The sequence below is a fragment of the Plectrocnemia conspersa genome, unplaced genomic scaffold (genome assembly GCF_051122295.1).
Source record: "Plectrocnemia conspersa isolate PC_06_02 unplaced genomic scaffold, ASM5112229v1 ptg000006l, whole genome shotgun sequence".
NCBI classification, from domain to species: Eukaryota; Metazoa; Arthropoda; class Insecta; order Trichoptera; family Polycentropodidae; genus Plectrocnemia; species Plectrocnemia conspersa.
In genome coordinates this window covers 6,405,332-6,466,279 of record NW_028277170.1, presented here as the reverse complement: position 1 = coordinate 6,466,279, position 60,948 = coordinate 6,405,332, and the positions used below count along the sequence as shown (strand labels likewise).

General features: G+C 27.6%; 1 protein-coding gene across 1 annotated transcript; it reads right to left on the bottom strand.

The window, feature by feature from the left end:
- Positions 1 to 362: 362 nt before the first annotated feature.
- LOC148234107 (proton-coupled amino acid transporter-like protein acs) lies at positions 363 to 44,230 on the bottom strand. The gene is made up of 6 exons (XM_088188179.1): positions 44,066 to 44,230; positions 8,691 to 8,722; positions 7,943 to 8,086; positions 4,623 to 4,895; positions 1,894 to 2,433; positions 363 to 1,285 (listed from the first exon to the last, which is right to left on the bottom strand). Exons 1-6 carry the CDS (start codon positions 44,120 to 44,122, stop codon positions 880 to 882), a joined length of 1,452 nt encoding a protein of 483 aa, XP_088044305.1. The 5' UTR covers positions 44,123 to 44,230; the 3' UTR covers positions 363 to 879.
- Positions 44,231 to 60,948: the final 16,718 nt, after the last annotated feature.

Here is a 60,948-nt window from a genome sequence, read left to right as displayed (position 1 = left end):
ATTAATGTAAATTCCCCGTTTTAACGGGGTGTATTAATAGATGTTGAATACGGGCATAGTTTTAATGAATGTGTATTATATTTTTTAGTAAAACCAGACACCTCAATCGTTTCACCATGGTTTATGTCTTAAAAAAACCAGGCGCATACTTTTTCATACATAAAAAGGTAGTACTGAAAATAGTTTTCCCGACGATCGTGAGCTCCCCACGCCATCGGCGTTGTTTAATATCTATCATTCTTAATTTCTAGTCATATCGTTTCAGAATTAAAATGCCTAACTCTAGAAGCATGATATTATCGTGTGGTATAAATGTTATAATTTGAAGTAAACGCCTATTCCTTAATTTATTTCTGAATTACTTTTTATTGTGATGAGCTTAGAAAAACAACCACAGTTTATTATGGAATAAGTTAGAAGCAATAAATGCCAACTGTAAAAGTTACCTTTGTGTTGTTGCTTCAAACTTTATAAATTTAAGATAAGAATCAAATGATTTTATGTTGTGGGAAATTAGGATATGAAGCTGCGCATTATAAAAAAAGTTGCATGTACTAGATATGCTCACATTTTTTAGGAATGATTAGATAGTTAACTCAGCGTTGGACTTTGTAAGCAATCCACAAACGATACATGTATACTTTCGTTTATTTTTTAACTAACCCCACATTTCCCATACATGTTGAATCGCAGCATCCAAATTCAAGGAAAGACAAGTTTTTCTTAAAATGTATTAAACTTCGTTTTACCGCAACCACACGCTAAATAAAACTTAGCTTGTGGGGTATCGGATGGCTAAGTTCCATTAAGTCTATACCCTTACAAACTATATTTTACGATCTTAAATCTAAATATATACTAAATAGTTTTTCAACAGATTCAACCGTGTGAGAATTCTTGAATGCTGACTTGAGTTCCGGTGACGAAACCCACGAGTCCAAATACGATCAGGAAGCCGTTCTTCAACCAAAACCATATACTTTTAGTATAATCAGGGTTGTCTAAAAATGTGACAACTTCAATGACAGCCGGGAAGATCAGTCCAAGGGTGGAGAGGCAGACAGCTCCTATCAAGGTGATGAACGGTCCGAGGTTGGGCAAGACGATGGACAAGACGACGGTAAGGGTGACTAAGAAGATTCTGAGGGAATACTCGGCCATGACTTTCTTCTCGTCGAAGCGATGCTTGATGTTGTTCCAAATTATTTCCATCGGCACGTAGAATTGTAGACTGTACGTGAGGAATATAGCGATGGCGATCATCACTTGGACCGATTGAGCTAGCCTGGAAATGAAATCGTGCACTTGAAGAATAAATATAAACAATAAGTAAAACGCATTAATGCAATACATACGCAAAGTTAGGCGCATTTGCAATACACACATCGAATGCATACTAGATAAATAAGTAACTAATTTAATTTGTATTAAAAGGGAAATGCAGAAACATACACTAGAGCAAAAGATGTGCGTAGTACTTATAATTATGTATAGATTTTAAGTAATATTATTAAATAATTTATCTTAAATAGTATTTCTAAAGCTTTCAGTTACAATGAAAATTATATGCTTATATTTTTTTATAAATAATTACGATTCTGTGAGATTGGATTCAATAGATATATATGTATATATTTTAATAAGTATTAACGCAATCGATACAGCATATATATATATATACTTTTTTTTAAGTATAAAATAGTATTATCATATCAAATAATGTGAATGTCTGTTTAATATAATCTTTTAACTTTCATTATACATAAACAACTAATATTTTTAATTTAATTGTAACTGAAGCATAGCAGTACAGAATTACTAATTATGGAAAATAATACATATTTATAAACGCGCAAAGAATGAAACGCTTTAAATTATGGAAATATTTCTTACATATCATCTTTAGGTAGGTTGAGTGTGATGCTGTCTTGTGTGTCGTCTCCATAATGCCAATATCCCAATAATCCGGTGGTGGCGTACATGAATACGACCAAAGTCATGCCGAAGTTTAATACTCCCGGCCATCCCAGAAAGCTCTTTGGGTTCTTCATGTGGTTTTCCAGAGGCATTACTACGCCGATTCCTTCCAAGGCGAAGATGACCGTTCCGAAGAAGGATGGCAGTTGGCGAACAGTCGAAAAGAGAGGTCTTTCAGTTGGGGAAGGCAAATCCAAACACATGTAATAGTAAGTGATGCCCATCCCCAAGGCGATGAGTAGGTTTGCTGCCATAGATAATGGAGAAAGTCGCTTGAGGTCCTTGATGAGATTGATCATTATCAGGAAAGGCCAAAGCATAACCATATAATATCTGAGATCAATGTACGACGAGGTGTAAAAGTCTATGACTTGCTTTATGTTCTTCGCCACGAATAATACATACACGCAGCAGCAGCCCAGCAGATCGAGCACCAAAAATAAATTAATTGTAGCCCTTAAAAAAATAATATTTTAAGTAAGGTAATAGATTTTATTAAGTAATTGAGGGGCTTAAATACAAAAGGAATCTCTCCATCATACTTGACTTTGAAAAATCACCAAAATATCTCAGATTTATATCTGATACATTATAAATTTAATTAAAATTAAGCTTTTATAAACAGGGTTTATATTTTAAGAATATATTTATGAAGAGAGACATTATGGTATCTTAGCCCACAAATAAATGTATATATTCTATTTTCATGTTAGTATTATATTAAATAAATAATAAAAATGGGTGTACATATACAATACTATTTTTTTTAAAAGATGTAAAAAATATATATCAATTTTATTATTTATAAACTATATTACATAACTAAGCATGATCTAGATCGAAAATTCTTCCGATTTGTATTATATTTAAGATATTAGAGATAATATATTCAGTGATGATCGATCAACATTAACCCTTAAATGCATGGTGTTGCAAATCTGCAACAATTTATTTAAGTACTTATCAGTCTACGTTCAATAAAGGAACTCTATTGAAAATGTTACATGTGTGTAACAAACGCCGAGCGATTGTGTTTTAAAATTATTCCGATTGATGTCTCTGTATGCGTGATAATGCCGTTTTTAAAAAAAATTCGTTGGGTGCTAATGTGTCACATTTTTGGGAATTTCAACACTTGTTTTCATTGGTACTAATAGATATAAAACAAAATAAAATTAATTTATATACTCCAAAAAAGTTAGTCTACTATTGTTTATTTATTTTTGTAATAGTTGCATAAAATAAACAAAGCATGAAGTTGTAGACACTGGCCCATATTGACTAAAAAGAACAAATGCAAAATACCGAAATGCAATGGAATTTCACAAACAAATTGGTGTGGTGGTCTTATGTTTTAATAATAAGAAAAATTGTCTTAAGAATTTTCACTTGTAAATATTTTTTGTATATTTTTAATTTTAATATACTTTGTTTTCGTTCTGAATGATGTTGCATATTTTTTTATAAATTTAATTCACTAGTAAGCCTTAATATTTTTAAAATTTTGCCGTCACTTTCAGCCTAATTTTAGTATAAAACTATATTTATTTTTGAATTTGGAAAAATCATGCATTTAAGGGTTAAAATAATATATTAATTACTAAATAAATCCGCGTAAACTTTATATTTAAAAATCTAATTAATTATTGAAATAACTAAATCTTAAAAAATAATTATACAGAAATTCCATGATTAAAAAAAAATTATAGCAAAGTATCATATGTAGATTGATAAAAAATAAAATAACCAAATTTGTGACGATCAGTCGTAATCAAAACAGTAAACTAATCACTCATCCTGATCTCCAAGACACAATATAAATTAAGAAACACCTGAGTTTATTTGGAATTTGAACCCTTTCACTGAGATTTCTGAGAAATCTGTCATATATAATATAAAGAATCTTTATTAATAAATAATGTATGCTACATATTTAATATTTCTTTCATTATTTACTGATTTTCCTAACGCTAAATTTCTATTTAATTTTTTATATATAATTGTTAAATAATTACACTGAACGAAAAATGTTTTTGCAATAAAACATAAATAATGGTGCAATTCGACCAGCAATGACGCACTGTAACAAACAACACAAATGAAGTCTGGACATTTGATTTTGTCATTTGTCAAGGTTAACACTCAGATCCAGACGTCATCCAGATCACCTTCCAGTGTTTTTTTATATCGTGTGGAAAGGTCGAGATTATCGTATTTCATTAGATGGTTGGTAATCACGATAAAACAGAGGCAATCATATTCATAAAGCTTTAGCACTGCCTCTTCAAGTGAATTGAATGGTAATGTATAATAAAAGTTTAATACTTAAACGTACAAATCCAAGATAAAATTGAATAAACGCATTAGGTACATAACTTCGCTCTAAAGGGCTTGCCGCCATCGCGGTTCACAAACCACAATTTACTAATCCACAAAGAATAATTTTAAATACACTAGCAAATAATCAGTGTAACTTTCTTATTTATATTTATTTTTTATTAATCATGAATAAAATATAATTTTTCAATAATGTTCTGATAATTAATGATAATATTTTTAAGTAAAATCCATTTCTATAGGAGCTGACTCTGGTGGTATTTTAAATGTAATGTAGCAAATCTTTGTTTGAATGAAATTTAACTTACTTGGCAAGACGCGAGTACTTGTGGAAAGAGTTGGGTCCAGATAAGAAAGCCGCTTCTGCTGTTTCTGCGTAGCTCAGCGCAGGGACCCTTCTTTTGCGACATAGTTCCCGGGAGGTTTTCACCAGTACGTGAATGCAATACGTACATATAGCTCCAATCGCAATCGTCAATAGAGGGCCAAACAGTATGCCAGCGTTCATAATGGCCCTTGGCATTGCAAGAATACCACTGCCTAGTGATCCCTTCAGAAGATGGATGAAAGTTTCACAGTTACTGAAAGAAAAATAAATTGTTAAACAATTACATATATTAGCAAATTTATTGTTTACATTATATTAAAGCAATATTGTAATAGTTTTGGTGTTTCAATGATGCTGACACATCTGCTAATGACATACATGTCATCTGCATACTACAACGTTTAAGTGAGTTACAACGGACACAATTAAAATCTATTAACATATATTGAATCTCGATGCTAATTTTTTGCGACTTTTCCAATATTTGGCGCTGAGGGAAAACCTAATCCAGTGTTGATCGATCGTATCGTATTAATAGTTGTTTTTTTTTGGATAAGGCAAAGGTCTATTTCACTTTATGATGCGTGATTACTCTATAATTTTAGCTCGTGAAGACGCCAACGTATTATGCAGAGGGTATAATCTACCCTCTTTACCAATCCAATAACTTATTTTTAGTTTGTCATATATGACGTCTATGATAATAACGAGTTGTTTAATTAAAAACTAAATTTTTTGCAATTTTAAGACACAGTATTGTTTCTTTATATGCTTATATGATTTTGATTTGAAGATTAAGTTATTCAATAAGTCTTCAGATTTTATCTATGTTACATTAAATAAAACAGTGACTTCTTTATAATTTTGTTTTGTTTTATATCTTAAGAGTACTTTTTTTTTAAATAAAATATTGGATGGAGTGATGAACATTTTTCTAGTAAAAATAATTTTTGTATACTTTTTATATAAATAGATAGATAAATTAAATTATTATTAAATCATGAAAATTTTAATATACATATATTTTTATTTGGAAAAATCATGACCTAATTGATGTCAAAATTACTACTTTATTTACCTATATATATTTATACTATATCTTTTATATTATAAACAATATTACAACAATTCATCACAATTGTGAAACTTTTTTATGTTGTCCGTATTGCACAATATTTAAATATAAATGCACTTAAATATTGTGCAATGCACTTTTCATTAATTTTTTTAATGCAATCGATTTCCAAATGTAAGGATGATAAGTAGTGACTTGTTCCTGAAATCATCTACGCCACCCTTATAAACAAGTTTTATATAAAATTTACAATTTGCTCTATTTTTAAATTTATTACTAATTAATTATCCAAACGTGACTGATTCTGAATATTGCATAAATTAATTTTGATTTTTTTCAATGTACTCTGATATACCTAATGTGATACATGTAACTATAAAATTACATATTTCCATACACCTATTTTTTAATTTCCGTTATATTTCTTCATAGCTCACAAAATTTAAAAATATGCTAATCATAGCTAAAGGTAGAAACTTAAATTAAAAAATAATTTTACAATTTGTCCAAATATATTTCATTGTTTCTAGACAGTAAAGTATGCTAGCGATCATTTGTAGACTATAAATTGTTTATGCGAGCAATTGAAGCGGCGGTAAACTGTTAGCGATTGATTGCCTGCAGTAAATTTAAAATAAATGGTTGGTGGTGAATTGTGAGTTATAAACTTTTGAACAGCTACGTGCTGACGACCGATTATGTGCAATACTGCATACGTGCATACGTGTCAATGAAGCCGCTAATGAAACTGAACAGCGACGTGCTGACGGCTGATTACGTGCTATTGCAATACGTGAAGGCGATATACTAAAAATATTGTATATAGACAAGTATTGAAATAAATTGAAAAAAAAAAAGGATGACACATTAATGTATTGCATAGGTGATAACATTAAAGAAATTGTAAATAATTTAAATAATGAATTAAGTATATTAGAAATACGGTTAAAGAATAATGTACTTAAATTAAATGAGAATAAAACTAAATGTATGTTTATTAATTATAAAAATGTGTTAGATAATAGTACCAAAATAGTAATAAATAACTCTAGTATAGAAATAGTGGATAATATAAAATATTTAGGAGTAATTGTTGATACAAAATTAAATTTTAAAGAACATTGTAATTACATATTAAAAAAAATTAGTAGAAAAATAGGTTTATTATCTAGATTAAGAAATATATTAAGTATAAATACAAAAAAAAAAAATTACAATAGTATAATATTGCCCCATTTTAATTATTGTGCAACACTGTTAAATATGTTAAATAAATTAGACAAACAAATGTTGCAAAAATTACAAAATAGGGCAATGAGAGTAATCTTAAATAAAAATAGATTAACTAATTGTAAAAGTATGATTGATAGATTAGAATGGTTGAATGTTCAAGAAATATTGAGTATGAATGTTTTAGTATTTATATATAAGTTAGAAAATAATATGTTACCAGAATATTTTAATAAGTATTTAATAAGAAATAAAGATGTACATAAATATAATACTAGAAATAAAGAAAATTTAAAGATAATTAAGTATAAGAAAACGAGTACGGCTAGGGGAATTATGTACGGAGGTTTTGATTTATATAATAGTCTTCCAAGAGAAATCCGAAACAGCAAAAATATAACTTGTTTCATAAATGGAATAAAAAAACACCTTCGTACATATAGAAATAAATTTTAATATTAAGACTTTATTATTGTATATTTTTATTTTTTCTTTCTGTTATGAATTTTTTATATATTTTTATATATGTTTACTAAATTTGTTAGATGTAAAGATTAGCTATTAAGCTAAATAAATTAATAAAATAAATAATAAATAATATTTAATAATAATTATATATCTGAGTAAAGCATAAAATTGTACACTTCTTATATAGTAAGGAATACTGTCTATAATTAAACTTTAAAAATATGCTAGTAATCAGGTTATTTTACGGATGCAAAGAGGGCAAGTTTGTTAAAATTTTCAGCAATGACAAATATTCAATCATTTAGTCAGGATTTTATAGTTTAAATAAATGTGGGGGCGCTGCGTTCATAATCTGTGCTTTAGTAACTGATAAATAAGTATTTAATCTTGATTTTAAGCCTAAAAAAATTAAAATAATGCATATTTATCTTAGAATTATACTTTATTTGCCATTTTCGTCATTCGTTGTATATTAAATTGGTACACATTAGGATAAACACTGTCTTAAAATTAAAATAATAACTTACGTTGTAGGTCGATCAACTTCCCTATGCATAAACGGATCATACTCTTCTAACTCTACGTCTCTCTCTATGGTGGTACTTTCCATCAAAGGGACGGTAGAGCCCGATTCGATGGTTATCGATGGCTCGTTCACAGCCGCCTTGTACCTAAAATACATAATAAATAAATATATGTAATACACAATGAAAAAAGTAAATTGTTGCATCAGTGTATGTAGAGAACTATTCTTTACACAGACATTGAATTTGTCATTTATGACTAAAAAATAACTAGTGAAATACCAGGAATTATATACTCGAAATTTCTATAACGAAAGAAAGATAATTAAATAAAGCAATAGTATAATATAAATTGTATATATAGGCTCATTAATAAATTACTTATTATACGTAATTAGATGTAAATTAATTTTTGTCATTAGGCATTTAAAAACATGCTAATATCCACAATAAATAAAACATGTCTTTACAAAGGTAAGCGAGACAGCGAGCAAAAGCGAATCTCAGCGACTGCAAGGTTTTGGGTGATCGATTTGATAATAAATTATGAATTGTATTAAGATCATATTGCCAGTGAATCATAATACAATGTTCAAGGTGAGCCGGACATCAATTCCGCATAGAAGACTCAAAGCCTGCAAAGCGGTTTACTTGTTGATGTATTGTATATTATCAAATAGGTGATTTTTTAATCGGTTATTGTTATTAGAATAATGTTGTTTTCTATTCTGATTTTAAAATATATACTCACTTTACGATCTTCATTTCGATGCCTTTAGAGTCCTGAAAATAAAAAATGAAAAAATTAATAACAAAATAATAAATAACTACCAAAAATGCATATTTGGGTATATTATCATGATTAAAATAGCTATAAATATAAGTATAAAATATATGTTAAGTATTTAAAAAATAGTTTAGTAACATTATTAGGAAAATTTAAAGGCGTTTTTGTATGCAATTTAGAATCATCAATACTCTATAGTAAATTGAATTTGTTAAAATCTAGCAGTGTGTTGTTATGTGAGAAAATATTTGTAATGTCTATTCATTAGATATAGTCTCATTTTACTCAATCGAGTTTAAAGTTTACAATACACTTTTGTAGTCACTGTTTCACTTTAAAACAATTCCTATGAAATCCCAAAATACAACAAAACATTTTTTGGGTGCAATCAGGATTTGAGGATTGGAATAAAAGCGTAAGATAGCCATTTTTTTAAGACCCAATTTTCATACCTAGTGATCTGATTTTAGAGAAATAAATGTAAATGTTATTTTTTCGCAAAATAGTACATGTGTTTTGAACTGATTAGAAAGTTCATGGGAACTTAACATTTTTTCAGATTTTGCCAATATTTTTAAACATCTTTAGATAGTAAACTACGAAGTATATGCTTTAATTTCAGCTCCTGTCACTATTTACTCAACATCAGATTATATTTTTAAGCCATCTCTGACATTGTCTGATATCTAAGATGTGGCCATAAATTGGACAAATATTGTTTGTAGCAGCTTTTGCATTTTTATCAGTAAAAATTACTCCAAAAATTATCCGTATTTTTTTGTCCTTTAAAAAATATCAACTAAAGCTCCAACACAATAACTTTAAAATAGAATTTAACTATTTATTTAGCAGACAGAAATTAACTACTTTCAAAAACTATATTTAAAAAAATTGACATTAATTCTGGGTACACCTAATATTTGTGTCGAAAAGTGAAGTATAGATTCAAATGGAAATTTAGAAGGAAATAAAGAGTACATCTTGAAGACGCCCAAACTATAAAGCCTGATTTGAAATATTAATATTATTGTTAGCTAATCATTTTCTACTTGACAATTAAAAAATAAAGTGTCAATAAATTTGGTTAAAACACACACTGAAAAAAACAATGCATGCTAAAAGTTGTAATACTTTAAAAACTAAAAAGATGCTAAGATTCTGATTAGTACACGCCATATTTTATATAAATTAAATATAATCCTTGTCAACTAAAATTAAAAAAATAATAATATTTATTGAATAGATAAGATTCATAGTCGTTATTCTCGTGAACTTTTATAAAAATAACTTGAATTTTTTTTATGTATATTTTATAGAAAAATTGATTCAGTCACTGTGCTTGTTAATCTTATTCTGAATATTTATTTAGCATATTAAAAATATATTTTTAACGCAAGTAAGCTATTACGTTGGTAAAGTATTATTATTGTATACTAGTAGCAACTCGTTTAATAAACGATACTTATGGTACCGTTTAACCTTTGTTTGATTGGAAGTGCTTCAAGCAATCGGGTCAGGTTCTAGGAGCATTATGCCGTAAACTTGAAAGATGCTTCAAAATTTAAATTAATCATGCAGGTCTTACTTATATTATATAATGAGACAACGATGCAAAGTAATTAATAATTATGAATTATATATTGCGATGAAAAGCGCAATGACTGTAAACTTTAAACGATACATGACAATGATCATGAACTTCGACTTGAACTTGGTAAAGATGTAGCATTTAATCACCTTAAAGTAGTGATTTAAAAATAAATAAACAATCACATAAACGAATACAATTTTGTGAAACTCGTCTTCAATTTTACTATTGATTAACAATTAGATAGATCAATGAAAAAACATATTGCTTCATCAATTCTAAGATCAAATGTTAAATATCCGTATGATACTTTTTCTAATTTATATCTTGCGAGATCAGAATTAACAGTGAAAATTAATGAAGTAGCAATACTACCAATCAGAAAATTTGTTTATGATCTTAATTTACATTATTAATTTTAATAATTATTTAAGTACCATAAATGATTAAAAGCAGTTAGTGTTAGTTAATTGACAGGATAATGGACAAAAAATCTGATTATACATTTACAACTAGATTTATACAACACATATTGACTAAATGTTGGTAGCTCGATTATGCTATTGAGGAATTTAAATTTATAATGTTAAAGGCATTGAACACATGTGATTGCAACGATATTGACATGATTATTTATAGAATCCTATTGATTCCTAGATTGATCTAACTATGAAATAAATGTAATTATATGGCCATATTTATATATGTATAGAAAAAATATGTTATACAATCTTTGACATAAACTTTATAAACATATCGCTGATTCTTCAATCAATTTTAAATTATCGTACAATGTGCATATTTAACCTTTATTTAATAATACACGTATACTTAAAATTATTTCACTAAATAAGAAATTCTCGGGCTTTTCATTCTACACATACTAATTTAAGTTGGTAGTGTTTTTGGAATAATAAGACATATATTTTATTGCTTGTTAAGACTTTAATTATACAATACATTTTTTTATTATGTATCGTTTCTATAATATATAAGCAACATTGTTGTCAATCTGTAAATGGACGATTTTCAAGTTCATTGGCAAATTTCATAATCTTGGCATTGCAGAAGCGCAACAATGCCACCTTGTTTTTTCTTAGGAGATATGCCAACATCCGGTGGATTGAGATTTAAAATAGGTCTCTATTTTAGACACCAGGAAATAACTTGTTTTTTTATTAAGGTTATCGAAGCGTTAGCATACATTGTCTATGATTGGGTCAAACAATTTTGTAATCATAGACATTCGTCATTGACAAAACGAAACGAACCACACTGCCGAATATATACAAGGTGACGATAAAGTTTAATACTAATTAGAAAATTCTTGCATATGAATGGCGTTTATACATTGAACATGTTCTAAGGAAATCTTTTGCAATTAAAGTACACATAGCGTTTAGATAAATTAATTTTATATCCGATTGCATCGCAAAAATACTCAAATTAATAAATTACATTTTATTTAAAACATAAAAATATATTTATCGTAAAAATTTAACTCAAAATATAGATTTTTAATACAATGACTAAGCTTTCGACGCAATGTTATAGGGTTGTGTATTTATATGCCTAAAATGCAAGGTGTATTAAATAAAATTCTTTGATACAAAGAATAGTAGCTTATCATGTATTCATATATTAAAAAAAACTTGCTAAACATCGAATACACAACAACACATATTTGCATGATTGTGTCATATGTTATCAGTTTAAGGTAACTTGATAACCATCCAGTACCTACAATTTGATTTGATAAAATACGTGCTATATACATACATATAATATTAGATACTTGCACGTAATTTGTGTTTGTTAAAAATTGAGAGTAATACTAGAGCAGAAGGCTATAATTTTCCAATTTAGAAGGCGTTTGTTGAGGTTCATCCTAATGGACTCATTCACCGATTCTGACCAACCTTTATTCACTGATTCTGGGTGCTATTTTGGTATTGCTCAAGATATTATAAAACGAAACAAGTCCCGCCAAATCGAGATGTCTTCCATTTATTATTATGTATTTTAGTATATTGCGTGAAATGTCTTTTTATCATGACGTTTAATAAAACTTATATCATTTAATCTCATGTCAGTTAATCACCCATTAGTGATTCACCAAAATAACTATAAATCAATAATTTTTTTTTAATATTCCAGTTTTTTCGAAATCAATTTATTAGGATAATTCTCCAATCTTTTTTGTATTTTTTTCTTGCAATTTTCTCTTCTTCAACTGCTTGATTTTTTTCTGTTTTATTGGGGTAATCTAATTTGGTGTCTTTTTTTACTACCAGACCCCTAAATATGTTCCAGTCTTGAATAAATAAAAAATATTACTGTGAACGATGATATAAAAATTTAATTATAAATATTTATAAAATTATAAAATTCATTATTAGTACCACTAATATAATTATAGTTAACCAAACATATCTAAAAAAAGTTCTTAAAATAAGAAAAAATCGATTTGTTCAGGTAACATTTTATTGTCATATCTTATAAATATGTATACTTAGCTTAGTATCATGTGAGTGTTTTTTTTATTATTGTAGGTTTTATAAATGTAAGTTTCTGTTTGTATTTTTTCATGAAAATCATTCTGAAAGTTTATAAAATAAAATTATCACACATATTACTGGTTTATAACCATGTGCATGTTTACAAATTGATAAAAAAATAAGAATATAAAAAACTTCGGTGGTTATAATTCAAGAAAAAATCAATAAAAAAGTGATAATTTTAATATATTTGGCTAAAGATCTGGAGCCATTGTTATATTGTCTTTACCCTTGTATGGTTTTGTAAAATATTTTTATAATATTTTTTGGTACAAAAATGACAGTGTTCGTAAATTATTGCTATTTAATCATTTGATCGGTATCGCCGTACATGTACGGCGATCGATCTTTCACTGTTTTGAGGTACCCTAGATAGTTATTTACATATATAACTGAAAAATTAAGGAATAAAAAATATATTTATAAAAAAAAATGACTTAATGTTAATCATTTTTATAGAAAATATACGAAATAAATAAGCATAAGAAAAATATTTTATGTTAATTTTATGAATGATATTGAGAGCCTCTGAATTGATATAAAAAAATCGACAAAGACCGAATATTATATAAAAAATATGTAAAATAAATTATCGTTAAAATATTTTTTTCAAACATACTAATACAAAAACGTAGTCAAATATATCAAAGCAATACAACGTTAAAAATCATTGATTTTTTATTAATAAAATAATATTAAATAAATAAAGATTGATAAAATAATAATAAATAAATAACATCATAAATATGTATGGAAAAATACGTAAAATTAACTCACTCCCAAGTGTATCCTAACAAGTTAACAAATGTGTATAAATGAATTCACAACTCAAAGGGTTAAAAGTAAATTTGCCATTTTTTTAGATAAGTACAAAATTATATAATTTTTATAGAATAATTTTTGTTTATAGATTAAAATTTTATTTTTTATGAGGACTGCGCTCATTCAATTGAATAGCCATCTATCTGCCGCAATGGCGAAAAATATGTTTATTAAGCTTAAGTTTGAAGTCAAGGTGTAAGCTCAGGTATATAACGCTTGTTTTACATTTTACGTAACTGCCCTCTTCATTTAGGAGAGGTGGTGGTAAAGTTTGAATACGCATTGTGAAATTAATTGGTTCTGTTTTATTTCGGTTTATTCTAATTTTCAACCTCTTAAAATATTTACTTAAGATTTCAAAACATGTTTGTAATTTATTTGCTATTGATTTAACACCTTGAGAACTTATTCAAATAGCTGTAGTTTCAGCGTACATAGATCTTTTATTTTTGCGATATCATTCAAAATTTCTTGAGAAACTCCAGCTGGAATTTTACGCGATATCGACTGTGAAACAAAATATGTAGCTTCCACGCATCAATCGTTGTTTTGTCAAAATAACAATATATAAAAAAGCTTTGCTAATATACATATATTGTAATAAGTGAGTTTTCAGAGACTTAATCGTAACTACAGTAAATTATACACATGGAAAAACATGAATATTATTGTGTCAAGACTACGAAGCTATATTATATTATAACGTATACGATATATTACTCACAGTAAACGTTAATGACATTTGACTGAACTTTCGAGTCAATACTGATTAACACTCTTGAATAGACACTAGAAAAAGCTACGTATTCAAGATGACAAAAGCGCGAGTAATAATTTTAAATGAATAATAGCACACAACCTAATTATGATGCGATTTATCTGTATTTATGGATCATACTACTTTCGCAATATATTTTTTTCAAAATTGTATAAATTTTAATTACATAAATTATACTTATTTAGCAGCAATATATTATACTATGATAAAAAAATATTGCTAAAGATATATTGTATTAAATCAATGCGCTTCTAACTAATTATAAAAGCGCATTTATTTCATATTATTATAATTTAATATATGCTTAGTTATGTTGTATGTAAGTATATTGTAAAATTAAATTTATTCATTGAAACATTATGATGTTGTTTCAGTAATACAATTATTAAATTTAAATATTTTAAAGGAATTAATAAGCTTTTAAAAAAATTTAAGAATGTACCATAATAGACGATAATGAAAATAATTATTTTTTTCACTTTTCATTAGATTAAATTAAATTAAATTTATATTTTAATGTTTTTATATGTATATTTATATATTGTAGATATAAAATACAAAAAATTGATGTATTTCATTGATTTTTAGATTAAACAATGTGAAAAATTGCAAAGCACCACGTAGAATACAATTTAAATAGAGCTAAGTATTTCCTTATTTTTTTAACACATTATAAAAATAGCAAATTTTATTCATCTAACGTGTTACTAAATAGGATATCGGATTTTGATATAATTTATATTATTAATTTACTTGTGATAATACTTTGGTTCATTGCAATAATTTGTCTAATTGTAATGAACAAATTATACTGTCTGTTTCCTCCACACAATACAAGTATTATTCAGCCATTAGAGCAAAGCATAATTTTTAATTAAAAAAAAAAGATTAGAGGCTTATTAAAAAATGAGGCATAAACACTTGCTCTTTAAAAAACATTTTCTATTTTAGACTATTTAAATTATGTTGTTTCAGCTATCCCTGAAATAAGACTACAACCGTTTTTTTTTTGCTGGAAAATAATATACAGTCAATCAGCAATCATCACACAAATACAAACATATAGAAAAAAAGTACAATGGAATGATGTGACAGTAAGTGAACTGAAAAAGTGATTTAGTTTATTATGGATATGGTTCATAAGTTCAATGAACCCCATAATACGACGATATTTCGAGAAATAGATTTAGACAAATTTCTACTTTTTTTTTTTTTAAATGCAAGAATTTCAAATATTTGATTACTTTTTAGGCAAATTCAATAATGTTTACAAGGCAAAGCAAAACATTTTCTCTGGATGAAGGAAATGTTTCTATGGTTTGATAGATTTATTTTTCGGGTATTCAGTCCTCAACTAAACGTTGAATAGAATGGTTAGCGAATCAGATTTCAAAATGATTTCAAATTATACACCGGAAATGCAGGAAAATTAGTAAACACTGCGATGAAAGCGCAATTTGTGGAACAATTCGGAAAAATAGGGATTTGCCAGAATCTCAAAAATATAAAATGAAGAAACATGGCAATACAGATAAAACGCCTATTCAAATTTGCAAAAAAAATTTGAAAAGAGATTTCAGAATGCTATATATTTTTCATAACAGACAGATGATCCAAAAACTAGAACTACCGGCCTTACACTATATGCCTCAATGTATAATAATAAATATATAATAAATTTCAAAAAACAATAGAATAAACAAAAAATGTTTTGTTTTTCATTTATTTCAATGCGCATTCTTTTATTCTTTCAGTGTCTATCAAAATTTGACTCGTAACAGCAAAATTAAATTTTAAGTTTTTTTTTGAGTAAGACTAAAGAATGGATGCAGAATTCAGTGGAATATATCGATTCTAAAGATATTTCACCAGTTACTACCATATCAATCGATCCATCAGAAAGGCTTTCGGATAAGCCAAAAAATCATCAGCCAATAAAAATAAAAAGTGTGGAGATATATGTGAGAAGAAAATGTGTTTGTTCTGCACATGTAATAAGGAAAAATACAGCATAAATGTGCAGAAGTTGTGAAATTCCTGTGTTTTTATACGTATCAAAAAATATTAAAATTGTTAAAAAAGTGTAAGTGATAAAAATAAATATAAATAGGGATATAGTGGGGTTATAAGTGTAATGATAAAAATAAATGTGTCCGTGGCAGTTGTAAGCAGAAAAAGGACGTCGAAAAATTTCGTGAGTGCAAATTATATTATATTTTAAACGGATATTTTTTATGAATCGTTTCTACAAAAATTTATAGAAGCATTTAAACATACATATTATTAAATTAAAAATTACTGATTTGTAACCATTGCAACCATTTTCAATTTACACAAAATATTAGGAATGAAAAATACATATTTATTTGTTCATGATTTTATTCCTCAGAGATATATATTATATTTTCAATTATTTTACTTAATATGGCGATAATTTATCCAAATTGTAGCTTTTCTCCCTTGGTTTAATCTGTGAATCATCGCGTTTTTTTAAATAGTACACCCAGTAAAAATGTTATTGGTTGATATTTTTTGGAAGCTCTTTGATTGTTGTGTTATATAATTTATCTACATATACCGAAACGATTTTACTTTTTAATTTTCAATAACAAACATAATTATAGGATTAATTGATGTACTATCAACCGGGATGTTTCGATTTCGATTGATTAGATTAGTTTTATGTTTACCTAGCCAAACCCTAAAATTTGATCTTAAATTATATATCTGTTTAAGAAGTGTAACATAAAATATGATTTTTTAATTAAAATAAATACTTATGGTTCATATATTTCATAAAAAAAATTCGCGTGCCCAAAAAGGCGACTTCTCATTGCATTGCGTTGCAATGGGATAAGATGACTAGTTTTTCAAAAACTTTTAGTCAAATATAATTTATTTTATATTTTATAGTACGTAGAAATAGTATACTACCATTTCTGATTATCATATATAAACAAACTCGATAGTTTCACAATATTTTTTTAATAAAAGAAAAACTACACTAAACGATGTTTTTCAAGACTCATATACGAGTCCTCGGGGGTTAGGCTGTTAATATTATTTATACAATTATTTAGTTAGTATTTTACGAATTTTCTTGAGACTCAAATACAAATACAAACTTCTGAATATAATCTGATATCATTTGTCACGACGATGCACTGACCTAAGCTATTCGCTGTAAAGCAATAAAAACATGCATATATTATTTATATTTTATGCAAATTACGTGGTCATATTTATAGAATATAATACCACCTATTCATCTACAGACCCGATACATAAAATGTATGAAATGTTCAACCTTTTATATATTCTTAAAAAAAATATTAAAAATATATAAGAAATGTATGTAAAAAATAAGCAAATCAAGTCGATGGTTTGTTATCAACGCTGTTGGCACGTGTTTGTTTGCAAAGAAATAATATGACTCATTTCCTTTCATAGAACATCAACTTTTGGTATATCCGAGTTGGTAGTTATTTCTACGATCTAAAAAATGTTTACAATCTCTATACAGAAAGAAAGCCAGACAATAAAATCTAGAAATAATTAAGAGAAAGGGGTACTGCAAAATAAGGGATAGGATTTTTTTGAAATAATTAATAATTGTTTATAATATTCTATTTGCATATTTCATATTATGTGTTGATAAATACTGAAAATATTTGCCTTCTACTAATACTTTTATAGTAGAAGGCAATCTCTTTAAATATTATAAATACATATATATATATATATATTTTATAAAATTTACTTTAAAACATCGTGATTTTTAAGTATTACCTTTCGTTTTTATTAAATTTTATACTGTCATGGTTTTATTATATATTTACATATAATAAGTTAAAAAACTGCTTTTTAATTATTTTATTTTTAATAGTATTTCATAACTTATCTAATATATATATTTGACTTTTTATTTTTAATGCTTGGTTAAGCTATTTTAATTACTAAAAAAAGATATTTAGTATCTTTATATTCTATAATAATATAATTCAACTCTCAATAATGGCATCAAAAAAATAATTCTGAGCCTGAAACCGAAAAAGAAAATTAGTAAAAGAACATTACGTTCAAGAATGCTTGAAATTGTTTGTTAGCTTTTTTAATATGAATATTTCTGAAAAATAGTATGAACGATGTATCAAATAATACATTTAATGATAATAATGGTTTATTAAATAACATTATTTTTATTAGTGGCAAAAACATAAATAATTTGCCAAATAATATTTTTCGCGATGAAAATCCTATTAGTGAAAATGATAATAATAACAGAGTTAGTGAACATACTATTAATAATTTTCAAATCGAATCTAGTACTGACATAAATTCCAATAGCAAATTTGATGACCCAGCTACGTGGCCTATTCCCCTTAAATCAGCTATTTGAGATAGTGTCGTTTCGTCAAATTTATCCTCAACAGTTAATCACGAGATCAAGAAAATCGTTAATTCATAGATAGTATGTAATGGAGAAGCTTACCTTAGAAGGTGGCTTTTTCACTCAATAAAATCCAATACGGTTTTCTGTATTTGTTATAAATTATTCTGTTTTTCTAAATATAAAGGATGTTGTAATTGGAAAAATATGCATAGTTATTTATATTCCCACGAAAATTCTTCTAAATATAAAAAAGCATTTATAAATTATTTCGAAGCCCTTTAGCGATTTAAATCTGGAAAATGTATAGATAGAGTTACAGTCTGTTATTTTAAAGGATAGAGATCACTGGAAACTGAATTTTGAAAGATTATAGCATAATTTTATATTTATCGCAACATAATTTTTCATTTAGATGCTCGTCCGATAAACTGTTTTCCCTGAATAACGGATTTTTTTTAGGACTTGAATTATTGAGTAAATATGACGTAACTGTGCACATGCAGCATGTAATTTCTAAGGAAACTAACACTTCTTATTGTAGTAATAAAATTCAGGGTATTTTAGCATTAATCTCATCTGCTGTTAGAGATAATATTTTAAGCCGCATCAGAAAAATCTAAATATTTTAGCGTTATTTTAGACTGCACACCTGATATCAGTTATAAAGTATTCTGAAAGATCGAAAAGAGGCATAGTGGCGATGAGTTTGGTCTTATACGAAGCTTTTATTAGAGAAATAATTAAATTCATTTATGAAAACCAGCGTTCATGTTCACTTGAAAAAAAAGGAATAGAATTCAACGCGATATTTTTTTAGGAGAATGTATTCGCGAAATCTTTTCGAGAATGTATTCGCGAAATCCTTGAATCATTTCTTATTCGTTTATGGTAGTCTGATTGACATGTTCCTAAATTTTATCTCTCCAAATGTCAACTGAACATCAACATCTGCAGTTTAATATGTTTAGTCAAATACGCGAGCCCAAAGTGCAAACCCTACATTTTTTACTATCTAGCATCATTTTTTAAATTAACTTTTCGTGAAATAAAATGTTTTCAATTTAATAGGAAAGTCATATTTTGAAAAAGTTTCGTAGCTGCAGCACATTTATATTGGATCCAAAATTAAGGACGTCATTAGCCTTTCCCTCCCCCTGTTGAATTTGGCCAGAAAAATGCATTTTATTATTAAAAAAAATTATCACTGACTGGAAACTTTTGTCCCCTCTCCCTGAAAAAATTATAAATTACATCTCTGAATCCAAACCAGAAATTCTTGGGATATCCCTCAAAGAAAATCTAAAAAAAAATCTATCCCGAAGTATTAAAAAAAATATGTCATTTCAGTGAAATCATTTTGGAATATATTATATTTTCATCTGTAGATACATATTTTTACTAGTAAAAATATCTAACCTTTATTAACCAACTTTTCTATATGTAGTAATATAAATATATTTACATACTTATCATTATTTATTTACTTTCGATGTATAAATGTTATAGCGAATGTGTATTTTTTGGTATAGTTATGTTTTCATAAAGTCCAAATACGTTTTAACTAGTGGATACATATTTATAAAATATTAAATGAAATATAATTTAACTGATATGCTGCTCTAAAATGTCTATGAAACGCAAACTGACAGTTGTGAAACGTCGATTTGCTGCTTAAACCCAAACCTAACTAAACAAAAAAACGGCGACGGCACGATTTTACTGCTTTTGACGTGGATTTTTGACTTCTGATAAGTAATAATTGTTTTTTGTGCTCTCCTATTGGGCAAAATTCGGTTTAGATGTACTTTATTGTATTCTTACCTTCTGATACTACATGTCTCTTGATCTCCTTGCTGACATCATTTGTAGCTATTAACAGGGTTCCGAGGTATATGAAGTCATTGACACAATCACTAGGCATAATCGACATGTATTTTGTTTTTGTTTCATTGATCTTCAACCCCATTTTCGTGCTTCATGATTCTATCAGTGCCTTTTTTGATCTCGCCACTAAATCTATGTTATCAGCGCAGAAGAAGATTTGTATGGATTTATTACACACACTACTGATTATATCCAGTATGGCATCTCGGATTACTTTTTCTATGGTAATGTTGAACAGATTGCACGCTAGAGCATCGATTTGTCGTAGACTTGAGTGTTCACAAAGGTTTTGATAGAGCATTTTGTACTCTCACTTTTTCATCAAGAAGATTAGCTTTTTTTGTACATCCTACTAAGGATTCTTTAGATTATTTCAAGTGTAAAAAATCGCAATAAAAAAATATAAAATATTATATTGAATTACTTTAATTTGAATTCAATTTTTGAGCTCATGTTATTAAAGTATTAATAGAGGGGGGAGAGGGCACAAATTTAGTTTTTGCTTGGGGCGCCAAATAACTTAGATGCTGTGACGAAAACAAAAATACACTCATTTAATTCCGTACACATCTCTAAGAAAAGCTCATTAGAAACATTACTTACCGCAGAGAAAATCGTAGCAAAATTATATTAAGATATAAACCTGCGGCAAAATAATTATTTTTCATCGCAGTATTATTATGCTTTTTAGTCCGCATTAGCTTTTGACAATATATTTTGATTGTTCAGCTATGTAGTACGAGGTTTCTCCTTATAGGACAATGCACTACGGGATGCTCTATTAAGTGACGGGATGTTACGGTAGGAAAAACTGTGTTCATGCATTATGTTATTTTAATACAGTGAAGAAAACATAACATTATGCCACCCTCATATTTCTTAGCATGATATATTATTGTTTATGTGACTATGTACATACAAACAAATATAATTATGTTATATTTATTTCAAGCAAGAACATCAGTCTCAGATGAAATATAAACACTTAATCACTTATAGGAAAAAGTTAGAGATACAGCGATAAAACTGCATTTATAAATAGATAGTATTTCTTAAGAAATGTATATAATAAAACTAGATGTGTAGATTAGAAATGCATGAGTGCATCGGTCAACATTATGCCAGATTTACGAAAAGTATATTGTCAATATATTTCGACAACAGTTGATGTTATTTTTTACACAGTTTGCAATTGAATAATACAATACAGTAGACAGAAGTATTTGTCTTGTTTTGTGATATTTGTAAACCACTCACTTAGTGAAGAAGAACAGTAGATATATCTGTTGCATAGTATATGAATTAAGACACGAAATACATGTAGAATAAATAGTTAATAGTATGCCGATTAGGAAAAAAAGGTAATATTTACTAAATATCAAGATATCATTCTTAACATTGTTAGTTTATATCAAGCTATTTTTACAAATATAGAAATAAAATAAAAGATATTTTCTTTAACCACTTTTACACGCAAATACTTAATTTAAACCAGTGATTCGCAATGGGGTGATATCGCGGGCTATTTAAGGGGGACAGGCGGCAATAGTCTAGGTTGCAATTGAGGCAGTGAAAGCAAAAAATCAGATAAATATCTATTTGTAGATGTAAAACATTAATCATATTTTTAATTACAATGTTAACAAGTTTTTAATATTGTGTATCTGAAAACCATTATTGTATAATATTTCAATATCAGAAAAAATTAGCCAATTAGATTTCAGATTCTCATCTTTCTTCACTTTTTATTAAGTCCGAATAAATACTAGAGCGATGTATTTTTTGCAGATCATAACCAAACTAAAATTCACGTGTAGACTATATATTTAAACAATGGCTTTATTTAGTCCCCTACAAACCTTAAAATACTTCATTTGATAAAATAAAGTTTTATCAAATGAAGCAATTAAGCATTAAAAAGTATATGAGCATAAAAAAAGGTTCACGATGATAAAAAAATATTGGTTTTTATTTTATGTTCAAGCACTAAAAAAATGCATATTGAAACATTTTTCAGCAACATCCAAATAAAATGATGATGAGTTGCGCAATTTTACCAATATTTGTTATTGATTTCTGATTCAGGATAATATTTTTAAGCTAATACTTAGAAAAAATCAATATTTCATTACTTAGGGGAAATTTTAAGAAAAAAAACTTTCTGAGTAATAGTTGTCAGTTGCTAGCAATATATTTGATAAACACTGTGTCATTTATTTGAGTAAGTTCATTCATAGGGAATTATTTTATGTCATTAATATAATCAACAAAATCGAAATTAATTTATTGAATGGTACGAATGATGCTACTTTAGATAAATTTTATAAGTTCTTTGTCTTAAAAAACAAAGATGATTGATAATTGATTATTTCCAAAAATACCATTTCTCATTTGATTGACTTGTCTATCAACTTTTTATAATCAAATTTACATCATAAGCTTAATTTTATTTAAACAAAAAAACATATTTTCTGCGTTTGTGGAAAAACTTTTTTTAAAACGAAATTAAAATTGGACGGAGAATTCAGCAGATTTCCAAATTTAATAACATTAAAAAAAAATATTACAAAGATTTGATTATATATTGCAGTACTTTAACACTTTCAGTAGTAAGTTAATTTGAAAACATTTGTTAATTTGTTAGTGTACACCTGAGAGTGAGTTAATTTTACGTATATTTTCATAATTATTTCTCTTGTTATTTATTTATTATTATAATATTGCATTTATAGTAAATAATAATAAGAAATCAGTGATTCTATTAGTTTCATTGCTTTGATTAATACTTTTCTGTTATTATATTTTGTTCATTTATTTTACATATTTATTTTTATTTTTATATCAATACCGAAGATTTTTTAATGTATGAATACAGAGGCTTTCAATATTTTTTGTTATATTAATTTATTTCCTACTCTTTTATTTATTGGTATTATTTTGTATAAACTCATTTACAAAAAATGTAATTAAAAAAATACATATAACAACTAGATTATATGTTAATATATAACTATCTGGGGTACCTCAAAACAGTGAAAGATCGACCGCCGTACATGTGCGGTGATACTCCTCAAAGGGTTAAGGCTCTCAGTTGATGATTTTATGATATTCTTAAAATACATATATCCAATTCGGTTTTATACTTTGTTTCAAGAATAAAAAAATCTGTTAATTAAAAAATAAACCGACTACAAATAAAAATCGCTGTAATTTAAGAATACTTATGTCAAATATAAAGTCAAACATTAATAAATTGGTGACAGTACAATATGTTTATCTTCATTCATTTATATTTTTCAATTAAATTATGTTTCATTGTCATATGATACAAATTTACCACAGCATCATATTTTTTTGATTTAAGAATGTAGATTTCATTCTGAAAATGTGCCAGTGGATAAAATAAGTCTGGGAATCTATGCTTTAAACATTGCAAAAAATAAAAAGTTTAGATTATAATTTTTTGTTTAGCTTAAATATTAGCAAGTAATAAATCTAGTTTTGACATAATTATCCTACAAACTGGCGATGGTTAAAAATTAACATATGACAAGCGTGTCATAGGTTAATTTTAGGGTCTCACGATTCCCCTGATCATAAAAATCAACAATGTTTTGTCATATATTTAGGTTAACAAGGATAGAGTTAAACATAAATATATTGCTTGTTCTCCCAACTGAAATTTAGTTTATATTTTTTAGATCCGCTCTGACCAAAATAAAAATAAAGAATAAATTATTTTTGCTTCTTATCGCATTTCTTAATAAAAATATAATATGAAATATTAAAAATAAGAGATGCTTTAAATAATTTGATGTGATATATTAAATTTGCTAATAATTTTGGCAAGACTCAAGAATTTTTGTTCGGTTGTCATTATTGTTACATATTCTGAGGGTCTCACAATGAGAAAAGAGCTTATTAGGAAATGAAATAAGTAAGATTGTTATAAAAACATTTCGTGACATAAGCATTTATATGTCTAAAAATGTTTCAGTGACGAAAGATGGGACACTTTATATGGTGGGAAATATGTGGGATTTGTGAAATTGTTTATGGAAGCTATTGGACATCCACTTGTTCCTTTTGTAGGAAGTGTTTAGCACCAGGGCAGTATTCATAAAATTAAATGTTTTAATATCAGTTGTAACAAAAATAGTGAATTTAAGAGCTGGCAAAATTTCCTCAGTTAAATAATCTTTAATATATACACTAACACAACTTTGATCTCCCTGTTTATATAAATTAAATGCACTAAAAATTTAATTAAGGGTTTAGTAAAAGTATTAACGTTACATTTGGATATATGAATTAGTTTAAAAAAAAAACTATTTTTAATATTCAAGTTAGATGTAGTTTTCTCTAGTAAAAATATATTTTGAGAAGGAAAATGAAGTCAATACCTGAATAATCCTGTCCGGAAAAATCCGAGCACTGTTTTTAGTAGGTAGTAATTTTAGCAACATTTTAGTACAGGTATACCCGAAATAAGTACGGCATAAATAATACGCGAGTGGCATAATTTTTTTAATACAATAAATTAGACTCCAGTGAATATGATATATTATGACCGTTAAAGATAAATAAATAAATATAGCAAAAAGAAGACTCTTGTTTTCTAGGACTGCAAATATCATAAAATCATGGATATTTATAGATGTGACACGGCACTCGAGTTAACTTTTGAGCGGTATCGCCGTACATGTACGGCGGTCAATCATTCACTGTTTTGAGGTACCCCATATTGTTGTATATTAACATATATAACTGAATAAATAATATATAATAAAAAAATTATTTATATAATATTTAAAATAAATTAATTTTATGTAAATGATTTTTATGGAACATAATACCAATATATTAACAATAAACATGTTGTATTAATCTATAAAAAAATATAAGGAATTGATTTTAAAAAAATCCACAAAAGCCGCAAAATATTATATATAAAATCCTTGTAAAATAAATTAACATAATTTAATATTAGAAAAGTGTTCAAATAAATTATAAAAATACAAAAAGTAATTGCACTTTTAGGGACACTATTTTTTTTGTATAGTTGACTATAAATGCAATATAAGTAATAATAAATAATAATTATAGAATAATACGTAAAATTAATTCACTCCTAGGTGTTTACTAACAAATTAACAAATGTGTTAAAATTTACTCACTTCTTAGAATTTGGCCACACCGAGTTCAAAAGGTTCGCCATCACTGTTATATACCCCACTTTTGACTTTTTTGTGCTAATTCTTTTCTATTTAATAAATAAAAAAAGCGTTAATCACAGTGTTTAATTGTTGAGCATCTCTGAGCTAGAAAAACGCCAAGTCCAGAATAAACTTCGTAAGAAAATATTTTTTGCTACACTCCGGGCGCCAGCGTTTGCCGAAACGGCCCTGCACACATACACGCGTTATTTGTAAGATTGTGTAGGCTTGGCCGGACGCCAACAATCTTCGCGATTGAATAAACTGCTGACGAAACACTAGTTGGTCAGACACGAGTTTTCATCTTGATCCCATGATATAGCAAAGGTCGGAAGCCCGTAGCGACGCCCTTGCTCTTCTGCTGTTCTACGAGCGTATGCGGTTCGCCGTCGTCATCGTCATCCGGTAACGACAGTCCTTCGGCTACTTTGAATTCATCTCCGCGAGATGTGATAGCTGACCGTTGGCTGTTTCTATTTCCGTTCTGTAGCGCGGATTGTGTAACCGATCGAAGACAACCCGCCATACGTTTTCTTTTCGCAATTTATCCCACCTCGAATTTTATACATATACGCTTTTTTCAAAAGCTTATCAGTGCTATATAACATGAACTGTATCACCGATAAATCAGAAAATTTCGAAAAAATATCAATAAATAATTTACTATAAATGTTATATGCTCTCACTATTAAACATATTCAAGGAAACTTTTACATCTTTAATAATATAAATATAAAATAATCACAAAAAGAAAATTTGACTGTCATTAAAACTCTACCTCATAATACTTACCTTAAATTTAACCAGTAAATTTAGCTATGGAAAACAGGATAAAAAACATAAAAGATCTTATCAATATGTCCATCGATAAGCATAAAAAATGTGACTTTTATATTATCACTATCTTTTAATCAAAAAATATTTATTGTGTAATAATATGCTCATATTTATAAAGGTTATTCAAATGAGTTTTTTAGTACATTTTTGAACCAATAAATACTTACGGTAAATATGGTTGTTATCTAGATTTTAAATGTAACTATTATATGACAATTAAACTAACTCTTGAGTTTGATAGCGTTGTTATGGGGTTGAAAAATTAACATACATAAAATATGTGCAATTAAATGCATATTTTTGGCGGTTTTTAGTTCAAGCGACTTAAATTTTATTCGCCATGATAATAAATAGTTGCTTAATGTGACAGCAATTGACATAAAAAACGCTTCTCTCGTGGTCAATCCACAGAGTCAAAAAGACCAACTAAAAGATCGTTGATGATCACATAGTGAGTAGTATAATTAATAACAAAATAAGAGTAAAGTCGAGTACAATAGTAGCTTATTTACAAAAATTTGATAATTTAAGAACTTTTTTATTAATACTTTTCAAGAAAACAATTTAAGGTCGGAATAGTGTTTTCTGTGAGATCTGAGGCTACTAACAGACGCAATTTTTTATTGATTAAAATGCGTGATATTGATTATAAATTTAATAAACATACTTATTTATATTCTTTTATATAGATGTCACTGATTCCTAGACTGAAAAGTCTGGTGGTTAATACTTACGCATTGCACTTACGCTTGTTAGGTTACAACAATAGATATTGAAAATTAAAACAATCCCCAACTCACACAAAGTTACTATCCATTTTTTTATATTCTTACCGATTATTTAAATTCGATAATTAGTCTCACAAACATACTATTATATATTATACATGTAACTTATTTATAACCATTTTGATGGTTACAATTTCTGATTAGTTACTTTTGACGATTAGTAAAAAGCTGTATCGTCAGTGTACTTATAAACGCATATTTTTTATTTTTGCGATATCGTTCGTATACTGTTCGTTATTAATTTTTTTCAAGGGATTAATTTAAAGGCATAAGAATAATAACTTTGATATTGAATTATTGCTCGGGTACATGTTAAGAGTACTCTTTAGATTATTATTATAATTGACAATGCATATCTTTTTATTTTTATTTTTTTATTATCTAGCTAACTTTTAAACATTAATGATATTCAATATTTAGATTTATCATTAAATAAGTTTTAAATCTAACGTTAAATAATATAAAATGTTTTCTTCTGGAATTATTTAGTTTAGTTTACTTTCAAATGAATTGAAAATGTTAAGTAGTTTTTTATAGTTGAACCATTTTTTCTAGCATTGAAAATCATAAATAATAATGTCCAATTTGAACCATTAAATTAAAAAAAATATTTAAAAATCTGAACGAAGCAAAAATTATATTTAAAACCCAAAAAGTTGAGGGTCCGGTATACGCACACTCGCTAGCTTCGGTACCTCACGATAGTGAGGTACCGACAGCTAGTTATAATATATATGCCATTGTTAATCTTAACAATACGATAACAAGTATGCTTAGAGCCACACATATATGAATATACCAAGAATAAACAGCTTAAAGATAATCCATTAATTTACTAATACATTCATTAATCGATTGTTATTGATATGGAGTAAAGCTTGTAAAAAAATATGTTGAAATTAAGAGTTAAAATAAATTTCTATACCCTGTCTGAAACTTTACAATACTTTTGAATGAAATATTCTTTAAATAGACGACGACCCGGGCGTATTAAGTGTTGATTGAATGAGCTGACATAGCACGATACGTCAAATCCAAAATACTTTATTAAAAGTATGAAGAGATCGTGCTTTTAGGATATACCTAGAATGAGACCCAAAATATTGCATGTAATATATTCAAAAGGTTCAGGTTAATGAAGACATACGAACGTTGCTTGAATGAAAAAGACCTGTAGAAGATGTAAAAAATAGCGTAATTTGATTGATAGCATAAATACTAATACATATTCAATTAAATATCAGTTTGCTTATGTTAAATTAAAAGTATCGCTAATTAACAATATTACCCCAATTACCCCAATATGTAATGCTAGAATATTCAGGAGCCGGATGGCGATAATCAGAGGCGAGTCGAGGATCAGAAGAGGATGCGATCGTGATTCTCGAATACTATTTCTAAAACCAAAAACTGGAATTTCTCGAAAATTTGATTGTCGACAGCATCCTTAATACGAATTGTAAAAGTGAAATTCAAATGTGTAAAGTGAAAAAAGTAAAAATATTTTTTAGCCAAAATGTTCACAACGAGGTCGTAGGAATAAACTGACGGGGAACGGAATTAAGCAGATCAATTTCCTTAGAGAATCTTAATCACTAGGTTATTAATTATCTGCATATAAAAGAAAACTTAAATTTGTATCTGCCGTATTTATGTCATTAATAAATATCGTGAAGAACAAATGGCCAAGGTTGGACTCTTGAGGAACACTCGAAGGGGAAAAAATGATATAAGACCTGTAATTATATTATGATATAAGATATATAAATAAGTACTAAATAAAAGGCTTTTAGTATACAATTTTAATTTATTGGCTTGATTTAATGATTTAATTGTCTTAGGTATGCTTTATTTTTATCGCGTTTTGTAGGATTTACATATATTTTCTTTTATAATTAACTAAAGATGTTATATAACGTTTAAATGAAATTATTATTCACATTTCTAATTTTTGAAATGTATATATTTATTTTAAGATAAAAAATGTTTAGTTGTAATGTTTGAAAAGTATTTATACAGTAAGTTTACTAAGAAATTAATAACAACTTCATGTTTTTATAATTTCTTTTCACGAGGGTAAAGTTGTTTAATTGATTGTAAATTAAATTGTAGATTCTATTTTATTTTACTTTACTCTTATTCTTATTAGTAAATAAATCTAATAAAATAACAATCTTGTACTAAGCTTAAATAAGTCACAGACAGTCGCCGGTTCTGTTAAGCTGTATAAAAATTAACGATTAACGATACTATAATTTATAGTATTTTGCTTCAAGAATGGAGCAAGCCAAGGAGCGAATCCTAAATATTTTGGATCTTAGTCATTCACCTTGTGTATAAACAAGAGCGTTATAAATAGATTCTAAAACAATAATGACTAAATTTAGTTCACACAGATCTATAATAATCCAAAATAATTTGATAAAAATATACTAGGTATATTTATATATAAAAATTGATTGCGTAACAAATATATACTTTAACTTAACTATATGCTTAAAGGAGTGCTTGGCAAGTGTTTGGATTGAAAAAAATGTAATTTTACGGCAGCTATTAATAATTTAACTTTGATTCAAAGTATTTGCTTATTATTAAAATGTAATGTGAATATTTTAAATTTAGTATTAATATTAAAATAAATATTAATTATTAAGAAACTCTTTATATAAATCACTTTCTTGTAATAGCAACGAAAACTAATATAAAAATAGCACCATTAAAATTTGTTATAAAAAAATATTTAAATATATAAATAATGCACAAAACTAAGTGGTAGCAAAAATATCGACTAAAAAAATATTTTGTAAAATAATAAATATTATTTTTATTGATTCTTGTAAATTTAACGATTTATATGCATTCTTAAATTAAATTGAAATAAGCGTATGTTTTTACGTATTAATTGAGTCATTGCGAATATTATTATTTTATCTTTTTGGTAAACACCTTGTACTTATGTCTAAGTGTTATTATAATTACAGTGTAATTACAAAGTCATTATATATTATTGGCAATATAAAACTCTACCGTAGCCAAATAATATACTTGTTGCGAATAATCCATATACTGAATAATTAAATCAAATATATCATTCCGAGGACTTAGAAGCGCAGTTGAAATCTATCCAAATTAGTGTTGTATAAATTTCCATCAAGTTCTATAGTAAATGTTAAAGTTCATTTTTGACGTGACCTTGAATTAATAAAAAAAATTTTTACGGTAATTTAATTCAAACCAATTTAATACCCTGAATCAATAGTATATTTTTAGTAGCATTGCTATCAAACTTATTTGTAAAATCTAAGAAAAATAAATTTAATTATGAGGTCTGTTTTAAATTAAAAATGTTAGTTTAAACACTATTTATATAGAATGCGGGAATTAAAAGTATTGCGCTAATAAGATCTTTAAGTCAAATGAGTATTGTATAATCTGTATACATACATCCATTGGCATTTCGCACGAAGTAAGCATATGCGTTTGCACGTAACGTGGCGCAAATAAACAAATCTAATAATATTTCGTTTTGACTACGCATTCGAGTGGGGCGGACTAGGACGATACCAAAATACATATAAATGTATATATTTACGTACGTGATATAGACCGGGGTTTTTAACCAGTAGTCCACGTACCGTTGGTGGTAAAAGAGAGATGACTGTTATGGATTATTCGTACATAAATAAATTGAATATAAATCATACTGTGAACGTAGACGAAACTAAACTATGAACATTGGTGTGTAAATTGTTACGCAGATTTTACAAAAAACCTTTAAATTAAATACACTCATCGCGTGAATCGAAGCATAGAACGAATTGAAGTATTAAAGTAACCGAGTAACATCTTCAGCGGCACGCGTGCCCTTCAAAAAGCAATTCTGGACACTGCATTCGCATTGGGGGAGGTTCTCCATGCGTTTGTAAATCGCCGCTATATACGTGTAAAACCAAATGTGTTATATATACATATATACAAAAATGTCCGCGTAAATCGAAGGATTTGTATATTTGATTGAACGGTATTTTGCAAAATCTGCGTAACAGTTTATATACCAATGTTTATAGTTTAGTTTCGTCTACATTCGCAGTATGGACTGACTATCACTTATTTATTTTAATAGAACATTATTTTAAAGGAAAAATATTATATGAACTAGAAGAAATTAAATCGGATGATTGTTTTATTCTAAGCGAAAGGTGGAGGAAGGTTATAAAAACGGTAGAAATTACATTAAAAATATTAAAAAAAATTATTAATAAAAACTAGATTATTTCTGCTTATATATAAAGATGATAAAACATTTATAGTACATACAATTTGCAATAAAAAATAGATAGGGAAAAAAAATACCGTAACTAGGAGAGTGCATTGGTTTATAAAATAGTATCTATAATAAAATCTGCATATGTTAAAAATAAACTAGTAATTTTACCATTCACCGATTAACTTCTAAGACTATAAATAAAAATATTGCAATATAACTTAATGCTAATTATGTAGTATTGATTTTTATATAAAACACTATTATTATCTGTTGCTATTGTTTTGCCACTATTTTAAAGGACTTGAACGAAGAATTAAAAAATATCAAAGTTTAATAAACAAATATGAACCAATTATACTGCACAACAACGCTTGGCCGTCTACATAATAAATCACCATTAGCATTTCATATTATACAAATTATCAAATTTTGCCGCATCCCTCGTATTCATCAGATCTCTCACCGAAATATTTTCATCTAATCCGCCACTTGGAAATATATTTAAGGGGTAAAACGTTCCAAGCCCAGACGGAAGTAATTAAGGGGTTCAAAGACTTGATAGAGTAAAAAATGAAGATTTTTGAAAAATAATATTTTTGCTTTCATCATGCCTTCTACAAAAATTTTTATCGAGGAAACAATTTATTAGAGTTAGAAGAAATAATATGATTTAAATATAAAAAAATATGCATAAAAAACATTAAATTTAACCGGTATAAAAAAATGTAGCAATAGGTAATTACTTTTATCCTTATTCTTAAATACATTACAGAAAACAATAACTCTAATCAATATTTTCCGGCTTAGTAAAAAAAACGTAAAAGCTTATTGCATGATTTTCTATTACTGTATCGTAAGTTTTTAAAGTAAACTAACTAATAATATTGATTGCATATAAAATACTAATTTCTGTTGAACTGCTAAAGTGTACATTATTGACTTGAATTTTTGCCACTTTTACTGGTATGCATTTATGAAAATGTTAAGAGCTTTTGCTATAGAGATGTTAAAAAAATATATGCATTTTGAGCGCATTCTAAGAAAAATAATGGACCGAAGAAAAATGCGAGTACACACGAACGGAAGGCATTTTATGATATTTTTCGTATCGTATATACCACAGCTTCTCAAAGTGGGCAATATCGCCCACCGGTGAATGATAGACGAATTTCGGAGGGCGACGGAGAAGTGGGTAAAAAGTTTTTTGTTGAAAAAATAATGTTATGCGAAAATGTTTTGGGCATTTTGTATTTATAATGTAGTAAATTTTTTTTGTATAAAATATGATTCGTTTTAAGATTTTTTGAAAGTAGCTGATGTTTTTGTAAATACTCTATTTACTTATTTATTTAGATTTTTTGCAAAAATATTCAGTATAAATAGCAAATATTTATTATATGTACATAGCAAATAATAAGCAATAGCATTTTTATTATGTAAGTAGCACTGTATAAATAATTATTTACATAGTAAAAATATTATTCTCTTGTTTTATTTTTAAGCTTTCTATTTGAAACTCTTAAATTACACGAGCACAATATCATAAATAAAAAAAAAATATGGGCATTAAAATGTATTATTAAAAAAGAGTTTTACAAAGGTGGGCCATGAAAATTTTTTTTGTTAAAAAATGAGCGATTAAGTTTGAGAATCTATGGTATAAATCAATGTATATGAACCGATGTGCCACGAATGGTTGGAAAGTGTGTTGCTATATATTGTGGCGAAAATATCCAAAATATTCGCAGTGTGCGCCAAAATGAGCGACGCGTTTTAAGTCAAGGAAACACTTTCGCTTGAGCTATCCACATGATTTCTTAGTAAGCTATAAATTCACATATAATAACCATTTACTTTTTTAATTATTATAAAATATAAGCACAGATTAACTTACTAATTATTAACTAGGAACTTGAACCATATTTGTGAGTTAAACTATATTTTAGATAGACATTGCGTGCTTATTATTATTGCTATACGTTTACGGTGATGATACTTTAATGTACTAAATAAGCCTCTTATATAAATAGTAGAATTTATATCATCAAACCTTGATTTTAATTACTCATCTCGATAACTCAAGGAAATCTAAAGTAATCAATCTTAATTATATTTAATTATTATTAATAAACAAATGTGGGACTTTAATCAATGTATGACTAATAGCCATCATCACAGTTCTATCGTTTTGATAATTATATTATTATTATTTTTTAATTGAAAAATTAAGGTACAGTGTTGCGAGTTGTTGGCAAGAGAGTAGTTATAACATACAAGAGAAGCGGAAGGAACGCGGAAAGCCCTTTGAAAAGCTCGCGACCTTGGACGCGTAGCGACGTCGCCGTGCTTTTTTGGCACTGTTGCACTGTGACGTCATGGAAAGTCACCGGGTCGCATATTTCAAAAACACACAGGAGCACTAAACAACAAGTTTTTTTACCACAAAGAAAAGATTAAGTGATACACAAACATTCTGATTTGAATTTAAAACATTGAATCGATTTTAAACGCTCAAATAAAGTTCATATTAAATCCAGTCTTAAAAATGATGATTTTTTACATTTTAAAAATAATTAGAAAAAAAAATTAATTATTAAATTTTAATGAATATATTTACTGTTGAAATGATTTTTTTACTAGTATATGCAATTAAATGCTAAGAATAATCAGTGAACGTTAATTTATGTTTTCCATCAAGATATTTTTAATCCTTATATTGTTTTTAGCTTATGTTTCGTTAATTTTAGACCTGCTTTAATAGCAGCCCTAATATCCTCACTAACAAGCCCCAAATACCATATATATTCAATGTCAAAATTCTCGGAATGAAATTTGTAGAATCACATTTGATACTTTATAAATTTAGTGGCAACCTATCCATTGTATTACATATGTTTTTAACTGCTATTATCGAATTAAGACCCAGTTGAATAGCTTATTTGAGACACTTTTATTTCCACTGCCATTGTTGCTTTTGGATTGAACATATCATAAGAAAAAATATTTGCATCATTAATACGGCTACTGTTAAAAAACACCGAAAGAATAGTAAAATTATCGTAAATTTATTAAAAATATACTTTTTTGCTTAAAAGTTATATTATTAAACTTCAGTTCCAGAATAAAGCTCATATTCGAAACTGTCCTTTTCAGTGACTATATCTACTTTACACGCATATAGTTAAAACAACACGTACATATGTCTAGAAAGTTTTATAGAATCACGACCGTGTTTTATTCTGATTCCCGTAAGAACCAAAAGTTCTGCTCTAGCTTATTCATCTATGGCTGACACCATCCGACTCCCAAATATGCTGGCATTGAACATTGATCTATTTAATGTCAGATATGAAAAGCTAGTTCATATTATTTATTAAATTAAAATTAAGAAGCATAGGGTCTGTACCCAGTTTCGAATTATATGTATAGTAAAATATACTTATATAATTTATAAAAATAACATTTTGTTAATGTTACGTATTTACAAATATTGTAAATGTTAGTTGATATTTTGTTTATTTTTATTTGATAATATGTATTTGAACGTATGTGTTATTTGGCACAGACTATCAAATATTGTCGTATGTTGTCCGCTCAGAGCTATCTGAACTGGGTTCGAAACGACGACTGCTCGCGACGCATGAACTTCTATTTTCTCATGACCAATGATCGATATATAAATATATACGAGGTATACGAAGCTTGATGTTTCTATTCTATTTAATTAACAGAATAGTACGTAACATTAATTGTTTATCAAGTTAAAACTATAAGCATAAAATAAATCGTAACAGGTGCATAGACCCAGAAATGTAATGAGAAGATAGTTATTAATTAAAAAAAGGGAAGAAAAGCATGTTGATTTATAAAAAATTGAAAACTTTGTGATGATTTTCTTTAGAATTTATAAGCATTGCCTTGACTGCAGATTTCGCTATAATATTATTTATTTGCAAAAAAAGTAAATGTACAATAAAATATTACACGCTATATATAAGTTTTAATTAAAATATTTTTTACTCTGTTTTCACAATAATATATGTTAGCAGTAAAAAATAATTAATATTTATTTATAATCGAATGTCGTAATAATCAATTATCTATTATTTTCATAATTTTTGTGAATAAAATATCGTTAAAGTAATTTATAAATTAATCAGAAGCATAAAAAGAGCAAGCGAAATAATTATTTATATTCAACCTTGTATGTTTCCCTTAGAAAAAATATTTTATTATGATTTTTATTTTAAGATCTATAAATAAAACTTTACATAAAATACATCAAACGCTAGTTACGGTATTGTTACAAAAATATTTCTAATTAAAACCCAAATTTAGTTTTATTCATTCCGCATTCAAGTTTTATTTATTAAGAAAATCACGATCACATTTTTCTCATTTTACCAACGAAATTATGGTTTATAAATACCGTTTTAACGCATTTTATTTTGCAACGGATTTATAAAATATTAATCACCAGATTTTTTAGTCTAAGAATCGGTGACATACATATAATATAATTCCTCTTCTTCTAGTGTCATGTCTGATTTCATACGTTGACGACTACCTCTTGGTACTATGCTATAAATATTTATAGCATAGTACCAAGTCTGAGAAAGTCCATCTTACTCCATTTTATGGTTGAATAGAGTTTTCGAATGTGTCCTATTATTAATAAAATTCGGGCATTGAAGATTCACATTTTTTTAATTTTCAATGTAAACACTTCATGAACTTACTTATGGGCTGAATATGTAAGTGCGACATTGTGAGACTTAAATTTTAATAATTGGCTTCTAGTCGAGGTCCATTTTGTCATTTATCCAATTACTCAGGTATTTTAAATGCTTCACCCCATTAATTGTATCTTCGTTTAATACTAAGCTTAACAAGCCCACGGGGAGCTTTATTGATGCTTTACGTAATCGAATGCTTTCTTAAAATCTATGAAACAAATGTAAGCATATTTACGAACTTCATATTTTTTAAGAAACACCTGCATACAGAAAAGTCTTTCTTACATAAATCCAAGTGTGTAAATTATTTTTTTGTATATGCATATTTTAACATAATTTTTGGACAGTGATAAATCTCAAATCTCTGCACACGTTAGAGTTGTTTTTTTTTTGTATCGGAATAAATGTCGATCTCAACCCCTCGTAAGGTATTTTTTGCTCAGATTTTTCAAAATTGTTTTATTGCTTACTTGAAAAATTACGCATGTGCGTATTGTCTATGAAAAGTAATCGAATGCTTTATATTAAAATAGTTTATTAAGTTGTGCAACACTGTATCGAAGGCTATTTTGATATCGGACACCAATTCATTGTCATTTTCAGGGCTTCGAAACGGAACTGAACCGAAAATCGGAAACAAGAAAAAAACGTTATTTTTGTCGGAACGAAAACCGGAGAAAAGTATAGGTTTATTTCAGTTCGGTTTACATTTTATATAATAATTTATTTAATAGCGAAAAATCGTTATTAGAAAGTCAAAGTATACTATAAAGTATCAAATTTTACTTTTGACGTCACAAGCTCTGTAACATTTAAAAAATATTATAATAAATTACAATTTTATTAAAAGCAATTTTAATTACAAATGAACAAGCACAATATTGTGAAACGTCTGATGAAAAGGTAGACAATTTAGAAGATTGCTTAAGAAGTAAAGAATTGGCAATATATACATATGGTTTTCTATTTATACATTGTACAATCACTTGTTTTAAATTTTTCACTTTTAACTTTGTTATCTCCGAAGTAATGGGTTAATTAGATTTATGCAATTAATATTAAAATATATATTTATAATTTCAGTATTTTTTAAAAGTAAAACTTATTATGGTTTAAGAAATATTTCGATACTAATACTGGTTTTTGTTCTGGTTCATTAAAAAAAATATCAGTTCAATTCCATTTTTCGTTCTATAAAATATAATGCTTTTTTGTATTTTTCGGTTTTTGGTTCAGCTTCAAGTGATCATTTTAATAATTTTATTCGCATTAAAAAAAAATTAGTAACGCTAGACTATATTCTACAATGTTCACTTTAAAAAAATACAAAATATAGACGCACCCATTTTATTAACTAAATATGTCACATTTTTTCTACTATACAAATACTAATTAATGATCTTGTAAACTGATTAACAAAACATATATAAATTTATATATTAGTGTAACTTACATAGCGCTGTAGTAAAAACTTCTTACTACACTTCAAAGGGTATTCAAATACAAATTAAAAGTTTGTATAGCATAAGAAAATTTCAGAGAATTCATATACCGTGTCTTTGTAGGCAAATTAGAAAAAGCTCTGATGTAGCCATTCACAGTGAAAGTTTTACAGCCACATAGAAAGTAACAGGTCATTAAAATAATATTTTTTAACTGTATGCATATTTAAAAGCGGATATAAGTTTTCTCAGTATAAATATAATCAAGTGAGTTATTTTGGTTTCGCACAAAATTGCCCGCAACGCGCGATTGCACGTATGTATCGTGTTTACTTTTAAAGTTGATCTAAGGATACACATCAAGGACACTAATAACCGATATATGTTGAATTATATTGTATTTAAAACGCAGTAACATTTTTTTAACTCATTTTACTCGAAAAAAAGCCTTGTTATACAAAAAAAATAAAATTATTGTTTTGTATTTAATTAGGCAAATAATGATAAATCAGTGCTTTTTAATTTAGTTATACATCCTACATTATTAAATATATTAGCTTTAAATTTTTTTTAAATGTGCAATAGATTTAATATATCAATTAATCTATACAAATAATTCAATAAGTTGTTCAAGTATTATTAATTTCAATGTTTAATAATTCATACTTCGATATTGAAATAAAACTATAATATATAATAAGTCTACTTACGATATTAGTTATAAACTAAACTAAAATCTACAAATTGATTTGTACCATATTTTGGGTGTTTTGATATGCAATATATTGTAGACATGCAAATTTAATCATTCAACGCAATTTACGTTAATTAATTAAAAGTCAATTTATTTCAGAATGAGATTTGTTAATCGGTATTTTATATTTACGCAACAAATTCACTGTTGTTTGTTTCGTTATTTTTACTATAATTGAAAATGTTTCGAATCCCGATAAACGTTAACCAGTGAGCTTTTTAACTAAAGCATATTTTTTTAACGAGTTTCTTTTATTTGATTGGAAATAAATAATTTGTAACGTACTAAAAGCTGTATTATATAATAAGTTAATTAACTTTGAAAAATATCAGTACGGTTTATGTAAGACGTTGCTACAAATTTTAAAATCATATGATATCATGTTGTAACCCAATATGCTTACATTTTTTTATCAAGGGCGTATAAAAAATACAATTTATCAGTAATTTTATATGATATTTTAATATATTTGCCCCTTTCAGTAAAGGTATTATAAAAAAAATAAGATTTTCTAAGCTTGCGGATTCCAATGGCGTTGACTCATAGAAAATAAAACAGTAGGGATTAGTTCACAAAGAAAATAATAGCTTTTGTGCATGAATAAAGTAGAGCCTGTTCTCCTTGCAACAGTGCTCAATTACAAGGAGTGAAGTTATAAACTTTTATGGTTAGAGTGTTTGCACCTTATGGTGTTAAAACAATAGTCATAAACATTGAACGTAATATGAATACTTGTGCCTCAATGATATCACAAACAAGATGTATTTATCATTACATTTTTAATTTGTTCGTAATAAGAAATATTTGAAAAATCGATGCATTTAAGCAATACGTAAATTGGTTTCGCCCATTGTATCACCAATAATAACTAATATCCGTAAGTTATTAGCAATCAACTGCACGTTCCGTGAACGTTTTAGCTTATCAACTGATATGTTAGCATTATTAATGTGTGACATTTTGCGTTAGAAAATTGCTCTTATCATATTAATTCGATATTTTTCTATGCCTTAACGTCTATATTGAAATTTGCATATATATTTTTATTGATTCAGATAATTTTAAGAATAAATATATTTTAATTATTAAATCGTTACTTATAAAAGAGAATTATTACATTGATCCGAAAAATAGACTTATATTATTTTAATAATATAATTTAAATTCATATTGACAATAACAACAATGATCAATTCTTATTTTAAACACGTTCAATAACCGCTACTTTAAAATTATATACAACGTACTATCTATCAAGTGATTTGACAATGATATATAATTGACTATAAATACACGCATATATTATACAAAATATTTTTTCCATTACGCAAACCGATACATGTGTGTGTTTTTATACTGAAAGCAGCGACATTGAGTAAAACATATTTATATACAAATACCTGAGTATTGAAACACATGACGAAAGAAGGTTTTCCCAAAATAAGTTAGGTTGGCACAACATGTTTAATAGTTATTTTTTTATGAGTTTCTTCTTAAAAATCGCATACAATACATTTCATTTTTATTATATATTTTAATAATGTATGTGACCTATATATGTAATATAAATAAATATATTATAATATGTCATCATAATGTTTTATGTACAACTTTTTGCTTATGTATTACAAAATGTTTATTTTATATTTACAATATCTGAAAATCTTCTTTAAAAAAGTAATTTATTTAAATATTTATCGACTAAAAATGACTACTGTATTCTGTTATCTGATATTAATATTTAAGGTCATAATTATCTTAAAAATATTTGTATACATACAAATAAAATGACTTTCTAATTATTATATATTTTAAGGAGAGCTTATAAAAATGCGTTATCTTAGATTGACTTGCTTTAAAAACATAATACGTTACGGTTTATTTTTCAGTAATTTTTCACTGTTCTATTATTACTTAAAAATGTATCTTAGAATGCGATAAAAATTAAGAAAACACGGTGCTTCCGCTAAACCCTAAATTATTTTATGTATATTTTAAAAAATATAAACCTACGTATTATGTAAAAGTATGTACATTTCATGTTCAAATATTTTATAAAAATTTTACTAGATATGTTTTAGATGGACCTTATTAAAGTTTGGCCGCCCCAAAGCTTTAACAAACATTTAGAATAATATTTTATGTGCATTTTTAAACATCATTTTGTTGACTTTATTCATGTTTTGTGGTATTTATTTTAAAAGCTGACTCTAGTTTGATATATTAAAAGATTGATATTATACATCGTTAGCTTAGTTAAGTGCTATATTAGCTGATAAAGACAGTAATGTTATTATTTATTTTTCGAGTAAAAACTTTTATAGATCTTTTAAATATATTGATTAAGTTAAAATTATGTTAAGAACTATAAATTTAGACGATACAGTAAGTGCAGTTATACTTGCTTTAAAGCTCTCGTTAAAATTAACTTTGTGAGCTCGCGCGCTTATAAACTTGGTTTGACAAATTGGTCTGCAATTTGCTTTCAACGTTAAATCGTGAATTGGACGTTTCATTGAATTGCACATTGTGGGTTAGATTTTTTTAACTTGTCGCGTGATTTAATCGTCGAATTTAAATCTTATTAAACTAAAAAAAATATTGTGATCAAATCATTAAAAAAGTCAAGCATTGGATCTCGAAAAAGCGTATATTTAAAATATATTTATTAGGCCAAGTATACAAAATTAAATTTAACCCGTAAGAGTATTCATTCGCGAGCCTGCGGTTTTTAGCAAATTGTATTATTTCTATAAACGTGTACGATACACAAAATGCGAATATATAATAATTACGCTCACGTTATAAATAACTTTAATGAAATAAGTGCGGAAAATATCGGTTCGTGATTGACATATTGTTGTGCGATTCAAACAGAAGAAAGACATCGTAAGAAAGCACGTTTTATTAAATTGAACCTATTAAAAATACATTGTTATTAAATTAGGTTCTTAAACTTGTAAAACTGAAAAACATTGAATCGCAACAGAATTAAATTGTTAAACTAAAAAAAATATCAGGTTATCGTAGCAAATTGATTCGCTAAATTGTTATAAGATTTGCTCCTAAAAGTATAATAAGTCGTAATCATACGTAATGTAGCAAATTATTATATAACCTATACAAATATATTATTTTGGGCTATAATATATTGTTATGTAATTTAATCTCGAAATAGCTTGAAAAATATTGCTCATAGTAATATAAAATGAGCTAGTTTACCCATATATAAAATGCCGTTGAATCTAAAAAACGTCACTTTTTGGGCTGGTCCATATTTCTTTAAAAATTATGCCGGCCGAATGTTACAGACAAGGAAGAGCGCTATAGATCCATGATTATTGATTTTTTCGTTCTCTAATTGAATAGCATTAATGTGATGATTAATTTATTAAAGGAAACTAAATAAATAAAGACGATAGAAGACTTGGAAGGCAATATTCTTGGAAGAAATGCTTGGAAGAAAATTGGGTCATATTTAAACAATACCCCGATTTGATGTTTTATTTTATTTTAAAGTTCTATATCTCTAAAAAAAACACCCTATACATAAATTTGAATTATAAATGACGAGCGTCTCAAATCTGGTAGTCTGCCTTAACCCGCCGTTGCTTACGTCGTTGGTCGCGCCTGAGCGAATTGCCGCCTCTCAGTTTTTTATGTTTTTTTGAAAGTTTTTTTTTTAATTCTTGGTTTATTTTGGTGTTGTATAAATAAAATAAATAAATTCTTAAATTAAATATTATCATTAAATAAAACTCCTTGTTTTCCAATGAAAGATTCGATCCCAAAAACGCGTCGAAGCAATGTGTGATAATCAAAATAAACATATCGCTATTAGATTAGGTTCGCCAAAATGTTGCGCTAATTGATCCTAGAAATGTATTGAATCGCAAACATGTAGTTAGCATAAAATTGTATTATTTAGAAGCTAAATCATTTTTACAATTTTATAAGACTGCATTTTATCACACTTTCCTAATGAATGCTATAAAATGCAAGGTAAAAAACATAGCAACATAGCAATATCATCTAAACTTTAGATGATGTTAGGGGTTTCACCTTGCATATATAGCATTGATTAAAAAAAATCTATTATGAAAGGTATGATAAAATGCATTATGAAATTGTAAACAATGAACAAATTCGCGACTATCAATATAGTGAAATCGCTTTTTAACGAATACCGCAATTCTAAGTATAACGATTCTTAAAATTGTCCCCAAAATTTTTTCATACAAAATGTTTCCATTGTAGAATTTAAAAATGCCGTTAAGACTTGACACAATATTTCTCCGAATTCAGTTTACCCTTGACGCGTGTGCTGGGTATGTTCACAGACGACATTGAAGGTATTTCGCTGACCTTCAATCTTTTTTTATAAAACATTTTTAACAATTTTTATTGTGTTCATTACAGTATCCTTAAAAATGGACAAAAAACGATCTGTCAATTTTGTAAGAGGTTATTTTGATGCTGTAGTAATATGGTAATTAAAAATAAAATAAAAATATTCATCTTCCTTAGATTCAATATAACAAATTTTCAGTATAATTCAGAACCAAACCACATACTTGCGGATAATATTAAATTTAATTAATTAAAAAGATTTTTGTATTTGGTTGGATTATCAGATTGATGTGCAATTTGATCCTGGAAAGAACATCGAATCGCGTGCTTGTGCGTCGTAGGAAATTGTACTACATTTAAAAAATAATATTGTTATTAGATTAGGTAATTTAATTTGTGATGCAATTTGATCCCGAAAATCATTTAAATCAAATTGTATGGATTAAAAAATATTTCTATTAGGTTAGGTTTGTTAAAATGATGTATGATTCGATCGAAGAAAAGCGTCGATTTGGGCGTCGTATAAAATACTCATAATAAAAAAAATGAAATTAGTTTATCGCACGATTTGATACCGGACAAGCTTTAAATCGTTGCAAATAGTAATAATTGAAAATAAATCATTATATTAGATTGTTTAACTTGTAGCGCGATTGAATCTTATAAAAGCGCCGAACTACTAAAACGTTAGCTTAGGTTAAGGTTAGCTTTTTTAATACATTGAGCGATTCGATTTCGCTTACTGATATTTGAAAAACTAAAATAAATTCTATTTTGGAAGACCGAACGTAATTGCAATATTGTTGGCTTAGAATTAAAAAATAGTATTTCAATTAAGTTAGAATCTCTAATATTAAAGAAATAATACATCTTCTAATATTAGAAAACCTAGCCTAATTGCAAGTTGAGTAATTAAAAGAACATACCGAAAATTTCTTTCCGTACTCAGCTTCCACGTTGTACGAGTTGGTCTTCTTCTTCATGTTGGCGAGTTGCCCCCTCCGTGTCTGCGTGAGCGTTTCTTGTTGCTTCACGGAAAACTGCGAAGAGCTTTTCGCACTTGTCGGACCGGCCGGTTCAACAGGTGGACGAACACTGAACGCTGCGCGGCTCGGTATCAGCGGCGCAGCGCAAAAATGGACGCGAAGTGGTAAGGGTAAATTACATTGTAACAAATGTCGAAATTGTTAGCATGAAAATGAAAATAAACCAGTAACGTATTGTATGTAATATTAATTACTGCTTTATATTATTAATGATTTATAATAATAATAAAAAAAACTTTTTTAAAAATCTTCAAAAGACACCCTCTAACAAGCGTAGCTGGTTGGTAGTAGTGAGTCATTTTTTACCTATTAAAACTCTCCATTCTCCCAGCAAAGCTTCAGAGAGGCAGCTTTCTTAGAGAAGCACTCTTTAAGACGCCTTCTTGAGCTAGTATTTTTTATTCATATAGGCTGTCTGAAGTATTGGCCATTTTGGATTGCTTAGTTGTGAATGTAAGCGCCCAATATTATTATTGTAAGCGCGTTGATCCATATTAAATTTATAAGAATGGTAGAGTACGCTCGGGATAAGGATGCTGGTTTGTTATTGTGTGCGTGTACATGTATATAAGATGGAGAAGCGATGTAGCGTGTACTTCGTTGTCTCGCTTTCTCTTTAAGGACAGTCGCTGATTCGTCAACGCTGGTATTCGTCATTAAAGTGCAGTGTGGCACAGAAGTTCGATCTTCTCTAGTGATTTATTTTAAATAATTTTGTGTTGATATTGGTTAACCCAGATATGCCCACTGTCCCATGGGTAGGTCACTAAGCTCGTGCCACTGTTTTTTTAAATTTATAAATGAAATTTTAAGAGAACGAAATTTCTTGGGCATATCTGGGTTAATTGATATCAAGGCTTTAAATACACACTGTAAGTTATTCGTGTTCTTACCCGTGTATTAAAATATTTTAATTATTTTTCCATTAATCCGTACGTTGTTGGTTTTTTTTACACTATTCTCTGTAAGGCTTAAAAAAGTTATTATTCTTATCGTTGCGCCAATGATAATTTTTTAATTTATTCAATGCATTCTAATGATTTAATAGAGTCGTCGAGCCATCAAACAATCTGCGAACAATTTCTTTCCCGATTTTATATCTTTTTGCTTTTGAAGAATAGAGACTTCATTATTTTTTTGACTAGTGAATGATTTTGAATTTTGCAAATATTTAATTAATGACATCAATGTCTGGTTTCTTCGATTATATATTATATTTTTAATTGTCCGTTGAAATTTCCAACTTAGCTCAGATGTATGTATGTTAAATATACATATATTTTCTTTTAAAATAAAAAAATTAAATATTCTGAGCGAAATTGTTTTGAGCCACACAGTTCACGCACACAATAATAAACCGGAATCCTTATCCCGAGCGTACTCTAGGCCAGCATAAATGTTAAGAATAGATAAAATAAACTTTATTTTTTATGACATAAATACTATATTTTTAGTTATAAAAAATGGTTGCATATGCAGTCTAATACTAATGTTTAAAAATAATAAGAAAAAATATTAATATATACAGGAATTGTTCAATTTAGTTTTTTATTAATAAAAACCATATAATTTTTTTTATAATTTTTTTAATATACTAATTAATTAACTTAAGTTTAGCCATGTCCATATGTTTTTATTAAAGTGTAGTAAAATTATATTTAAAAAATAAAATACAAAAACTCTGACAACATTGAGTCGCGAGTTATTTTAATAGAACAAGTATTAAAGTGGTTATTTACATAAAAGTATTAGGAGTGAGTGTGAAGGTGCTTGACAATGTTTCAATGGTAGAGATGTTTTAAGCAAAAATACTTCATCGATAAATTATGAGTGACGTTTAAACAGAGATCGCTAAAGTCAAAAGTATAGTGTTGAGGATGCTCGGTTTCGTTATGCGGAGCGCGTGTCACTTTAACAATTTATTGGCGTTCGCGTTTTGTACGAAACGCTTGTTCGTAGCAAGGGATTGCAATACCGGTATTAGGGCAAAAATCGATTCTAAAAGTATTACAAAATTGAATATCAGTAGTACAAAAAAAACATTTATTTTTCAAATGTATAAATTTTATTTGTTGAAAAAAAAAAATTGTTATAATATATACATTATTGATATATTCTAGATGAATATTAAATGTACAATAATTTAAGTAAAATGAAATAAATTAATCACACAAATATCACATTTATTAATCACGTGAATGCTTTTAAGAAAAACAGATTTACAATTTTCTACGCACTCCTTTCTCATAAGGTTCTTTTAGATAATCGTAACGATGGTGACTGATACTCTGGCCCCTAGTATACAAATTTAAGAGGTATTTAGAAGCGATCGATCAAAGAGGATATTATGGCATAAACGATGATTTTTCCGAAAGAAGAAAAATATGCTGCCCGTATATTATCGCCTAAAAATATTTTTTCTAACAATATTGTAAATAAATTAAATAGTTTTAATACACAATCATCTTATTGTATTTATTAGTAAGTACTCGTAGACACAATAAAGAAGCAGCGTATAAAATATTTTTAAAAGTACCTGAATGTAAGGAAGATTGTTTTAAGCTTCTTATTGTTTAAAACACGAATATATTGGCAACTAAAGTCAAAATTTAACCTGCTTGTTTATTCAATTAAAAAAATGATAAAAACAATAGTTATTACATTTTTATTAAAAAATAATATATCAATATATTACAACATAAACTCTAAAATATAGTACTCAGTACTACTTTGAATCTTCAGTCTTTTTATTAGCAATTAATAATTAATATATTCATATTATTATTAACTGTTATTTTCTGTTATTTAAATTTTAATATTATTGCAATCCGTATTTACGGTCTCTTCGAATATTGCTCCATTGTCTAAAATTTAAAGGAGATTTCTGAAATATCTCTACAAAATGTAGTACTGGTCGTATCCATATTTGTAGTCTTGTGCCTTTTTACCAGGATCCAATTTATTTATTTTTCGGCGTTGCATCTAATCAAGTTGCTAAGTGGCGTCTTTCAGCTGCAAGCTTGGGAGTACCTTAAAGAGTCACGATCATGCCCCTTATTCTTGCCCCTTGTGGCCAGGACGTTCGAGAACGCTTCTCTTACATGAGCCATTACTGAACACAATATTCAGCGATAGATATTATATAGATTTAATTAAAATTTCAATGAAAAAACTATCAATATAATTTGTTTTGAAAAATAGTATAGCATTATAAAATATACCAAGATCGTTAAGAATAAAATTTATGAATTATAATAAAACGTCGAAATAAGATTAATTAATCATGTCCAATTTGTGTTTTAATGACCTAATATTATTAATATAATGTGACTTAAGAATTTCTGGTTTTAGAGAACATAACAATTACAGTAGTCGAATATGCGCAATAAATATAAAGTTGAGGTATGCTTTTCACTGCGTGTTACACATTAAAATTGACGTACAAAACAATTCGGCAATAAAATTCACATTAACGTTGTAGTATAAACTGTTAATAATATCAGATTTTGCGCACTTAATAATTGACAGTAGTGCTAGTTATATTATTGTTTTTTATTACAACTTTGCAAACATTGATCAAAATTAAACAATTAATGTAAATGAGAGTCGGTTATATATTTAATTTATTTAACTATTGTGAGCTGATAATGTTTTTAGAAAATTACTTTTTCATGATAACTTGCTATTTATTAGTATGATGAGAGCAAAGTGACATAAAAAGCTACTTTAAGTCAAAGAGAGGTTGATTAATTCTTTTTTACAATATTGCATCTAAAAATCCATTTATTTAGATATAACTATATATGATTTTTTTTAATTCTCAGTTATTTTCAATGGAGTGTCAAGATGAATTATTGTTGGCTATGATCTGTCGTGGGGCAGTAAAGATCTGTCATGATGTGTTCTCGCGATAATGCTAGACGATCTCTGCCTCTGTGTGACCAAGTAAAATATATTTATATGTATATTTGAAATAGTTATATTGAATCACAAATTAGGTTGATGGAGGGGCACTTGCATCGCTTCTTAGACATAAAATATATATATATTTTTATACTTCCGCTGTAACTTGACAAGCGTATGCCTAATGCATTACAAAGAAGGCAAATCTGTACCAATTGAGTAAGTCAATCAGATATAATGAATACCTACTGGTAAATATTAATCATTAGCTTAGAAATCGGTGCCATTTATTGTATATAAATCATTAAAAAATAACATATGTATTTTAATTTTTAATTTGCAGCTAAGAATGGTTTTAAAATTGAAAATATTTTAAGTTTGCTGCCTTGATCTGAACCCGCAACCTCTTTATTATCAGTCTAGATCTTTCGGACTACGCTATTCTGAACTTAATAATATACATATATATTATAGCAATAGGATAGAACGCATTGTCTATCGCGTTTCTTTTTCACATAAAATAGTATTTTTATTTTGGTACTTATGGGTGTTTAGAACTGATTAACATTTAGGGACAGTTGTGCTAATAAATGGTCAATGAAATATGAGCAATTATTAACACAATTTTTGAGTATCTTCTTATTGTTAAGGCCTTACTTTCGAGAAGACTTGGTATTTATTTTTATTTGGTATAAACGATCTTAATTGTGTTGGTGGGTGGAACCTCTACAGTTGTGGTTGAAATATTTTTTTTATATATTTTTCAAAATTTGTCAATTTACAAACAGGTATGCTATACTAATAATAAAGGTTAATTAAACATCTCTTAATTACAGTACTACATTCTTAATCCGTTCCAGATCTTTGGACTTATACTAAATAGGACGTATACCAAACGTATTTTTCGCGCGGTGTTGTAACTCATACAAGTTGCGAATGCGCGATGTGTCTTTTTGACTCATACAAGTTCTAGCACGCACGAGGGTCGTATTCCAAACGAAGGTCATATACCAAGAAAAATGTTTCTCGTCCAAACAGGACGTATACCAAGTTGGACATATTCCGAGTATACCACTGTATATCTATTAACAATATTTTGGATTGTTGGAACATTTTAATATTTCATAACCAGAAAACACAATTATTTAACGAATAAAATTAAAGCTTCTCATTAGTATTAATCTAATCTAATCTATATACCTGACGGTCACCCGCGTATGGTTGTTGATTAATCCTCGATTGTCACGTATCTAGCTGATTTCAATACGTGCTACATTTTATCAAAATAACTATGTATGTGCGTTCAATATGACGAATAGCCAGTGAGAGTAATGGTTTTGAATAGTTTGAAAGAACATGTCTTTAATGAAAAGAAATCATTGTCGCAGACGTCATAGGCGAATTACATATCGGTTCAAAGTTCATAAAGATACTTGGTACTTTATGATTATTATTAATGTTAGCGGATGTTATGAACTTCATAGTCTATATTATAAACATGAAACTACTTCGGCAATGATGGGTTAAAATATAATACACAATTGTATTTCTAAGTAAATAAAATCTATATTGATGAGAGCGTGACACACACCGCTTGAGCGAATTAATTTATAGGTATTCTTTAACTAATTCAGCACATCGATGTAAGCCTACAGCATTTTTCACTTGGTGGGTTAACTGGAGATGCATTACTATTCCACTGTTATCTATTGAGTCAAACAATTTACTCTTTACATATCGCAGACAGTAATTATTGCACGTTATTCATATACCCATATTATTTATTTATTAAGTAAATATTTATGTTGAGGTTAACAGTTCCATGCCAATGCGCCCTGTACAAAAAAGAATAACTTTTTATTATTATCTATACAAAAAATATGATAATAAAAAATGAAATTAAATTAGAAAGGTACAAATTCAAAGAAAAAAAAGAATGATTTTAACTACATGTACGCAATATGAAATAATAAAGTTTTATACACATTTTATCCTAGTCGGATTAAAGACAGAAATTAACAGCATTTTTTATTTTTATTACAAATCTTGTGATAATGAATTGAAAGGTTTTCCTAATATGTCATGATGACGAATATATAAAAAAAGTTGTATACATATACTATACAGCAACTTAATTATATTCGCATATATGTATGTATGTACATACGTATGCATATACATTCTTTAACGTACATATTACTATAAATCACACAAAATGTTAAATTATATCACTATTAAAAAAAATATTATTTAGATAATAAGTAATTCTTATTATATATATTTTAATCTTTCTCCTTTATCCCAGCCACTAGATACTTTGGAAGGAATAATAAAGATTGTTTCCTTTAATAATTAACATAAAATTATAGTAGGTTTAATTAAGTTCGATTATAATTTTATTATAAATATTTGCTAGAAATTTTGTTAGTGGTCATGTTAATAATTACTAGACGGTTGATAATTAGTCGGTCTAGGCAAGATATGGAGTTATCGGTATTACCAGAATGGTGTTATTCATAAATATTAACCTTTACATGTCTACTTGTCAATTGCCAGCTTGCTGCGTCATTTAGTTTGTGTTCAACAGTCATTTAAAGCGACCAACTTTTGCATTTTACAAAAATGAATAAACTCGAATATGGTGCAGTGATAAGATATTTGCATTTGAAAACGAATGAAACGATGTTTATAAGGACTCTGCTACTTTGATATCAACAATAAAATATTGGATTGCGAAATTTTAACACGTTCGTACGAGTTTTTATGATGAGTGTCCTGGCCGTTAAAATGAGATCACCACGCCAGAAATTGTCAATAAAATCGTCATGTAATGATAATCAACGATCAACGATCGACGAGTGACTTAGCGCGAGATAACTGATATCATGGCCATTTCAACCGAACATGTATATATACAAATATTTGAGAATGTGGAAGCTTTCTGCCATTTTGAAGGAGTATTTGGTCATGCTCAACTGCAGTAAGAATGACTTTTTACACTGTTTCGTAACCGTGGACGAAACGTGGATACATCACAATACACCAAAGACAAAGGAGCAGTCGAAACAGTGGACAGCTTCTATCGAATCGAAGCCGAAGAAGCCAATGTGTGTTTGTCGGCCAACAAGATCATGGCTACAGTTTCTTGGGATGCGAACGATATAATTCACATTAGTAACGTTGAAAAGGGAAAAACATTATGCAGAGCTGTTAGACCAATTTGATGCGAATGAAAAATTCCTTGAATCGGTTTCTCATCCGCCATATAATCCTGATTTGACCTCATACGACATAGTTTTTAAGCTGTTAAAATATTTACTTACATTTTTAATTGTTTTTTTACATTGACACAATAACAATCACTTCATATATAATTGTTAGACACAAACCATGTAGTACTGGTCGTCAATAAACACGAGGAATCTCTTAAGAATATTGATATTAGATACATATCACTGGCGGGCGGTGAAATACTTTCGCTCTTGATCGCATAATATAGCGTGTATTTAACATTTTTATGACATGTACAATACAATTTTATTGATTTAATATTTGTAACATAATTTTAAAAATAATAAACTGAGAATTATATATAAATTTACATTATTATATAGCACTAATTTTTTTAAAATTTCATTTAAGCATTATTGTTACTATAAAACTTTAAATTCATTTAAAAGCATACATATGTGTTTATTTTAAAATTAATAAATGTTACTTTTACCATGGCTTAGAGATTATGAGAAAAGTAGAAAAATATTATATTAATTAAAAAGCTTTATAGTTAAAAAATAAGTCTGAAAAAACACGTTTTTTCTTAGAAGCTTTCAATTACATTTGATATTTGCTTTCATGGCTCAGAAGGTACAAATTAGATATTAAAAAAATAATTAAGAATAAAAATAGTAATACAACATCTTAATATAAATGTAAATCTTTCACACCTGCAGTTTTACAATAACTGGCACATGTGTTTATACTGAACGAAACAGAAACAATTTATTTTATACAGGCGGTTTTCATGGACCGTAGCTCCATTACGTTTTAGCTTGTTTTTTTTCTTCTTTCGGTTTCTTTGTATGCATTTTCTAAACCAGTCGCAATTGGAAGGTCATGTAAAAAGTCGACAGCTATAGGTTCATTTTGTACTTCTCTGATGGTTATCGTTTTTAACCGATGTATACACATTACTACTTTCGAAATTTGTTAAAACATGGTATACCATACAAATCAAAATATGTATTTAACTCGGTCTTTTAATTATTGCGCATCAATTCGGGTCTTATTTTTAAGCTTAATAAAACAATTAATATATATATAATAGAAACATGTTTATTATTCAAAATGAAGCAACTACATTTATTGGATACATGTAATTATATATTGTGTTTTGTACAAATACATATTTAATATTTTAAAGTGTTATAAAATAATATTTTCATAAGCACAGATATAATAAAAAGTAATAAATACCATTTCTGACGAAAAATAAAAATAAGATTTTTAATTATGATAAAGGATGCTTGATATTTTTTGTGAAGTAGATTAGAACGACATCTAATAATTATTACTTTTTTTATATTATTTGTTTATAAACAAAGTAATAATCGATGTTAAGTACAAACAAATTGTATCGGCACTGAAAATCTGTAATGCGACCACGCGAATCGAAATATCGATTTGATCTGTGTATTCGAAATAATTACACGTGCAGATTTATTTTTGATTGCCGCAGCTATTTTATTAGGCAGTAGTAGTGCCATCTACGCAAATTTTATATCATAGTCTATCCAAGTTTCAAACCAATTGTTAATTTGTAATCAGATATATAAATTATGTATACAAAATCGTTAAGATGTAGGAGTTACAATTTTTTTTACATTATTTTAATTTTAGGAAAACTGTCAGCTTTCATATTTATTGTAAACATAGGTGATGAAAGAGTTGTAAAAAATATTTTTAAAATTTTAATTAAACTATGACATGTAAAAAATAAGATTGATTAGTTTTTCTACTTTAATTATTCGTATTATTTTAAAATATTTTTAGTTTAATTAATGCCATCTTTTGTAGCTCGCTGTTAAACATAGGATATCTTCCCGGGAAAGCTGGTTATTTATATATTATTAGTCCACCATGTTTTATTTTTATTAAGGGACATGATTTTATACTGAGATATTCATAATTTTAATGTGATAAAATTATCGTCATATTATCTATAATTTTCGTTTTCATTTTTGATGCTAGCGATACATAAAATACATTATCTTTGGAAATGTATGTTTGTATAGATTCTTGAGTAAATTGTGTTAAAATTTAATTTAGTTTTGTTCAAGACCGGTGAGCAAGTATTTAAATTAGTATCGCGTATCAAAATTCTATCGCGTCTTATCTATCATCATTTCTTTATCTTATCTCTTTTGCCAATATTTTAACCTTCGATGTTGGGGTCATCTTCATGGGCGTAGTCTGTACCTTATCTCGGCCGCCGCAGACTTTTCAGCTGCGTCATCTTTTATTCGATCTTATGACTTGTTATTAATTTATCAGTTTATTTGTTGGTAATTAAACAACAAGTGCATTCATTTTTATTATCATCGCTTGTGTATATTTTATTAAAATTGTATTTAGTTTGATGTATTTTATTTATTGATAACTTTCTTAAATGTCAATTTATATTGCTTCTCTATTATTTCTAACTCAATTTATATGGTGGTTTTCATCAAAAATATAGTTTGCTAAAGTTGATTTTTCACTAAAATTTTTGCTCAAGTTTTTATTTTATATTTTACTTTGTAAAATTCTACCGTTTGTCTGAGCAATAATATTTATGTCGCAATTACCACATGAAATTTGATTCAATATAAATCTTGTATTTTTCATTCGGTGAAATGGTTCCTATTTTATTATATAATACTTACTCTTTCTTATCTGAGTTCTTTCGAACATATAGTAAATCCCCATAAATTATTTTTTAATAGATTTTTTTTATTACTAATTTTAGTGAACTAATTTCATTATATTGCTATTATGACTTTTTTAAATTCCTTTAATTTATGTTTTAGGGGGCTGCTGTATCGTTTGCAGATACAATTTTTTGGTTTAAATTTATGATTTCAATACTTATATGAAAAGATTTGGAATTATTGACAAAAGTTTTGATTCCATTAGTGCTTTTTCTAAATATAAAAAGGTAAATTAAGTTGCTTACAAATATGTTTTTTTTTTATTATTTTAAAACTGCTTTTGGTATTGGCACATAAAAATATACGCGTGTCTTATTTTATTTATTTTATTAGGAAAATATTACAGATTTTCAAACATTTTTTTTAGGAATCTTTTCCTGATGACCTATTTCCAAAATTATAGGCAATTCGCAACGGTCCGTAAACTTGACCCAGTCACGGTTAACTATTTGAGGCAATCTCGTCAGACCCTTTATTTGCTTACGAATACCTCGTTTAAAGATCAGCCATTAGATAGTTACGTATTAAAATAAAAGCGGTAAAAAGTTTAATGAAATCACTCCAAACGGTCTTAACTTTATGTCTTTAAAGAGGCGGTCTCATTAAATTTTCACACATAATTTTTTATGACTTTCAAACAATGGCGTAAAACTGCTTTAGAAATTCACAAAGGTAGCTTTGCGATTGCATAACAAGCGCTCCACTAACACTAAACAATTAATTTATTCAGACAGATTTTTTATTTGTTAGCTTTTATGCAAAAATTAAAAAACATGATTAATTATATCACGGTACATCATGAAATGGAAGACATAGCACACATTTGCCTAAAACCGTTTGGAAGTAACTTACAAATGCATTCGCAATCTTTTTGTCGTCTTGTTATTTTTGATGCTTTTATTTAGATTCATTCACTTACAATATGAAATATTTTTACTTTTCAGTTAGCAGTACTTTTGAACTGGTTTCATTGCCATTTGAATTGTTTTTAATGTTTCACGTTTCGCATGCATAAGTCACGGTCTATAGCACGCACTGCTCGAACACTCGTTTTAAAACAGGTATAGGTATGCGTTACTATTTTTAGACTTCCACTGATTCTTATTTCCAACGTTTCAATATTGTTCAAGGAAATATTATGCGTTGGGTAGGTACATATAAATACAAAGGTTGATTCACAAATGTTGCTTTAAAGATGTTATAATCTTAAACTTTTCTAATGATGCATATACATCAAGAGTGTTATAACTAAGTCACTTTTGTCTAATCATATGAATAAAATAAATTCTGAATACTACAATAATAAATCTAAATTTTGCTTGAACCCAGTTTTATCGCAATCAAATCGTGAGTTATTTATATCGAATAAAGTATCTTATTGCAAGGGAAGAATGGGCCAGTTCTTTATTTTAATAAAAATCTTATTACTCACAGTTAAAATGTACTATTATTCAACGTCGCTTCAAGTAATTTGTCACTTTCAAATTTCGAGTAAATCGATTATTGTATTTATCCGAGCCGTCATGTAACAATATAATATATAATAATAATTTGAAAATGGTATATTAACATATATTTACAATAAAGGCAATTATTAATAAATAATATTATTGTAATTAAATCGAGTCGCGTTAAAGCATTGGTCGAGATCGGTTTCGTATCATTACATCGCTAACCACAAATTATGATATAATAGTATTAAATCGTTAAAAACTCCAAAAATAATTGAACTTATTAAAATTAAAATGTGAGAAAACAATGGCATAAAAATAAATCGCCCAACCTAAAATTGTAATTAACAAACTAACTGATAAAATTTGTGTTCAAATTCAAAACATAAAAAACGCTTCATGGTTGTATAAATCAGAAGCATTGACACCGGGAGACAATTCCATATGAAGAATGACAAAATCGTTTTAAAATAAAACTCTAATATTTATTTATTTATTTATTTATTTATTAAAATTATAACCATCGTGACCTGACAGGCAAACCTAATGCGTCACGATAGTCAAAAGTACTAATACATCATAATACATACAAATATAAACAAGATAAAACAACAGACACAAATCACCTCAACAGGTGTGCATTGTAATACCACCTTTAAAAAATTGCATACCACCTTTAAAAACCGGCAACAACAAAGCTAACACAATTCAGGAAAAGGTCGAGATTTTAAGAACTAAAACAGAAAGATATGTGTGTACTCTCTAACTTAAAAAACTACTGAACCGATTTCGCTGAAAATTTCACAGTTTGTTCTTATTAGTGCCAAGAGTGTTTAAAGTAAATGAAATCCGACGCTGTTGTTTTAATAGAGTTGTTGAGCAGCTCAACACGCTCCCGATAGTAGTGATGTCATCTAATGATGGCATATCGTCGCCATCGTATATTTTTTGTAACCCATAAATTAAGTTTTAGATGCTCGCCGCTGTTCTATGATGTTGACATAATATCATTACGTCACATCGTCGCCGCGTATTTTTCATTGTTTAAATATATCTTAATTTAGAATAAAATATTCATATCCTGTCACATACAACGCATAAATTACATTTTAGATGCTCGCCGCAGTTCTAATTATTATTTAAATGTGTCTCAAATTTCTGGTATAATGACATCTACACTTTCGTCACAATGTAGGTCAAACCCGTATAAAATATGTATGAAAACGGGGTAATAAATTGAATAAAACACAGAACCATTTAGCCAGTCGAGCAAAGCTGAGCTCTGATTTTAAAACTATATTTCATGAAATAATACATTTTTTATTTTAATTGATTTTAGCAAGGTTTACGTGCGCTAAAATTATAAGCAGGTAATTTTCGTCAGATATTACCTGTTACATCAAAACCAGCTGATGAACTGAATGCGTGTTTAAAAGGATCAAATTTGTGAAAACACGTAAATACATTTACATTCGTGTTCGATTGCAAAACGATGCTTCTGCAAAAAGTTTTGAACAACAATTATTGGATTTTAATAGGCAAAATTACGATTGATTAATTAACAGGCTGCATTAAATTACTAACCGATTTTTATAGTATCATACACTCAAAAGAAAAATTGATTTAATGCATATTTCAAAATATTATACATTCCAAAGTCATCAATGGCTAAGTGAGCAGCAAAAAGCGTGTATGTAAATTTTATTCACATCATCATTGATCATGTGTTACTAGGTAAAACATATACTTATTAATCAGTAGATATAGATTAAAAATTAAGATGAAGCAGTAAATTATCCTACATATAATTTTGAATATTTGTGTTCCTATAATTGTTTTTGCAATGGTACCAGATTGGTAGTCAAGAAATTGTTAAAATATGTCATTAAAGCAACAATTTTAACTGGAAAATTTAAATTAGAAGATGTGCTGGTACCACGCATAAATGTTATTTTATTCTATTCTATATTAAAAAAAAATAAACGCGGATTTAATAAATAAACAAATAATATGTTTGCATAAGAATGACCCACAATCTAAATATAATGGAAACAAGTACGACCAGGGTCTAAGTAGCAATTTGCAGGATTACCAAGCGTCCTCAAAACGGTTTAAAAAATATTTTCCAAAATATCTCGACTCGGCTAACAATGACAACGAAGAGAAAACTGGGGTGGTTTTCGGGGGACTAAGTCTGGCATGCATCGAGGGGATTTTTTGTGCTAGCATCTCGTTAGATATATTTTTTTGACGACGTTCCATTATGAAGCTGCAGCCATTAATTAAAACAATATGACGTAAAGAAGAATGCTTTGCGAACGAAGTTACAAAAAAGTACCACAAGAAACATTTTCTACCGAGTTACAGCGAGGAATAAAAACGTCTTCAAAAAAAAAGCGAATAAACACTAGTGGGTAACACTATATCGTATACCAATAGACATAAGTTTAAATTAGATAGTTTTACTTTAGAATTAAACATAATTAATTATGCCGCTTTGTTTGAACCATTTAAATAGACATACTATCAAAAGCTTACGTAGTATTATCACAAACTGTTCATGCGTTTTTTTATATACAATAGAAGGTATTTGTATTCAAGAGAGCAGGACACGGTTATCCTTTTTGAAGTCATCCGTACTTGTAGTCTCAAACGCGTGTTCTGGGTGTGATACTTAATATAAGGGAAAGGGAGGGTTGAATTCGAGTGTGTTTAGTTCAGTTTTAGTATAAACGGTTATATAAACAGTTGTGCGAGTCCACCATGATCCCATCAGGGATGTTTTAAGTCTTCTGGACCACATCGTCCGACAAAAAAATGTCATGAGTCGCACATATAATTATATATTTATTTTTGACTACAGTGAAACCCATATTCCATATAGTTCAACTACAACCATACAGAAACAATAACATAGTATTCTTAATGTGAGCTTGATTTTTCGATGTCAATACAGCATTATTTGCTTTAATAGCATAAGTAGCAATGCAAAGAGTATTTTAAAAAATATATATTTTTATTTCACTTTTGTATGCTTTTAGTTTTTAGGACAAAATATTACTGCAACGCTTTTAAGACTTTCTTGAATAAATTCATCGTCAGTAAATAGATTTAATTTAAAGCCATGCTCACTTATTTGAGTGAACTTTAGTCTCACCTATGGCAGACCAGGTCTTGAAGATCGATGAGTATGAAAATCCGCCGTTCAGGTTAAGAGCGGTCATTTAGTACGACAGATGAGAGCGTCTATCACGTCCGTCGGCCAAAGCAGGTGCTTAAAAGCTGCGATTTATCAGTATACGCTTCAACGCAACTCTTGAGATTTCTAAAAATTTAAGTAACGAAATCGATTGTCCACTTTACGGCCTGATAAATGCACTGTGTTGACTTAGTATGCGAACCTGCTACCTGGCCTGTCGAGAGGGAACAAATTCCCGATTGAAATTTATTGAAAATATTTTATTAGCAGTATTTTAAAAACTAGCAAACATCTATCCAATTAAGAAGAAACAAATCCAAACTGCGCAGGATTTTATTACTTGCATGTTATGTCCTTCGTTTACACTCCTATTTTAATTTTACATTTTCAAAATGATTTTAGAAATAAAAAAATCATAAAATAGTATTGCTGTTTCTTTATGGATTGGATTATAAAATATGTTAAGGTTTTACGTATTAAAAGAAATATTGCATGTTCCGTATTATATTACTTCCGCTACCATAAGTTCAATATTATGTGTATAGAAGATAATGAGATACAACAATGTAACGCTGCAGCTTTAGATTTGTATTCTGCTAAGGATTCGATACGATAGTGCTTTCATAGACAATGTTATTTTACTATGCAGTTTGCCGTTAACAACTACACATGTTAAACATGTCGGTAGAGTTCTAATAGCGTAAAAGTTATACAATGAAACTTTTAATAACCTGATTCGAGTTTGTGCGCACAACCTTCGTCGGACTACAGACAAGAAAATACAAAGCCAACTTGTGAACTGAACATTTTATTTGCTTTTCAATTCCTTGCGGAAGCTAAGAGTATAGTAATGTTTTTGTTGGTGAAGTATAGTATGCTGTAGTTTGACACAATTTGGTCACGGTTTAATTGAGTTTTTGTGGAATCCAGATCAGTATTAAAATCAAATAATTTATATATTCAATTTTACAAAATGTATTTTAAATTAGATGAGAAAAGAATAGAAAGCAATGCATTTTATAACTGTATATTATTTTTTTCGATGTGCATTATTTTAAAACTAATAAAAAATTTAAATCAACGTAAAACTTTTTAGATAAATCAAATACTTTTATTTTATTAAAAAAAACGCGGTGATTAAATATTATATATTAAATATTAATTTATGTTATATTAAATATAACGCTATATTAAAAATTTTTTTAATATTTTTTCATTCAATAACTTACTAAGAAACCGCAGAATAATTATATTTAATTATATGAGCAGAAATTGGAGGGGAATTATTAAATTTAATATTGCAAAGTACAATGTAATTGTCATTATTTTGTAAGCAAAAGCAGCTCTAGATACTATAAAGCATACCTGTTCTCAGAAAAAAATGCGATTTGCCTTTCCATCCGACGGAGACGGCTCAGTTTTATTGATTTTGACGTGGATCTTTGACTTCTTAGAAGCGATAATTATTTTTACGCTTTCCTATTAAACAAAATTTCGTTTTGTCTCACTTTTCGTCGTAAAATCGTGTCGTTGCCTTCGCAATGGGAATGATCGGTTACTGCTAATATTTTAAGTAAGGTATATTGTTAAAATGTTTAGTATATCGCTTAATAACATGATTTAATATCCACAACTATTATTATAGTATACAATACATACTGCTAATACGTTTCTCGAGTGTTTTAAACAATTTTAGCAATACTTTATTAATTTTTTTATAGATTATATTTTAGTAAAAGAATGATTTATTGCTTTTAAAATTGAAACAAACATGATTTTACAATATTATTTTATGTAGGTGCTGTTGCAAAATGTTCTTAAAAAAAAGTAAGATTTTAATTAATGAAAATATACTTATACATTATATTTTCAATTAAAAAAACTATTTTTAAATAGTTTAATATAATGAAGACATACTATTTCTTATTTTCAAGAAGTGATATTAAAAAGAGATTATCAATAAGTAATATTAAAAAATTAAATCTCCTTTAGACCATCTGTCAAATCGCATGATTATGCTTTAACTGACTTTGTTTATAAAATATGTAATTTTATGTTATTCTACGCTTTTATAAGTTGCAGTATAAACCATGTTTATTTTATCAAATTTAACTTATCGTTTTAATTATAGTAATTTAGGAGGTTACACGTAAAACTGTTTCATATACACATCAGGGTGGAATCTAATTGTTAAAGATCAGATACTAAATGAAAGAATCAGATTACGTCTGATTTTTGTGATCA

Bases quoted from the DNA above. Each gene is read 5' to 3' on its own strand.
- LOC148234107 (XM_088188179.1), bottom strand. From the start codon at position 44,122: ATGAAGAAGAAGACCAACTCGTACAACGTGGAAGCTGAGTACGGAAAG. The intron at 8,087-8,690 runs GTGAGTATATAT...TATGTATTTTAG, and splicing joins ATCGAAATGAAGATCGTAAA to GTACAAGGCGGCTGTGAACG. The intron at 1,286-1,893 runs GTAAGAAATATT...TTTCATTTCCAG, and splicing joins AACCTACCTAAAGATGATAT to GCTAGCTCAATCGGTCCAAG.